General features: G+C 43.6%; 1 protein-coding gene across 2 annotated transcripts; it reads right to left on the reverse strand.

Moving 5' to 3' along the window:
* Window positions 1–6,051: 6,051 nt before the first annotated feature.
* Window positions 6,052–57,178, reverse strand: PPP1R1C (protein phosphatase 1 regulatory inhibitor subunit 1C). Of its 2 annotated transcripts, none has more exons than XM_063118592.1 (5): window positions 56,849–57,173; window positions 53,630–53,687; window positions 29,662–29,702; window positions 26,443–26,503; window positions 6,052–6,868 (listed from the first exon to the last, which is right to left on the reverse strand). In XM_063118592.1, the coding sequence occupies exons 1-5, from the start codon at window positions 56,927–56,929 to the stop codon at window positions 6,780–6,782; spliced, it is 330 nt and encodes a 109-aa protein (XP_062974662.1). In that variant the 5' UTR covers window positions 56,930–57,173; the 3' UTR covers window positions 6,052–6,779. The 2 variants fall into 2 exon arrangements, with proteins under 2 accessions (XP_062974662.1, XP_062974663.1); XM_063118593.1 differs by having other exon boundaries at window positions 6,784–6,868; window positions 26,432–26,503; window positions 56,849–57,178.
* Window positions 57,179–61,899: the final 4,721 nt, after the last annotated feature.

Genomic DNA, 61,899 nt, shown 5'->3' on the forward strand with positions numbered 1-61,899 from the left:
TCACCAAGTTCCCCATATATACAAATGAAATTTCCTTTTCAATACAACTGTTAAAGATACAGGAGCCCTGTCCTCCTTTTCATGTGGTCACCCTAGGCAGGTTAGTGGACCTCCCAGAAGGGAGCTCTGCTGACATGTCCCAATCTGGAAATGAGTGTTTCTCCACACTTCCGGAGTCGTTTCAGGAGCCACTAGTTCCTGTTGTGCTAGCTGTGGGTCCTGCTGATGTAACAGAACCAGGGTGTGTGTGTGCCGTGCCCTTCCTCCCCTTTGGATATGGTTGTTGCTCTTTTAGTCAACGGTTAAATACATCTTCCTTATCTAACCCTCTGTTGTTCTTCTAACTGCTGAAGAGCAAAGAAATACCTCAATAACATCTGGAAAGGGACAGCATTACAGTGATACTAAAGAACAGGAAGCTCTTAAAGAAGCATATGTGAGAACTTTATGACACTAAAATGGCTCATAAATGGCTCTTCTTCTTCTTTTATTGATGCTCACCTGGAAAATGTCATCTCAATAGAGAGCTTAGTGGTCCATTGATAAGTGTAGCAGTGCTTCACTGCAGGTTTTCCCAGAAATGTTAAGGGCCCGTCGGTTTAAATAACCTGAAATTTATGTTTTAGAACCACCTAGGTACATCTTTAAGCAGCAACAACAAAAATGCAATGTGGTAATGATGCTGCTCAGCAAAGCTAAATCCATGTATGCTTTGCTATGGGTCAAGCTCCATTACATTAAAGGAGCATGTTACACAAGCAGTACGTCGTGGATGGTGCCTTAACTCAGCAAATGCATCCCTACCCCCGCCTCCCTGGTGTGTGTCTACTTTTTCCTTGTGCCCCATAAAGAATGTAATAAACATTACCCAGATGAAGCAATGCAATCATTCATGCATTTAAACAGGTCCTACCCATTGGATGTTAAAATGCTGTTACTGAAGACACTCAAATCCAGGAATGTGCCAAAACTGGGTGCTTACATGAGCAAGGAGTGGCAGTTCCTGACAGAACCATCCATTTGGATCAGGGGCGTAAACTATGGGGGCTGGGGGTGTTCAAGCCCCCTCAGGGATTTCCCAGAATTGGCAAAGCCCCCTCCAGGCAACCAGCTGTTACATGTTTGGGGGGCAATCATCCAGGCAGCACCAATCAGAACAAATACATTCAGTGTGGAAGAATCCTAGGGGGTGTCCGTACAGCTGTTTACTGTGCTGAAAATGTGCGTTTTTGCATCTTTGGACAATTGACACACCCACAAATTAGAAGCCATCCGGGGCAAACCCTGGAAAATCTGCTCCAAAAAAGTTGGGCATTTACCCCACCTATTTTGGCAGTGGAGGCGGCTCCATGGCTGTAAAAAAGCCAAAAACCATTTTAAAAAACATAAAAACGGGGGGGGGGGGGGAGAAGAGAGGAACAGTGCCGTTCCTCCCCCTTTTTTTATTTTATGTTCTAAATCTGCAGAGCTCCACAGAAACAAATATAAATTTGGGGGGACCAGGCAACCTCCAATCTACTTGGGAGGACCGGGCAATCTCCATGCGGAGCTGCACAGATTTGGCTGTTTAAATTTAAAAGGGGGGAGGGATGGCCCCGTTCCTTTGCTCCCCCCTCAGTTCCTTTTTTCCAAAAATTTTAAAGAGTCTGAATATGTGGAGGACCGGGCAACCTCCAGGAAAAATCGCAGTTGCCTCCCTTCCCGTGCAACCCCCGGGAAGGAAGGCAAATGTGGGTGCAAGGCACCTCCTGGCGTCAAAGCGCCTCTGTATAGCCGGGGGCCTAGAAGTGCATATCCTCAATGTATTTCTTCTGCTTGGTGCTTTGTTTAGTTATCTACCCTTCAGTGCTCCCTCTGGTTAGTTATAATAAATTTATTTAAATCCATAAAAAGAGTTTGTTGATTTTTATCTTGGGCTTCAGCTTGCCTCGTGTGGCGCAGAGTGGTAAGCGGCAGTTACTGCAGCCGAAACTCTCCCCACGGCCTGAGTTCGATCCCAGCAGAAGCTGGTTCTCAGGCAGCTGGCTCAGGTCGACTCAGCCTTCCATCCTTCCGAGGTCGGTAAAATGAGTACCCAGCTAGCTGGGGGAAAGGTAACTGCGACTGGGGAAGGCAATGGCAAACCACCTCGCTACAAAGTCTGCCAAGAAAACGTCAGCGAAAGCGGGAGTCCCTCTAGGAGTCAGCAATGATTCAAGTGAGAGGTTCCTTTCCTTCAATTTGGATGGTATATTCTATGGGCCTTTGGATGGTGGGGTAGTGTATAAACTATCATAATATTAGAATTAAAATGTAATATTTTTGTTGAGTACTTGTTATTTTAAAGTGTCTTCAAACATTCTAGGATCCATTGATGAAGGATGGTTTCTAGAAATATAAATAGAAATATATACATACATAAATATAAACAAATATTTATGTATGTATATACATAAACCGCCCAGAGAGCTTTGGCTATGGGGGGGGGGGTTATATAAATTTAATAAAAAAAAAATAAACAAACAAATAAGCATAGCCCCCTTGTCCAGGTTTAGCCCCATGCCCCCGCCCCCTGGGAAATTGAGAAGTCTACTCCCCTGATTTGGATCATGTGCAATGGGCACTCACTGAGCTCCAGCCACTTGCTCAGACATTGTGTGTGTACATGTGTGTGTTTCTGAAGTGAGCATATTTGTAAATTATTTTTTAAAAAATTGTTAAGCACTTAACTTTTACTTCTTGCCTTTCCAACGTAATGTTCTATTTGACTTCTATTTTGTCATATTTCTAAGTTATACTTATTTCTTTCTGCCTTTTTATACTCTCATTAGTCTGTCCACAAATGGGCCCTGATCTGCTGCTATCCCTAGATTGTGCTTGCTATCTCAGGGCACACATGGAATGTATATAAAAAAATAAAAAATAAGGACTGGCGATATATAATAAACATAGGTTTGGATTCAGATTTAATCATACTTAGTAGACCCATTGCAATCAATGGAACCTAAATTAGTCATGAATGGCTTAACACACACACACACACACACACACATTTCAATGGATCTACTCTAGGTATGACTAAGTCTGGATCCAACCCTTGACGTTTTCAGTAAATTAGAAGTTTAGTAAAAGAACATTACAAAAAGAAGAAGAAAAACCCCACCTTCAATCCAAATATTATTTATATTTATTATTACTGACCCCTAAGTCAGTTTTTAATAGTAATTCTGCTGAGTGTTTCAAAAAGCAATTAAAAGGCCCATATAATGTCAAAACCCTTGATAAATGTAATAAACAAATGACATATTCAAAGGATGGAATCAGGGTCCCATTAGAACTGGAAAAGAAATACGAGAACGACATATGGCAGTATAATTAGCATGATTAGTGAGACACAGGAGAACAGAGTTTATGCTTTAGGGAATGTGTAATAAGAAACCAACATATCTAGTTCACTGCTAAGGAAACTACAAAATCCCACTCAATTTTTTTTAAAAGGGTAGAAAAAGAAAGACAAAAGGCACGATCCAGCCAAAGTTAAACATTTTCAAGTCCCACTGATTTCAGTAGGAGAGGCTTAAGCGCACACTTAAATTTCTTTGGAAATCAGTGGGAATCTCTTTTCTAAATTTCTGCCACAGCCTTCACTCCAAGCATCCTTAATATGCATTGAGACAAACAGATTCAAGGGCTCTGAACATATGGATTCGTGCCATTGACACCTTGTGTCAAATCATTACAAGTGTGGATTACAAAGGAGGAAATAACACTATGAAAGTGATAGATGGAATGTGGATTGTGCTACAACAGTTATCAGTGCACTTCAATACCACTATAAAGTAGTAGTGCAGGAACATCACCAGACCGGGGTGGGTGGGGTGGGGGGTGGGGTAGGATTTTCGCGGTTCCTTACAATCACTATGGCCTCCTGCTGCAATCCCACAGTAGCGACAATCTCTTTACATGGGCAGAGAAAGAGGAAGCAGCAACGACCACGTGGCCCTTTCAGTGGGCGTTTTTGTTGTGCTGTTTTCCTGCACACAGCAGGAAATGGCAGCAAGTTTTGTTTTTGTTTTTTAAAAAAAGTCAGATTTTCCAGGTCTTTTTTTGTGATGGAAAAATGAGGAGAAGTGGGAGGTGGACAGTGCGAATAAAGGATGCACGAAAATCTGTGAGTGGGCAGCAACGGGCATGTGATAAAACTCTCATCTCATGATCCTCTAGGGGCCCTTCCACACGTCGTACTGAGGCTGCTTCTCTGCGACCCCAAAACGATCATGTAACTTGCCTTTGGAAGAGCCGAGGAAGAGGTGTCCTTGCCGCCGCCGCCACCCACAGACCTCCTCGCCAGCTGGCGAGGAGAGCTCGGCGGAAGAAGGCGGGGTGGAGAGCGGAGTTGTATCCATGATGTTTGGCAGAATATCCTTGCAATCTTAAATCTTCCCTGTAGAGCATATGTAGTTGAAAATGAATGGCTGTGCAATGGGCAATGTTGTATTGCGGTGCTTTGCATGCAATTGTATTAGCTAGTTCAGCCAAACAGCATGAATGGAAGCTGATAAGGACTAGATGTACACTACCGCTTTTTAGTGCAGCGGGTTACAGGGCCCCATATAGGGCCCCAAGAGAGAAATGTCAGTTGTATGCTTCACAATTGAAGCAATACGCATGGCAATTTAGGCCCCCCCCCCAATAAAGCCATTTAGACCAATAAAAAAAACTTGGGTGACCATATGGAAAGGAGGACAGGGCTCCTGTATCTCTAACAGTTGTAGAGAAAAAGGAATTTCAGCAGGTGTCATTTGCAGGTGTGCAGCACCTGGAGAAATTCCCTCTTCATCACAACCATTAAAGCTTCAGGAGCCCTGCCCTCTTTTACATCTGGTCAAGATGTTGTGATGAAGAGCGAATCTCACCAGGTGCTGCATGCATACAAAGGACACCTGCTGAAATTCCTTTTTCTAAACAATTGTCAAAAGTTACCGGAGCCCTGTCCTCCTTTCCATCTGGTCACCCTATAAAAAACCCCTCTCCTTTCAGAGATCACGCCAAACATACAGCCCCACTTCTCTCTCCATGAGGTGAGAATAGTTGTGGAGGAGGTTCGAAAATCCCTCTTTGTAACAGTAGGGAATCTGAAAGGTTTTCTTTTCTTCTTTCCTCTTCATCTATTTCCCCACTTTTGGTGGTGATCCCTAGTCTGCAAACGGGAGGACGGTCTTTCGGTACAGCGCTTAGGGGTATTTTAAGCACCATATAAATAAATAATGCCATTGCACTCATTTGTACCATAGGCAAGAGAATGGTTTTGATCTGCTCAGAAGCCCCTCCTCTTTATTTATCATAATCATAGTTCCACTTTGTGAGACAAAATGTTAGGAGAGCAAACATATTGTGGCTCAGGCTAGTGAGCTCATGCAGGCCTTGAAACCATCCTGTTACTACATTTGCTTGGGACGCATATCCCTGTAAACAAGTACAAATCTACATTTTCCTGTTCAAGTAAAAACATGAGAGGCTGGGGGTGGGGGCGAAGGGAAACCCTCAGTTTCAGATCTCATGAACACAGTCAAATCGACTGTAACTCTGCTGCATCTTTTAATGCTACTTTACAATAGAATTTTGTTCTCAAAGCAACTTAGAAAAGTTGTATCCAGACTTAGCGCTGCTTAACATAGACCCATTGAAACGACTGTGTTTTAGGTTATATTAACATCGGCTGCAACGCCTTGTAATTGACCTGTAGATGCTTTTAGACTACTGAGAGCCCGTGTGGTGTAGTGGCTAGAGTGTTGGCCTCGGGGCCAGGAGTTTCGGGTTCTAGTCCCCACTCAGCCATGGAAGCTCACTGGTTGTCTTTGGAACAGTCACAAACTCTCAGCCCAACCTACCTCACAGGATTGTTGTTGTGAGGATAAAATGGGGGAGGAGGAGGATTGGGTACGCTGCCTTGGGTTCCTAGGAGGAAAAAAGGCAGGATATAAATGTAACAGATAATTAAACAAACTCCCATCATCCTTGACCATTGGTCATGCTTGCTGGGGCTAATGGAAGTTTTAGTCCAAAGCTCTGGAGAGCACCAAACCAGGGAAAGCAGCATTAAACCAACACCTTGATAAGTTCAGGAAACAATATAAGTTGCAATCTACAATGTTAGATGCAGAGAAACTCTGGGCATCCTAAAAATTTTTTTTAAGCATCCTTCAAATCTAAGGATACATTTGGATGGAAAACATCCTTCCCTGTCAGCTTTATGACCCTATCACAGCTTTGCCATGCAGGTGACACATCTATGGGCAGTTGTGCAATAATGGCGGATGGTGTGCACCTATTGCCAGCGGGCCACAACTTGTGTAGAATATCAGTGTTGATGTGGATTTCTCACCAGCTGCAAAGACTGTACAGAACACAATTTTTTTTCTCCTAAATGTATGTTGTCTTTATTTTGTAGCATTTAAATCTGTATTATTTACAACTGATCTTAGACGGCAGCTCACATTCAGAATTTAAGCTGTGGCAGAAATAAAGATAGAGGACTCAACATGTTTGCAAACTACATATTTGAAGTCGTTAAAAAAAAGAAAGGAAAGGAAAAATGGCTATAAAAGAAATGGTTATCTTCAGTGATAAGGTTTTGCAAGATGCTGTAAATTCCACCGTGAAATCTTCCTTCTCTTGAGTACTGACCTGAAGACTGCTTTGGGTCAGGAACATAAGCAATAGAGTTCCATTGTAAGTAGAGAAAATTTAGCAGTTCAGTTATGGACAATAAAGGATCTCCCACAGATGTTTGGTACCAGTTATGGGCTCCACTCCTCATCTCTTTCATTGACGCCTTCATCTTCCTCTGGGAACGCAGAGTCATTCTGGTTTTTTAGATGCTTAACCCCTGTAAGTAGGAATAACATCTTTAAGACCACACACACACACACTCACACCCAGAATCTTGTCTGCTATGCTGCCCAAATAAAGCAATCAAAGTCAAGCTTGTTGTTCTTGTGTATGAACATGGCCATGTTTATTGAATGTGAAAAGCTGAGTTTCCATTACATGCTTAAAGGAAAGGCCAAACTAGACAGGATGTTAGAGGTGTATGGAGGCATTATCCAGTGGAACATCTCCAGTGTCATGTTAAGTTTGGGTCCTGAGTGGGCCAAGAACTCGCCAGAAGAAAAACTGCCCTGGGGCTGCCTTCATGGCACTGAATAGGCACCGCCTCCCTCAGAAACCCCAGGGATTTCCGCTCCCGTGATGGCATCCAGTAATCCCAATGCCGAGGAAGGAGTGCAGGGTTTCTGGCAGCCATCTGGATACTAGAGGTTCCTGCCCTCTTCCTGGTGGAAGGTGACCAATTGCTGGTCACCTTCCACCAGGAACCGCCCCCGGAGCAATGTCAGATGGCGGAAGAGACATAGTGGCCATGCTCCCATTGAAAAAGTCGGGGTAAGTCCCCAACTTTTTCAATGCACAGCTTCACAGGAAAGCCCCGCAGTGAACCGATGCAGCGCAGATCTGCAGCCACTGTGGGCCTTTCCCCACGTATAGACAGCCCTAGAGTCTCCTCCCATGCCTTTTACAGACACTACAGCCTCTGCTCTGATCCAGCCGTAATATGGCCTGAAGTGTGGCAGACTGGAAAAATGGTTCTCTCTGTATCCATGTAACCTTATCCATGTCATTTAGCCATTCTGATAGTCAGTGTAAACAAAGCGAGCAGACATGTTTTCTATTTGGTACATTTGCAGCGCAATCCAATGCATGTCTATTCAGAAGAAAGAGTTCTATGGACCTTTCTCCCTGGGTGCATAGGATTCCAGTCTTGATCCACATTGCTTCTTGTCATCTTCAATCCTTGATTTCACCCCCATCCACCCCAGCTTTGTTTCATATAATCTGATTTATAATCTGATTATGCATGGTGTGGAGAATGTGGATAGGGAGACATTTTTTCTCCTTCTCTCATAATACTAGAACCCGGGGTCATCCCATGAAGCTGATTGGTGGGAGATTCAGGACAGATAAAAGGAAGGACTTCTTCACACAACACATCAGTGGCTACTAGTCCTGATGGCTATGTGCTACCTCCAGTACCAGAGGCAGTAAACCTATATACGCCAGTTGCTGGGGAACATGGGTGGGAGGGTGCTGTTGCACCATGTCCCATTTGTGGGTCCCTGGTCAAGAGTTGTTTGGCCACTTTGTAAACAGAGTGTTGGACTAGACGGATGCTTGGTTTGATCCAGCATGGCTCTTCTCATGCTCTTACGTTCTTATATTTTGCCACTTGATGATCGTCCTCTCTCTGGATACATGATGATTATCAGGCAACGTTCCTTGAAGTGAGCATACCTGGTGAACAACTACAAATAAAACCCGATGCTTCTTTTTAAAAGGTTTCTTTGAGTTACATGATATTACCCTACTCATAATTCACTCCCAACCTGTCACACATTTCTCTGCTATAATACGATATGGCCCTGAGATCTCTTGCTCCAAGGATGTTTTGTTCCGTCTATACCCTTTGTCTGCCTCCCAGTCACTCTCTTCATGCTCTGCTACCCCTTTTGTGCTCGGCTAAGCCTGCGCTCCTCATTACTGAGCTGAGGTCTCCATGCTCGGACTGAAATTCTGCTCAGAATTTCTGCTTTTGTCTTCTGGTGTTTCTCTTCTCTTGCCATCTGTCCTACGGCAACGCACATCCAGTCTCCGCACAATGCAGCCGTGATTTCCCTGGGTCCATATTTTCTTCTACCCCACAACAATCAGATTGTACCCTTAGGTTCACCTGCTCCAGAATTACCCTGTTCAGCAGTCCCTGGTGCCACAATACGAGAAAGAATGCATAAAGATGCGAGGCTGATTTTGTCTCACTTCTAAAGTTTGCTGGTTCCTCCTTTCATTTCTCTCAAAAGCTCTGGTTTCACTGCAGGTAATTTAATTCAATTAATGTTGATGAAGAAAGGCTGAATGCAAAAGCCATTTTCAGTAAGCATGCTCTAATACACTTTCAACGGGTAATGCATTTTAGATTAAATCACAGCCTCAAAGCTTATTTCCAGATTCAGGATAAATTATCTGTGCAAATGAGGCCAACTCTTTGACATTTTTCCAGACACATCATGAAATCTCCAATGGGGAAACTAAACCTCGACATCTGGTTTAATCCATCCCACCAAAGAAGAAGAAATTTGAAAGTGAATAAGTATTCAATGATATGCCTCAACCTTGTTAAATATATCTAGGATGTAGAGTAGGTCAAGCGTTTAATACACATCCGAGGCATCCGAATCAATTTAATGAATCAAAAGTGGTGTTGAACCTGACCATATCACACAATGAAGCTTTCATGACCTGCAGATGAACTGAACAAAAGATTTCTTATAGGTGCCAGAGCAATAAGGCAGCTACACAGCTACCCTGCTCACCAGGGCTGCACCATTCATTTCAATGGAGGAAGATCTGTGTGGATATTATTGCATTGAACTGCCACTTTTCAGCATGTAACTCCTTTGCTGAGGGAACTGCACCAGGTACCGGGCCAGGTTTAAGCTTCTTGTACTAGTGTACAAAGCCCTAAACAACTTGGGGCCAGGATAACTGAGAGAGCGCCTTCTCCTTTACCAATCTGTCTGGTCACTGAGGTCATTGAAGGGCATTCAATTGATGGTCCCACATAGACCTATTGTCCAATTAGAGTGCACCAGGGGAAGAGCCTTCAGTGTGGTGGCCCCTATGCTAAGGAATTCCCTGCCTCTGGAGGTCAGGCAGGCGCCAACTTTGTATTCCTTTCAGCGCCTCCTGAAACCATTGTTGTTCCAGGAAGCCTTCCCCTAATTGTGTTTTTATTCTGTTTTTATTATTTTATTCGATTTGTCCACTGCTCTGAAATTCCTGAATGGGGAGCGGTAAATAAATAAATAAATAAACTGAGTACCTTACTGAGCTACAGACAGCTCCAAATTGTGGCATGCCTATAAGTGATATTTGGCAGCAGAGCACCATGGTAGAATTAACTTTGATTCTTCCTTCTTGTAGAATGGAGACTGAACATTTCCTTTGAACCAGGGGAGGGGGTGGGTGGGATAGAAACTTTTTTAGTCTGGGGGCCAGATCCTGGCCAGATGGTGGGGCAAAATGATGCCAGGGGCAGGGGCCCTCCTCCAAATCCCCTCCCCGACACCATCACATTCTGCCCACCCTGCCTTTCTGCCTGCAGAGAGGTTGCATTGCGCCTCTCTGTGCATGGAAAAGGGGGCTTGGATGATGCTTGGAGGGGCTGCTTCTCCAAGGGACGGCTGAGTCCTGGCCCAGCCTGGGAATTCCCAGTGTCATCCCTGACACTGTGGATTTCCCATGGTGGTCAATAGGGGATATGAAGCTCCATTCCAAATCTTACTTCAGGCTTGGATCTGAGTCAAATCAGGCAGCTTCGGACCATTTGCCGAAGTGCAAAATTAGGGTCCGAACTGAAACTTGTGGCCGGCGCACCCCCCCACCCTAGTAGATGCTCTTACTGGATGCACTTTTCATCTTCTGTATAAAGACATTGGCTTGTCCAACCATTGTTGATGGGAACAATATACCTACATTTCTACACACAATGGAAAAACATGGCCTGGACATTTGGCCTTGACTAAACAAATCTCCTTAAATAAAAGCACTTTAATTTTCAACTTTGCTATATTAAGTCTTAAAGGGTGAGACTCTGCTGGGTTAGTAAGCCAGGCAAGAAACTCCCAAGCATCTATTTTTAGCCCTTTTCTTGATTTTGTCTTCATCCATATCCATAAGCACACTGACATGGGAACAAGTCCCACTGAACTGAACAGGGGCTACTTCTGAGTAGGCATGCCTAGCATGGCACTGCAAGGCTTGTTCTAGGTGGGCCAAACTCTGAATACGTTATATCCCCCATGTTTCTGCAGCAGGGGTGGTAATGGGCAGAGGGACCTTTCAGAATAGGAGTTCCATTCTGTGCAGCATTTTGGAGCTCAGCCATAGGTTAGGGTGACCCTATGAAAAGGAGGACAGGGCTCCTGTATCTTTAACAGTTGCATAGAAAAGGGAATTTCAGCAGGTGTCATTTGTATATATGGAGAACCTGGTGAAATTCCCTCTTCATCACCACAGTTCAAGGCCAGATCTACACTAAGCAGGATATGACACTTTGAAAACGTTTTGAAGACTGTATAGGGAGTGTGTCCTGAGCCTCAACAGTTGTCACTACTGTTATAAACCGTTTTAAAGCAGTAGTGTAGATCCTGCTCAAGGTGCAGAAGCTATACTAGAGTGACCAGATTTAAAAGAGGGCAGGGCACCTGCAGCTTTAACCGTTATGATGAAGAGGAAATTTCACCAGATTCTCCATATATACAAATGACACTTGCTGAAATTTCCTTTTCAATACAACTGTTAAAGATACAGGAGCCCTGTCCTCCTTTTCATATGGTCACCCTACCATAGGTAATCTTTTTTCAATATGTTCAGGTGGTTGCTCCATTTATGATAATGGAATCTGGCTCTGCCCAATTCCCCCCTCCCCGTCCAGATTTTGAGGTTCTGCTTTATGAGATATGTTTGACCAAAATGATCAGTGTTAGAAGCTGTAGTCCTTCCAGATTTGTGTTTTTAGGATGTATGCTTACTTTAAATAGGGTGACCATACGGAAAGGAGAACAGGGCTCCTGCATCTCTAACTGTTGTATAGAGAAGGGAATTTCAGCAGGTGTCATTTGTATGTATGCAACACCTGGTGAAATACCTTCTTTATCACAACAGTTAAAGCTGCAGGAGCCCTGCCCTCTTTTGTATCTGGTCACTCTAGTATAGATCCTGCAGCTTTAACTGTTGTGATGAAGAGGGAATTTCACCAGGTTCTCCATATATACAAATGACACCTGCTGAAATTCCCTTTTCTATGCAACTGTTAAAGGTACAGGAGCCCTGTCCTCCTTTCCACGTGGTCACCCTAACTTTAAAGCTTTTTTTAAAAAAAACTTAACTAGAAAATTAAAATTAAATATTTTCTGATCTAACTTCAATTACTATCCTGCAGGAAGAAAATAATTAAACACAGTCAAAATCTTGTGTTTGAAACTCTAGGTCATTTGTCCATGAGGGAGAAGGTAAATTCTCCATTTTTTCTCCCTTTAAGAGAATTGCAAACAATTGTTTGTTTATATATATATATATATATATATATATATATATATATATTCATTTTAAATTTTTTAAAAACCTGACAGTGTGAAATTGTGCATTTAACTGTTAGCAATTAAAGAAAAAATGGAGAATTAGCCAGAAGTCTCATCCATGCACCCACCCATGAATGAAGAAGCTGGAGTAGCAGAAATTGAAGTTTCCAGAGCCATTGATGAAACCCGGGATTCTGATAATTTAAGATCTTTTTCTTCCTGACAACTGTAATTGTGGTTGTGCGGGGCAGTTTGAGAAAAAGACTTCCTTTCTTCAGGAAAAAAGGTTGAGACTTCACATTCTTTCTTTCGAATAGTTCAAGGGTTAAGTGTAGCACACATATAGACTAATTGTTTTAGTTGTTCAGATGCTTTAATAAATTAGCGTGAGCTTCTGTAGGTTAGAACCCACTTCATCAGATGCTAGTAATGTGGGTGTGCATGCCCATAATCAATTACAGGCATTCCGAAATTGCAATTCCTACTAGAAGACAGGCAGAGCAGAACCCAAGGCACATTGGAACAGAACTGGGGAAATTTGCTTATCCTGATAAATGACCGCAGTAGCTAAACAGCACAACTCAATTTGCCATAGCATTTCATTGCACAGTGTTCCATTTCTACGCCTGGGGCAAGCTTCACTTCTCAGGATGAGTTCAGAATAGATATATACCCTTTTAAGGGCAATACTGTTGAAACTCCAAGTTCCTGTTATTCACATAATCTGCTCCTGGCACAAGGTGTTATGCAAATCTGCTGGCTACATGTCTCCATTGTTTACCCTCCTCCACCAGCAACATTCATTGTTGGAATATCTTTTAACACATATGAGCTCCTTCAGATGGGGAAAAATCATGTTCCCTTAACGTGGCTCTTCTTCCTGCTTCTCTTCTACATTTGCAATGAGCTGCAATTAGACGAGAAAGAGAGCAGCGACCGTGTGGCCCACCCAGTTCAATGGGAACAGTGGGCATTTTATAGTGCAACTTTGCCTGTACATGGCAGGAAAACCCGACAAATACCAATATATCTCAGAAGAGTCAGGTGTTCTGATGTTTATTTTTTTACAGCTAAAACTGGGGAATGGAGCTGGAGATGTGTAGGAAGCTGACGGCATCGTCAAAATGACCTGTGAACATCTGTGAGTGGCCAGTCATGAGCATGATATAAAATGCTCTAATGAAGCTCAGTGGCCTGCTGCTCTGAAAAAGCCAGCAAGAGAATGGTGTTTGGCTCTTCATCTGTGATCTTTAAAACATGATTGATTATCCCAAGCTGCAGAGAGAAAGCCTTGCATACATAATACATCTTTATCATGCCAATGTCCTGTAATATCTTTGTGCCCCTGTCTAGATTCTGCAGAGGGCAAGCACTCATATTGCCTCCCTCAGCAATAGGACCAATCCCAGGGCAACTTTGTGGAAGCTAGGTAGGTCTGGATATGGTCAGTGGCTGGATGAGAGACAACCAGTGGCCTCATTTGGATGTAATAATAAACTATATGTTGTGATAAAGAAGGTATTTCACCAGGTGCTGCATACATACAAATGACACCTGCTGAAATTCCCTTTTCTATGCAACTGTTAAAGGTACAGGAGTCCTGTTCTCCTTTCCACGTGGTCACCCTAACTTTAAAGCTTTTTTAAAAAAACTTAACTAGAAAATTAAAATTAAATATTTTCTGATCTAACTTTAATTGCTATCCTGCAGGAAGAAAATAATTAAACACAGTCAAAATCTTGTGTTAGAAACTAGGTCATTAATAATATACTATGATTTGTCATTTCAGGAGTGAGCCTAGGCATACTATATTCCCCCTCCCCTTCCTTCATTGTGACTACAAGGAGACTAGAAGCTTTTGTTTCCATTTTTGGCTAATCACAGTTTGTTGTTTCATCTGAACCTGGATAAACTATGGTTAGTCTTAACTATGGTTTAATGAAACAAGCCAACTTCAAACCTTGGTTTATGAAGCCGGCTTGTTTCAATAAGCCATAGTTAAAATTAACCATATTTCAGGGTTTGAACTAGGGCTGTGCACGGACCCCCCGATCTGCTCCGGATCCCGATCCGCAACTTCCGGATCTTGTCCGCTCCGCCCCGTGTAGATCCGCCTATGGTCCGCTCCGCAGCGCCAGGTAAGGCCCCCCCACCCCCTCACAACTTACCTGCCTCCGTTGTGGTCCGGCAGTGGCTTCAACTGAGGCCGCGGACTCAAACAGGAAGACCAGGCTGCAGCCACGGCTTGGTCTTCCAGTTTGAATCCTCAGCCTCAGTTGAAGCCACCACCAGACCATGAAGGAGCCAGGTAAGCCACCCTACCCCCTACCCCTTACCTGGCTCTGCCACCGTTGCTGCACGGACTGTGCCGCCGCCACTGCCAGGTAAGGCCCCCCTCCCTCCTTACCTGGCTCCATCGTGGTCCGGCAGCAGCTTCAACTGAGGTTGAGGATTCAAACTGGAACACCAGGCTGTGCCTGGTCTTCCAGTTTGAATCCTCAGCCTCAGTTGAAGCCGCTGCCGGACCACGATAGAGCCAGGTAAGCCCCCACTTACCTTTTTTTCAGAGCTCCGGATCGAGGCAAAGGATCCACTTGGTCTCGATCTGCTTCATCTCAATCCACAGCTCCCCGACACAATCTGTCTCTGCCTTTGTCGGAGGCGAATCAGGCCACCTCACTATCGCTTCTCCAATCCGAAGCGAAGCGGAGCACAGCCCTAGTTTAAACCTAATGCTAAACTGCAGTTAATTGAAAATAGAAGGCAAATCTTCTTATTTCCTCATGGATGCATCAGAGGAGAAGGAACCATGCAAGCCTGAGAATCTCCTAAGCTTGTTCCATGATAAGGTACTTTCAGCTTCATGGAGAAAAAGCAAGAAATTACTGAATAGCAATTAACAGTTTTTCTAACCATTTGGTCATTATCCCCCCTTCACCCCCAGTTGTCCTACTTCCCTTCCAAAGTACAGATATGGAGTTACAACCTTTTCACAGTCCCAGCAAAGTCAACGGAGCCATTGTCTTCACCGCCACAGCTCACCAACCATGAGAACAAGGAAAGGCTGTGTTCAAAAGGCTTGGCCATTTCCCACTTGATTCTTTCGGATGACCCTGCTTCAATTCCCCTTTCTCACATTCAAAAGTTGCTAACAACAGCATTGGCTCCCTGTGCTTCTTCGCAGAGAGAGAGGTTTCCACAGTACAATGATGTGGTCACAACACCTCTCCCGACCGAACAAAGTGCCTGCCTTTGAGCTGGAAGGCTGGTTTGCCTTGTGGCTGAACAGCCAGATCTTTTACTGATGGCATCCAAACATATCAGCAGTTCAGGCTTAAGAACATAAGAAGAGCCCTGCTGGATCAGATCAAGGGTCCATCTATTATTATTATTATTATTATTTATTTATATAGCACCATCAATGTACATGGTGCTGTACAGAGGTACATGGTGCTAGTCCAGCACTAAGTTCACACAGTGGCCAACCAGCCATCGGCCAGGGACTAGCAAGGCAGACCTATCCGCACCCCAAATTTCAAGTTTGTAGCTCATCTAGAAGTGGGTAAACATTTCTGGACATACAAATACACACACACACACACACACACACACACACACACACACACATGTATGTGTGTATATCTCCCTGTTCTCCCCCTGGTTGTGTCTCTCAAAACTGTTGTGGAGATTCCTCAACCCTCAGAGCAAAAACTGGGAGGAAGCAAAGGGAGGCAATGAGGAATCCATTTCACCAATGGCGCCTATGACACTGGTGGATGGACACCACCGAATACATCAGATAAAAATAGAACTAAAGGGATTTTGTAAAAATGTGCATTATGCCAAATGCAATAAAGCAAGGTTATGAGAAGCTAGTTGAAATCTAGAAAGACACAGCTACTAAGAAAGAACTAAATGTACTTTGCGAATTAATAGGGAAAGAGAGAAATGCGGACAACTAACACATTTTTTGTATACTTCACTTGCTAAAAGGCACCAATGGAATAATATGATATAAAAAGCAAGGCTGACAGATCTCAGAAATCATCCCATGAGTATAGTAAAACAACCCTCTGCCAAAAATAACAAATATCATTGTTCTCTTTTATTTCTCCCTCTAAAGCATCCTTCCAGAAGATATATTTGCAGAGCTACTTGCAATAAAGAGCAATGTCAAAAATAAATGTACAGAGTGAATATAAATAAAATGAGAATAATTCCATTCCCTTGGAGAAAAAACAAATATTTATTACAACACATGCTTGTATATCTGGCTGGATAGTGGATTGGAAGACAATGGCCCTGTTTAGACAACCTGCTAAACCATGATGGTTAAGCGTTTTGAGCTAAACATTATGGCTTAGCGTGTCATGTGAACCATGACTTAGCATGTTGTGTGAACCATTCCTAACCATGGTGGCTACATAACCATGGTTTAAACACACCCACTGACCACTTGCTGCAAAACGGTTAGCAGCCTAACCATGGTTTAGCGTGTTGTCTGAACAGACCCAATGTTCAGTGGGGGTGGGAGAAATCCTATGTAGATTTATGGAGTTTAACATTTTTCAAATATGGGATTGGGGCTTTGCTGCATTTGCACTGAACACAAATGGACCATAGATAGTTCCTAAATTAATTCCCATGTGAGCCAGAGTGGGAGGGAAATGTCATGGAAACATTGACCCAATACCCCATGGAAAAAAGGAGGGCTTGGATGTTTCAAAGGTTTTAGGCTGTGTGTAGGAAAGCATAGGCAGCCATCCAGCTCCTGTACTGATTTATCCCTTGTATGCTCCAAAAAATTGCAGAGAAGTCAAGTACATGGCAAAAGTGTGTCTTAAGTTCAGTACGAGGTCAGTAGTCACATCTAAAGTTCATTTCCATTCACAAAGTTGCAGGCTTACACTGTGCAGCTTCCCAGTAGATCTGAAGAAAGATCCAACAAAAGTGTGGGTTCAAGCATTTGGGAAGGAAACAAGATTTTCCATGCAGCCCCCAAATCGATCAATAAGGTGCACTTGGGATTTTGGCTGCAATCCTAAGCCCTGGACGAACAGAAAGTGACGTTGCATGAGGAAGACCCCGTTTAACCTCTCCCTCCTGGCCAATACACTTCCCACGCTGAGCAACTCTGTAAAACGACCAGCCCTTGCTCAGTCATCGGCATGTCCAGGTAGGGCTGGGGAAACGCCTGCCTGAAACCGTAGAGAGCCGCTGCCAGTCAGTGTTGCCAATACTGGGCAATACTGGCCCAGTTTTGCTAGGATGCCAGGACTCTTCTGCACCTCATGACGCCTGGCAGCCTGCTCCTGCCCGGATTGTCGCCTGCAGCTCTGTTTCTGCTGAGATTTCTCAAGCACCGGGGCAATGGGCGGCAGGGGGAGGGGGGAGAGGTAATTTTTAGGGGGTCTACAGTCTTGCAGCATACAGGGAGGGAAAGATTATCTCTTCCCTCCCAGGAGGAAGTTAGGCTTTCGGAAAAGCTCCAATTGACAGCAATGGAAGCTTCTTCTTTAAGCCTAATTGTTACGTAGAACTAGGAATGGTAGGAATGGTGACCCTGTGCCCTGCATTACGGAGGAGAGACCTCTGTCCAAAGGGATGTCAAGTCTGGGGCCAGATCTACACCTTCTGTCGAATTATTACAAATGTGCAATAAAAAGCGGTATATGGGATGTGGATTGGGCCCCAACAGTTATAAGTGCACGTCAATACCGCTATAAAGCAGTAGAGTTAATCTAGCCCAGGTCTGGTTTAAAGACAAAGTACCCTCAGAAGGAAGAGCCGGGCCTTGAAGTTGTCCATCAACAGCACTTAGGGCTTTTCTACATGCAGCTTTTAAACCACACTTTACCAAGGCTTCTGCTGGAGCATTCTTTGTGTGATTAAGATTGGCTCCTCTGAGCAGTTTCCGCCCACCCCACCTACCTACCCACCCCGGATTTTTCTTTCTCTGCTTTCATATGTGTTCTGTTACACAACCATTAGGTGGTGTTGTGGTATATCAGAACTGTGCAAATACACTACGGTTTCATGTCGTCATTCACATATATACCATACCATATTTTTCTCATTGGTGGGTGGCAGGGGATGATGCTAAAATGCTGGCAAACAATGGGACAAGCCCTGGAGGATAATGACATTGGCCCTGTTCAAACAACATGCTAAGCCATGGTGGTTAAGCATTTTGAGCTAAACATTATGGCTTAGCATGTCATGTGAACCATAACTTAGGGTGTTGTGTGAACCATTCCTAAACCATGGTGGCTACATAACCATGGTTTAAATGCACTCACTAACAATTTACTGCAAAGGGGTTAGCAACTTAACTATGGCTTGGCATGGCAACTGAACAGGGCTGATTGTATAAAGCCCCCACAAACTACTATGAGTGAGGAATCATGAGTGCCCAATAAATGCCTTGTGTAGAAATGCTCCTGAACAGCAGACTGACCAGAGGTCATCTGGTTATAGTCTTCCACCCTGGGCTTTTTTATTGTATCTCTATAGTATATTCTTTCTAAATTTGCATATATGCATATAAATTACCATATGCAATTTTTGTGCAAGGCAGTATTAGGGTGACCATATGAAAAGGAGGACAGGGCTCCTGTATCTTTAACAGTTGCATAGAAAAGGGAATTTCAGCAGGTGTCATTTGTATATATAGAGAACCTGGTGAAAAGGCAGGTTTTCTGTCCTCTTTTGTTTAGTGATGTGTAAGTGGCCACCGTAGGCCATAAAGGAGATGCTGTGATTCAGAATGGGAGGCGTGTGGGGTTAGAGACTCCCCACCTTAGAGTTAAAATATAACTTGAACCTTGATTTATATCCATCATTTTCATTGCTCTCTTCATGCATCTGACAGATTGGGCTCAAGTCCCTGGGTTTAATAATATTTGAGGTTAAATACAAATGGCATCTTAAGTCTTCCAATACATAGGGCTGAAAACATTTCAAATGGGCAAAATCTGTCACGCCGGTCTGGCAAGAAAGACCTGAGCATGTTAATCTGTACAGATTTAAGTCTCACCCCTGGATTCACTTGGGGGTGAGTGTGTCTTGATGATGACATCACTTCACCACTTGTTCCGTCCAAACTCCATAGGGTGTGAGTGGCAAATCTTCACCGCAGGAGGGAGCGTGGCCTTTCTCTACCTATAAGCAGATGCCTCTGAGTTGTTGCAGAGAGAGGCAGGAAGTAGAAGTGTAACAAACCCTCAAACGACTAGAGGGAGCCCAAGTTCTTTTGAATTCTAACCAAGATAAGGAATCCATTTTAACAGTGATTGGTTGTTGTCATATTGATAGCAAAGAAATGGAAAGTAATCTTGAAGCATTCCTAACCAAACATCTATATTTATCAGTAATGTGTGAGTGGACTCTCTGTCCAGGGTGCTGCCACATCGAAGGTTTAACGGTGCTTAAGAAATAATGTCTGAATGCATTATATTTTCTTTATATTAATGAAGCTAAAACTACTGTTCAGGTTATGACTTAAATTAACTTCTTTTGTACATCTCTGACAAGTCTTCAGGTTTGCCTTTATTCCTAAAATGTTCTATTTTACTTGTTTAGGTTCATGTTCTCTGGTAAACCGTTCCATGACACCAGCTTTTCTTTTCTTTTCTTTAACTCACTGTTTCAAATACTTGTTTTATAACTGGATTTATTTTGACAACTCAGCATAAAGAATTGGACCGAAAGATTCCATTCCATTCATGGAAGGCAGTATCTCCACTATATCCCCAGAGGTGGTTATAATCCATTGATTTGCAGGTTGTTTTTGTTGTTTTTGGTCTCTATGGCTTTTCTACACAAGGCTGTTAATCTGCTGTATTTTTACAGTTTTGTTACAGAATTGACAGCTGAGCATTACACAAAGAGTGACTCCTCTCTTGCTTTTCCACTACATAACCTCTAGGTGTTGTATAGCAGAAGAGTGCAGATAGATAAGTGGAAAAGGCTGCTTTTTTTTCACTTTCAGAAATAGCATCACATTTTCCCTGCTCTAAAAACAACTTGCCAAAAGTGCTCTTCAAAAACTAAGCAAAACTAGAGGGTCACATCATTGTCTAAAGAACCTGTAAACAAACATGAATAGGAAATGACAAAAGCGCAATAAGTACCTCATATAGAAAAGCTCTGCCTATGTACTATGGATTCAGGAACAAATTAATCTCAGTGCCAAGGCAACCCTGGCTTCCAACATGGATCCTTTTCTTATGTGTTGACTGCAGCTGAGCTGGCCCCAATGATTTCCTAGTCAGACAGACAGTTTCAGATTTTGCAAACATGTCAGAGTATCTGCTAGCAAGGTATTGCTCCCCCGTTGTTGTTGTTGTTGTTGATCTCTTTGAAGTAGAAATGGGGCATCACAGAGAAACAGGATGATATATTGTACTTATTTCCAGTAGCAGGATGTCATGAGGATGCCCTTTAATGCTTCTGAGACATGAATGGAAGATGATAAATAGAAAACTAGATGGATGGATGGATGGATGGATGGATGGATGAAGATTTCTTACTTACTTACACACACACACACACACACACACACACACACACACACACACACCTACATAACCTGAACTATATTTGAGACTCCTGTAGTGAAATGATCCCTATAGGGTTAACCTAGGGACTCCTAATATGGGCATGCTTCACCTTTTCACCCTGTTTCCTGTTCCTTCTCATTTCAGTTTTGTGTTTCCCAGCAATTCAGCGTCAGGTCATTTCGCCTGAAGTGAATGTGAATAGCAAGTATTTTCATAATCTCTTGTACAAACAGAGCTCTTCTTTGTAACTGCCTGTGATGGGCCATTCTGCTCTTTTGACACTCCAAACAGGCTTGGGCCCTGCCTCTTGCCTCTTCTTCAGAGGTCCTGCTAGCCTGTGTACAAGGGCAGCACTCAAAGCAGAAGCTGCTTGTAATACACAGCTTTCTGGAGGCTGCCACACGGCTGGCTAGTTCTTCTTACCTGGCATGCCCTGATGCGTTGCTCCAACTACTGTCTAACACAGTCTTCCCCAAATTGGTGCCGTCTGGATGTTTTGGGCTTCAACTCCCATCAGCCCCAGCCAGCATAGCCAATGATTAGGAATGCTGGGAGTTGTAGTCCAGAATATCTGGAGGGCACCAGGTTGGGGAAGAGTGCTGTAACACCATGTGATGGCAGACCACCCAAAAAGAGGCTTGCCTGGAAGTAGGGAAATGACTGGCGATATCACAAATAACAAAAAAGAGTGTTGCTTGCAAGAAGATGCGGGCCAGAATGCTGGACTAGGTGGATCCTTGATCTGATCCAGCATGGGTATCCTTATGTTTCTGTGGAATTTAGAGCTCCATCCGATGAGTGTTTTATTGCACGCTCATTACTGGGCACTCATGGATTCCTCGGAGGTCCCTTCCATGACGTCGTCTGCCTCTCGCGCCTCTTCCACCCCTTCTAGCCTTCCTTGCGCCACAAGAAAAGCCAGAAAAACGACAAAATATTTTTTAAACCGAAGTTGTTGCTCTCTCCTGCTGTGTCTGGGAAAAGCAGCGTGATTAGAGCGCCCGACTGAATGGGCCTCGTGCTCCTTGTTTACTTCCTGTTTTCAAACAGGAAGTAACTGAGCGACGAAGGAGAAGTGATGGTAGCCAGCGTTTCTTCCTAGGTGTGATGTCCCAGTGTGCCTCTTGATGGGAAAGGAGCTCATCTAAGGAGCTAGAGTTCCGTCTGGCCCTACACCACTACGGCAGCCGCCACCACTGCCTCCTCCTCCTCCTCTTCCTCCTCCTCCCCCCCACTGGAGGGCAGCAGAACAGAGAGGTGGAGACATCAGCAGCAGGTACTCCAGTGCCTGTGAATGCTTTGCACACACAAGCTTGAAGCACGTGTGAAGCATCAGCCCTTTGCAAATGTTCACTTGGAGCAGCACAGAGGATCAAGGGCCTTTGGGTCAAACAAGGGAATTGCTTGTGCATCTTTTAAAAAATGTTCAGGACTGTTTCATGGGAGTCCATTCAGTTGCACTGCAAGCATCTGGTCTAGCACTGGAAATTGTATTTTTTATTTTATAAGAGAATTGAGATCCCACACTTCTAAGGCATATGCGCTATTCAGGGCTGCTTACAACCATTACGATTTGAAAATGCATCTCTAATTGAGCGTGTCCACATGATCATGAACGTGCCTTCGGAGCTTTTTATTCAACTCTGCACCAGAGCATCACGGTTTGCTTGTGTGTGTGTATGTGTGTGTATGTAATGGAGGATTATTATTTGATAAGAGGCTAGTACATAGGAAATATACCCAATCCATGATTTGCTAAGTACACTGGGCACATAAGCATCCAATTGGCACCACTGGGGAAAGGAGAAAGAAAGAGGCTTTTCAAATGGAGAGAGTGTCTCCCAACATCCATTAAGCACAGAAATACAATCCTCACACAGATCCTGTGCTGAACGGCTATCTAGGCTGCTGTCTGCCTTGCTCTAGAGATAGCTCTGCAATCAATAGCACTCACATCGATTTTTCCAGGGCGCTGCATTCCAGTAAAACGCTCACATGCATTGATAACTGAGTAAGCCATTTCCTGCTTAAAGAGCTATTGGATGACGCCTTGCAAAAAGTGGAAAGGACAACGAAATACACAGGAAGGAAATTTGGAGGGGGAAACATTTGTGCGATCCGTTGTATGTTCCCATGGTACTGATCCCATAATTAAACATCTTGCCATATTGAAGAGGGGGTCGCCAGAGCTCAGTCTCAGTGGCAGAGCATTGAGAAGGTTGCAGTACAACTGCCAGGAGCTTCTGGTTAAACATCTTAAGTAGCAGGAATTCTGCCTGGGATCTTGGAGCTCCCCCCTGCCCTGCACCAATAGTATACACATGCCCTCCAAGTCTTTTGGACTACAACGCCCAACATTCCTGACCATTGGGCATACTGGCTAGAGCTGATGGGAGTTGCAATCCTAAACATATGGTGAATACCAGATTGGGCAATGCTGGGGTAGACAGTATGACTTGATATAAGGCTGTTAGAGCAGACAGTCCAGAAGGTCTATGCCTCTTCGTTGGCTCCTGAAAGTACAGAGCGACATGCTGAGTTTCCTCTCTCAGCAACAGACAAGTGGCACCATTTCTCATTTCTTGTTGTTAGAAGGAAACTCTACTTTAAAGCTCAAGAAAGCTCAAGAATCAGAGTTCAGAGTGATTATTCTTGCTTGGACAAGGGTTGTTCTCACTAACCAGCAAGGGTGTTTTCTGTGTGTGTAAGTAGGCATCAATGCACAGATCAATTGCTGGCTCAAGCCCTGCATGTGCCAGGGATGGAATTCGAATTTAAGAAGAAGTTAGCCCCCATAGCTGATATGAGGGCCATTACTATCCATCTACACTACACTACTATGATGTGCTACAAACACAAAACAAAAAGCAGAAATATGAGCAGTGCTAAGAAACTCACATCCACAGACAATGCATCAAGTCAGAAAACATATAAACATGTGTGTATGTAGCATGTAAGAAAGGAATTTTGCATCTGTAAAATGGGTACAATTTTCTAGGTTGCCTCATAAGAAAGGCTTGGGGGAAAGTACCCATTTTACAGATGTTCAATACTGAAAATTAATAGTCTATACATTTCGATTGTTTTCTGTGAACCTAGCAGAAGTAAATGGCCCCAAGATAATAATTAGATCTGTTGGGCCTACCCTATCCTTTAAAATAGCTGGACTCCAGCCCTGGCATGCGCAAAAGGATGCTTTGTGTGCCAACAGAGCAGATGGATAGCATAGTCAGGTATGAGAAGGAAGAGGGGAGGGGAGAAGCTTCTTCCCTGAATAGGGTCCATAGCTGGCCCAAGTGATTTTGCTATTTGCTTGAGTTTTCCTGGTCAGTTCTGTATTTCCCTAACATAAGGCTATTAAAGTCTTTTGTTTTCCAGGGATCTGAGTAAGAGTATAGGAAATATAGCTACATTTTGTAGCACAAAGCATTTATGAACCTCTTGTTTTATGATTTCCACTCAATGAATTAATAAGAATAACAAGAGGCTGGATCCAGACTAAGGGCTTCATCCCACATACCCATTTCCCTCGAATTATCCTCATACCATAAAGCTGTTGTTGTTAGTTAAATCACACCCCGGGCGGCAGCGCTCCTAAGATCCTTTGCATACCAGGAAAGGGTTTAAGGGGGAGAAATGTAAAAAATCATTAAAAAAATCAACAGATGAACCAATCTGATTCAAATTTGGTATGCTTAAAGCCCTCCTTAATATCTATTACTGTGCCAATTTTGATGTCTTTATCTTTAAAACTTACGCAGATGTAAGCATTTGTTTAATTTGTACTTTAAACATATCAAATCATTCTCCTGCGCCCCCAGTGGCCGCTCAGAAAACAACAAAAGATTCGCTCCTAAAGAGGTAGTTAAATGGGTCGGTTCTTTTATATATGAAGCACAATTAAAGCAGGATGCATGGGAGTACTTCACAGTCAAAGCAGATTATAAACTGGAAAACTTCGGAGTCCTTTGCACGCAATTCGCAGTAATTGCACAGGGTTACCTGGTGTGATGAAGCTATAAGTCATGCTTTAGTCCCGTTGATATCAATGATGCTGTGATCCACACAGCTTCCTTTGCTCTATCTGTGTGTGTGTGTGTGTGTGTGTGTGTGTGTGTGTGTGTGAAATCACTGACTGACTAATGTAAGACTGACTAATGGGCTAAAGTGTTTGTGGGTTTAGCTTAGTTTGAATTCAGCCCAAGAACAATGATAATTCCACTCATTAGGACACGACCTAATTAGTCAGATTTAAGAACCACAAATTTAAGAACCACAAGTACCAGAGATGAAGGCATGTCAGCCGCTATGGCTGTGGAGCTTCACAAAACATGACATCCCTGCGCAAATATTTAGGATTGTGGTAGCAATCATGTCCCTGTGGTGCAGCTATACCTGCAAAAATGACACAGTGTTGCCCTTAGAGTGGAAAGACCTGAGTTCAAATTCTCATGTGGCAATGACGCTCACTGGATAATGAACCAGCTTGCATCCCATGGAAGTCTGACTTAAAGTAGACAAATTGAAATAAGTTAGTCATGACTAACTTATCTCCCATTCATTTAAATGGGTCTGATCAAAGTAGGACTAAGGGGGAATCCGCACGTCGTTCTGAGATCGCTTCTAAGCGACCCCAGTGCGGCGTGAAAGCGAGCGTGTAACTTGCCTTTTGAAGAGCCGACGAAGAGACGTCCTTCCCACCGCCGCCGCCGCCGCCGCCACCCACAGACCTCCTCGCCGACCGGCGAGGAGAGCTCGGCAGAAGAAGGCGAGGTGGAGAGCGGAAGAAGCTCTCCACCCCGCCTTCTTCCCCCGAGCTCTCCGTCCCAGCCGGCGAGGAGGGAGTTGGGTGGCGGCGGCGGGAAGGACGTCTCTTCATTGGCTCTTCAAAAGGCAAGTTACACACTCGCTTTCACGCCGCACTGGGGTCGCTTAGAAGCGATCTCAGAACGACGTGCGGATTCCCCCTAACACTGGATACAACCCATTGGGCCTGTTCAGATGACGCTAAGCCACGGTTAGGCCGCTAACCATTTTGCAGCAAATGCTTAGTGAGCATGCTTAAACCTTGCTTATATAGCCACCATGGTTAGGAATGGTTCACACAACATGCTAAGTCATGATTCACATGACAAGCTAAGCCATAATGCTTAGCTCAAAATGCTTAACCACCGTGGCTTAGCGTGTCACCTGAACAGGGTCAAAATTTCTACAAGGATCCTGAGGGGATCAGATGGAACAACCAGGTACCCTGCCTGGTGCTCCCTGGAGAAGCACTTGAATGGATGCAAACCAGAATGATAAAAGGAGACAGACAGAGAGGCACAAACAGACAGGCTGTTAGATTTGAATCTATAGGCAACACATGTACTTCCTTTCTATGTAACACTTTTAGCGACTCTTTTACGTATACGTAGGGCAACAGTTCATTCACTGGCCTGGTCTAAACATAATGCTAAGCCATGGCATGTGTTGTTGAATTCTGGGTTGCTGTGTTGTGTGTGAACACAGCCACTCAAACAAACCGTGGTTTGTTAACTACATAAAACAGAAAGAGAACCTGTTGTTTGTTGTCGGGTTGTGAACTTTGGTATGACAGCTGAGGTAGGAGCCGTTTTTTCTGTTTGGGGTCTTGAGAGATGCCATGCCCAATGGGGTCATGAACAAAATAGGTATTAGCATAACAAGAAACAGTACCTGGACAGTACCTTTCATGGCAGGGGGAGTATAGACACTCTGCTTCCTCTGTTTGGGGGAGGCATTCTGTGACTAAGAATAAAAAAGAACAATGTTTTAACAAAAACAAGAGCAAAGCAATGAAGTTAGATGTGAAACGAGAAACATTTCTGTCTGCACTTTTCTCAACATGCACATATCCTGAATGCTTTCTTTTTCAACACAGTTACTGATATTGCTTATTGATACAGTTGTTTATTAATATTGTGTTAAGATTTACATTAGGGCTGAATTACATTAGGGAGATTTTGGGAAAACTTTGGGTTGCAGCAAAAAGCACCCTTCTTCCTGTTATCATGGCTTTTTTTAAAAAAATGCAATGGCTGAAATGGGATAAAGATGTTCACGCAAGATCTAAACATTGCTTCGGTCTTGATTGGCTTTGTGATGTAATCGCACAGTCAGCTCTGATGGACTACATGCGTTGTGATGTCGTCACATTCGCTACGCGAGCCCCAGTTGGCTGGGAACATTATTATCAGGAAAAGAAGATTATTATCAGTAAAATAGTACTGAAAGAGCAGCATATCAGGGAATGACTAGGCAATGAACAATGTGAGCAAAGGGGTTGGAGGGAATATTTTCCCCATTCCCAAAGCACAACTAAACAGATGAACACTTGGAACAGATCTAGTATATTTCTCCTTCTCCTTGCTGTGAACTTCTCTGTATGCTCTTGATGATTAGAAGCGAGGGATAAGTTCTCAGAAAAAAAGACATGTATGAAGATTTTGGTACGAGACTCTTTGAGTTAGGAGATACCTCTGTTTTATTAAAATATGGATTGCCACATGTATTAGCTGGGATCAAAACGGTATGCTTCCACACCGTAAAATTGCAGCTGTTCCTTCCATTTCTGAATGGTTGAGAAAAATTCAGGATTACTATGTATATGGGGGCGGGGGGGATTTCTGAAATTATATGAAAAAGAAGTGTAGAACCTGTACCTCAGGAATTTGAAGTCAAGTGGGTCCTTTTTAACAGCTACAGGGATTGGGGTTGTTAAAGATTACTGCAGGAGTACCACATTTTTAAAAATATATTTCTAAGGCTAATTGAACTCCATTGGGCTTACATCTGAGTAGACATGCATAGGCTTGCATTGCAATCTTTTATGCTGCCAATAATAATCATTTGAAAAGTCTGTCTGCAACAGAATGACTTCATTAAATGAACTCACTCTTGTAGCATTCGAAAGGTCTATAAGTTTACCCAATTGTACTTTAATGTTGTGAAACATTAAAAGTTTACACTATTTTAAAATCTTCACTTAGCCTTACTCTACCTCCCTGGAGGTTTGGATCTGTTACATATTTAAGAAGTATATTTTAACATACCTACTCTAATCCATGAAGATTCAGCAGATATATCAGTTGACCTATGATATTATATAAAGTGGTGCGTAATATTTTACGGTAATGGATGGAAAGTTGCTATTTATGAATAAATGATTGGGTACATTCAGAGAGTGCTAATTATATTTATTGCATGATGGGATGTTGATCCTCATCACTGAATGCTTTTAAATGTTTGGAGCTAAATCTGAAGGGGGGGAATCAATAGAGTACATTGCTATTTAAAGCAATGATGGTCTGCCTGAATCTCTAATGAAAATGAATGAGATTCGGAACATGGAGAAAGAACACACAAAGGTGAGATAAATCCACCTCTATTTTCAAAATTCAGAGGTGAGTGTAGATCGTATGTGTATGTATGGAGAACCTTAAGGCGGAGGGAGGTGGGAAACAGACCAATGAGGACTGAGCATGCTTATTAGCCATGGAATGTTGATTGACTGTTGTGGGGGAGGGATGGAAAACTGGGTGGGAGAGGAATGGAATGGAGCATCCTGGAAAGGGCATGGCTGGCTAGATTACAGAACAGAAGCACTCCATGCCATATTTTGTTGCAGGTGTCATTTGTTTAAGATCTGATTCAGTTCTGAGTTCCCATATTTCAGATGAAGTAAGTCCTACTGAGCACCTTAGGACTTTTTTTTTGCTAGTAAATTCAGTTACAATCACAGCCTTATGGGCATTAGCCAGTGTTCCTCATAAATAGCTGAGAGATACATTATTATTGTTTTTCTGAATTAAAATTGGAGGCTTTACTCTTACATCCAAAATGATATGCATGAGTAAGAATTATCTGCTATCAGAAGAGCCCATCCCCTGTGTATCTGTGCAAGTCCCTATTCTGAGCATGCAGAGATGCACCAGGCAGCCTCATTTGAGGACAGGTTACTTTCTACTGTTACTTTCTACTGTTAGTTTTACCCTACCCTGTGCCTGCTTACCCTACCCTGTACCTGTTTGCATTCTCTTCCCCTCCTTATTGTTTTACTATGATTTTATTAGATTGTAAGCCTATGCGGCAGGGTCTTGCTATTTACTGTTTTACTCTGTACAGCACCATGTACACTGATGGTGCTATATAAATAAATAAATAAATAATAATAATAATAATAATAATAATAATAATGTAATTCCATTGAGTGATTCAAGAGATCAATCACAAGTGATGCAGAGCTAGGGCTTTTCTACACAAGGCATTTATTTTGTGCTCATCATTCCCTACTCAAGTTTGCTTATGGGTTCTTTAGATGACATCCAGTTTTGCTTTTGTGTCTAATGAGCACTTTTTTAACAGCAGGGAAAATGCAGCATTTAATAGTGAAAGTGAAAGAAACTGTGCTTTTTGCCATTCCACTATACCACAGTGCCACCTGGAGGTTATGTAGTGGAAAAACAGGAAAGGAAGTGCTATTTGTAAAGTGCTTGGATCTCAGTTCTGCCATGAAACTGAAAATAGACACAGTGGATTAACAGCCTGTGTCAAAAAGTTCATGGAGTGGATTTATCTGTCCCCAGAGCTGACTGATTGAAAAGAGCCCAGCTTAGACCAGCGAGTCATACAGAGACTCAATGGACAATATCTTTTATGTGTGCATGCCTTGAGAAAACAGGGCTAACATTATTAAGCATACATATATATATATATATATATATATATATATATATATATATAATCATATTAGCAGTTCTCTCATTACATACCAGTGCGTCCCAAGACACAGTAAAAGAATTATTGTTGTACTCTAGTGCAGTACAACAAGGGAAGAATTACAATATTTCTAAATGTTTCTTAGACAATACTGCAGCAATATATTTCTTAAAGCGTAATTAACTTACTTCATCTTGGGAGTTGTTGTTCATTCTCTTCTCATCTATTTCTATGAGACAGAAAAACACAATTAGAGGAAATTAGACAAACAGTACAATGCTAAAGTAAGTCCCACTGAATTCAATAGGCCGAACTGTCAGGTAAGTGTATATAGCAGGGGTGTCGACCCTCTTTCAAACTCCAGGGAGAATTCAGTTTCAGAGAGACACTCAGGGGGCTGCATTCCAGTAGTGGGTGTGGCCAAAGGCAAAAAGGGTGGGGCCAAAAATATACCAGCCAATTGCAGCTTAAAGCTCTTACTTCCACTAACTAAGACTTAGGAGAGACCTTTCAACCTTTTAGAATTTGGCAAAAACTGGGCAAAACCAGGAAAACCACCAAATGATCAGCAGTTGGGGGAGATGAGGCATGGCCATTTGGGGAACCCCAGAGGGCTGGATTGAGTCCCCAGATTTAACCCACGACCCTGAGGTCCAGCCATATAGTAACTGTTGCAGGTCTGACATCTCTAGGAACGGGCGCAGCTGGCACACTAGCTTTAACATGCAAATGCGCTCCTGGCCACCGCTGAAACCTGGGCATCCAGGTTCAGGGCTGAATCCAGAAGTACACCCAAGCTGCGGACCTGTGTTTCCAGGGGGAGTGTAACCCCATCTAGCACAAGCTGAATCCCTATTCCCTGATCTGCCTTTCGACTGACCAGGAAGCAGGAGCACCTCTGTCTTTTCAGGATTAAGCTTCAAATTGTTTGCCCTCATCCAGTCCATTATTGCCTACAGTCACTGGTTTAGCACTGAAACAGCTTCCTTGGAATTGGGTGGAAAGGAGTAGTAGAGTTGGGTGTCATCAGTGTATTGGTGGCACCACACCCCAAAGATAACCTCTCCTAACGGTTTCATGTATATGTTAAATAGCATGGGGAACAAAATGGAACCCTGAGGGACTCCACAGGCCAACAGCTTCTGAGTCCATCCCTCCCCCTCCAGGAAGGAATGGAGCCACTGTGAAACAGTGCCTTCAAGTCCCATCCCAGCAAGGTGGCCCAGAAGGATACCATGGTCGATGGTATCGAATGCCGCTGAGAGGTCCAGCAGAACCAGCAGGGACACACTCCCTCTGTCCAGTTCCAGGCATAGGTCATCCACCAAGGCAACCAAAGCTGTATCTGTCCCATAACCAGGCCTGAAGCCAGATTGAAAAGACCAGGATAGAAGCATTATTAATAACAAGAACAAGAAAATACACAACAATACACAAAATAAGGAATATGCCATTCCTTATTCCCACCCCACCCAACATACACACACTCGTTTTTGTGTCTCACTTAATTTACTTGGGACCAAGGTTTGCCAGCTAAAACCAAGTTGAGGCTTGGTGTGCCAACATGCCTCAATCACATCAGCCTATGGAAGGGAGTGATCAATCATGCCTCATCTTTTCTCACCAGCATTGAATCATTCATTCACTCATTCATTTTTGGTCTAATACCAACATTAGGATTCCATTTCTCTTTTTGTCACAATAACTTCCACAAATGAATGTTGATCAGTTTTAGAATTCAGTTGATGTCTTAAACACAGCCTTGTCAAAATTATTTGGAAAGAAATCAGTAAACGTTGAATGTCTTTTCTTGAAGAAAATACCAAAAAGGGCCCATTGTGCAGCTAGCAATTGTCTGATTAAAAAACAAACAAAATAAACCAAAATGACCAGTAACTAAAAGGTTGTAACTACATGGATTACAATGCAGTCCTACATAGGCACTAGGGGGGACGCATATATAATCTAACAAAAAGCATTATCTAAACCAGAATTGGGCAGAAGATAAAACTAGGTGAGCCAACTCATGGCTACCAGTTGCCGGGATTCTTGCAAAGCATAATGCTGGCTGAGTTGTTGGCTTCTCTACAGTCCTGCCTGTCTGCCCAATTTCCCTCTTCACCTCTTAATCAACTGTAGAGTGGTGGAAGAAACTGGGCTCAGAGAAAGTACCATGTTTGCTGTGGGGTCTCTGAGCTCATTTCTTTCAATTTGTGGAGCAAAGAGTCCCCATTACCTTCAGAATTGTATGTTCTTTGACCTTGAGCTGAATTCCAGGACTCCAGGTGGAGAACAGGGAGCATAACCATGTTTCCTGATTTCTGCCCAAGCCGTGTCTCCAACAGCTCACTTTAGCCAGGGAGCTCCTTGACCTTCTGCTCACTGCCCACTTTCTCTTCAGCCACAGGAAACTGGGAGGTATGTCAATAACAACCATGATGACCAAATATGGAGTTGAGTTGGGTGTATACACAAGTTCAGGTGGCACCTACACTGATTCCAAGATGATGACGATGATTGCATTTATATCCCGCCTTTTTTCCCTCTTAAGGAACCCAAGGCGGCGTACATAATCCCCCTCCTCTCCATTTTATCCTCACAACAACAACCCTGTGAGGTAGGTTGGGCTGAGAGTCTGTGACTGGCCCAAAGTCACCCAGTGGGTTTCCATGGCTGAGTGGGGACTAGAACTTGGATCTCCCGACTCCCAGTTGAACACTTTAGCCACTACACCACACTGGCTCTTTCAATATAGATGCTGAAAGAAAGCTGTTGATCAAATAAACTATTCTTTTAAAATTTGATTTATGTCCCATTTTTCTCCCCACCCCACGGCACTCAACTATGACTTTGGCATGGATATGGGGCAAACATGTATGATCCAATCAAATCAGAGGCCAGAACCATCGCTCAGTATTTGAACATTGCATTTTCAATGAAAAAGGAGTAAGTAGCTAGAGGTGGGAAAAATGCTGTGCTGAGATTGAAGACAGGTGCTTCCATTCAAAGCAGACCATCCTTGGGCTAGACAGGCAAATAGCCTGACCTGGCTGGCATACGGCTGCTTACTATGGCAATTCTCTTGCACTTATTCTTAGCTGAATAGGCTGCTGTGCCTGTGCCCTGCCCTAGTTGAAGACTTTTGATAAGCAACTGTGCTGGATTTAGCCACACACAACTTTCATGTGAAATTGCCAATTGTCATCACTATTTAGAGAGCTTTTCCACACAAAGCATTTATTCTGGACTCATGTTCCTTACAAGTTCTTTATATGTCATTGTGACCCTCCAGTTTCACTTGTGTGTGTTTTTTTCCCTGAGGACTTTCCCAGATTTTTTTAGAATGGGTAACTGGGGTGTTATTTCTGAAAGCACTGTTTCTACTTGTGCATTTGTGCTATTCTGCTGTAGCACAGCACCACCTAGAGGTTATGTCATGAAAAAGCAGAAAGGAAAAACTTTGTGTAGAGCTCACACCTAAATTCTACGCTGAAACCAAAAGAAGATACAGCGATCAACAGCCTTGTGTAGAAAAGCTCAGAATGTCAAACTGGGTCGGGGTTTTGGGAAGGTTTAGAATGTAATTGGGTCCTTTATAAAGGCAAGCCCTTCGTTACAACATTAAGGCAGATTGATGATTATCTTCTTGCCTTGTTCTCTACAGGAAAAGTGTATTACATGGTATGATCACACCAGTTAGGAAATTCCCATTTATTTATCACCTATGTATATATTTAAAGCCCTACAAAATCCTGCAAAAATAAGGAAGTATTTAAATTTCAGTAAACTAATCACTCTCTTCTTGACATTTAGTATTTGTGTAGCTCCTGCTATCTCTCTCTATACAGAGCCAACGCTCCGCCTCTTGATAAGAGGGCCCAGATTATAACAGACAGTCCAGGTGCTTATCAGTGCCTGGCACCAAGTAATAAAGCATTGGGATGATTGTAATAGGAAACGATAAGTATTGAAAATGATGTGTAAATAGTTCCTTGGGATTGAGGAAGGTTGTTTCTATGGTGCTGCTTCGTAATGAATGACACAATCTAAGAAAGGCAACTATAAAATTATTGAGCACACTTCCAGATAGTTCCATTTACAAGTGCACTCTCTGACACACCCAGAGATGGTCAAAACCATGAATCTCTTCTTAGAGATTCATGCTAGAGCTGAATAAATTTTTGATGAGAACTGCATCATTGTTTCAACCAGTGCTTGTACTTAGCCTGATGCAAAGCGCAGAACTGGCTGCAGATAGCTGTTTGTATTTGTATTTGTATGTTGCCTTCAGCTAGAACCAATCGTAGAAAGGTGGGATATAAACACCCAAATAAAATGAATAAATAAATATCTATTTCAAGCTTGTAGTTGGTCTGCTGCGGAATGTAGGGCGCTGTTTGAGGTCAAAGCATTGGTCCAATATTGACAACTCTGGCTGGCAGTAGCCCTCCAGGGTCTCAGGCACTGGTCTGATGACACATTAGACTGGAACCAAAAGGCATTTAAGGCTGATTTTAAAACAAACATGGGGGCTGGGGGCTCCAATTTTGGTGGGGCTGGGTTTCCGTCAAATCAGCCAGAACTCTAAAGGAGCTATCAAAAGTGCTGGACCAATTTTAGGGATAGGGTTCAGCATCTTGTAGTTCTGATGGAACTGAATGAAACCTGGAATGGATTCACAGACCAACCAAAATTGGAGCCTCCGGGCCCCACTGTCCACCAGCACTGATTCTGTATGGGTGTGTGTGTGTGTGTGTGTGTGTGTGTGTGTGTGTGTGTGTGAATGGAGGGGGGTCATGGATGGGTGTGAGTAGGGGGTGTATGGATGTGAATGAATAGGGTGGCTCCTCACACTTTGGGGGTTTTGTCCCAGCCACCACCAGTCCCAATCCCAGCCACCACCACTATGTACCCCCTGGGAATGTGTGCACTCCAACATAAATAAAAATGTTCTCAGCTTCCGGCTTAATGATTTTCACCAGCTGTGGAAAGGGCCATAGGTACGTTTGTCAGCCACACCGAATGAAACTATTAAGCATACTACCTCTAGTACTCTTGGTGACTTCAAGGACACATGAGAACAATACATCATTTTTAGACACAGGGTAGAATCGAATGTCAGCTTTGCGCGGGTGGCTCTGGCACTCTGGCAGTGGCATGGGCCCAGCCCTATCACTGGCAGCTGTGATGTAGCGCTTCCAGGGGTTAGTGCCACAAGAATTAGGAATACTCATTTCTGGAAAGGAAGCACTAGATTGCTGGAAGCACTAGATGGCTGGCTGCCTATGTGTTGCTGCCGCCAGCATGTCTGAACTCCCTCACAAGGGAAGGACTGGATTCAAATGTACCCATCACCAAGAGCGGTGATTGGCCCTGGTTGCTCATGGCATGCACATACAGTGCCCCCTGTGTGAGTAGAAATATATTCCTTTCAACCCTTATGGGGAAGGCACACGGCCGTGCTCCGTATATGTGCAGTTTACCTGATTGGCTTGTGTATATCAAGTATGCCACGTTCAATCTTAGTTAAAGCGTTTTAGGAAATAAAACTGGGTGAGAGACCTTTGCCTGAGACTTCAGGGAACCACCGGGCTCCATGGTTCGCCTTACTATCAGATATTATCTTATCGCATATAAACTCTCTTTTAATAACATTGACTTTACAGATGAAAGGAAATGTATGTGTTAGTGGCTAACAATTAATGCCTCTGATGGACGTTTCCATTGGTGTGTTGTTGTTTTCATCTCATGCGGGTGATGTCATGGAATAATAGCCCCATATCATATGCAAAGACTTGTAAAGATAAGGAAGTCCTATAGAATATAAATTACAACTCACATGCCAGTTAGAAGTACTTCTGCTGCCACAATCAATAAACCTGCCACGGGCTCATTAAATTTAACAAACTAAATTTGCTAGGAGAGGAAAGGAAGAACAATGAATGACCTGCTGAGGTGAAGCTCTGGTGAGCCATTAGAAAAGAAACCTCCCCTTTCTTGGAATCAGCATCTCCAAACTGCCAGCTACATCAAGTGGGACCTCACTAGTTCCTGCTTCTAATATTATCTTCTTTCATATGTTAATCCCTGCAAGAGCAAACAAGGCTCTAAAATGATATCCTTCACAAATTAAATCTACTCCTACTAACTAGGAGGAAAACATTTAAATAATCTTCATTGGTACTATATCTAATAAAATCTAATTAGTCTCCATTGGAGAATATTGACATTACTGGCATGCAGTTACATTACTCTCTACTGTCAACATATACAATATAAAAAGGATATTGTCCATGACGTCTGAGGAAGTGGATTATAGTCCAGAAAGGCCTGTGCCGCAATACATTTGTTTGTCTTTAAGGTGCCACAAGACTCAATGACCCTGTTCAGACAACACACTATCTCATGGTGGTTAAGCATTTTGAACCATGACTTAGCGTGTCATGTGAACCATTCCTAACCATGGTGGCTACATAACCACGGTTTAGCATGCTCACTAACTATTTGCTGCAAAAATGTGTTGTCTGTGTTGCTTAGTGTGTTGTCTGAATAGGCCCTTTGTTTGGTTTTGCTACTCTCTGAAAACTGTTGTCCATGACTGATAATCCGTTTATAAAAATAGCATGAGCCCTATGCAAGCATTCACGTGTTTGCATGTACAGCAAAGGTGTGTATAGGAGGGTGTAGGTGTGCATGTAAGCTCTTCCCACAATGTTCCCACACAGCTGGCTGTCAGTCTGTATAGGATTCTGTAAGCATGTTAAGCTGAACATATTATTTACAGAAGTTCTATGATCAAAAACCCTGATAAAACAGGGTTCATGATCAAGGAATCTCTGTAAGCGCATAGACCCTTCATTGTAGAGTTTATGGGAAATGGAGCAGAAAATTAGTTTTGCTAATCTCACCACTGATGGCCTACCCTATTATTATTATTATTATTATTATTATTATTATTATTATTATTATTTAAAGGATAGAGTTTGTCCATATAGGTCCTGGAAGGAAAAGGGCATGTATAGTTGTCTTGATTTAATTTCTAATAGAGATTATATATCCATGAATATTGGATAATATGATGAAACTGGATGATATGGAAATTCTTTGGTATCTCCATCTTAAGTATTTATACATAAATTACACATATTAGTAAATATCAGGAAGCCATTGACAGAGTTTGAGAACTTATCATCAGTAGAACTTGCACAGAGAGCATGGAAAGTATGGTCAATTTATCAAATGTTGTTGAGAATGTTTTGTGGAATATCAGGAGATTTATGGATATGCTAGGAAATCAATTTAAATGAGAAAGTTATCCAAGTATGGGAAATGGTGTTAACATTCCTAACACAAATTCAAAAAAAAAGAGGGGAAAAAAAAGAAAAAGTATGAAACAAGCAATAATCTCTACAGGAGAGGATCTTATATGTTGGGTTCCCTATACCATATGTATGAATGTCACAAAAGAATGCTTTTGGTCAGATAAGTTTAAGACTATATTACAAATAATAAACAATACATAACAAAAACACTGAAGTTGGCAATATTGGGAAAGTGCACAGAGCAGAAAGATGGGCTAGTCCATAAAGGCATGACAATGCAATTATAGATAGTTGCAAGAATTGAAATAGCTGCGCACTGGAAAGACCCAGAGAAATTGTCAACTGCAACTTGGTCCAATAAAATTGGGAACTTTCCCATAACAGAGAAGTCCACACAACAGGTCCCATGTGTTCAGGGTCATGGAATATTGGATGAGATTTAAAATGGATTTGGAATTGTTCTTGAAATATTCAGACATGAAGGAGGAACCGTTAGAAACTCAATGACATTATCACATTACATTGGAGTATTACTTTGTATTGTAATTGCTACATGTCTTGTTTATCGGGACGTTTACAGCTTGTTTCCTTTTTCCTCTTTCCCCTAAATTGTTTCAAAACTGAATTACAATTATTACTGTTTATATAAATATGTACTGTTTACTTAAATGCACCAGTCTGTTGAAGAGATTTCCGTAACATTTAATAAAATGTAAGTTGCTAAGAAATCTAATGTAGCCGTCCCCTTCATCTATGCCTATTCTGCTGCTCTTGGTGGTTGCCAAAATCTCAGGCCTAGCCACCATATTTTCTTATTCTCATGTGCAAGGGCAGGAAAAGTTGGTCTGCCCAACAATTTCATTGATTAACACACTCGGACAGCTGTTCAGGCCCAAACCAGAGTTGACATCAAATGTGTGAATGGAATTAAATGTGCACAGTTTAAACCATGTAGACAGCAGTCACTGGGAGGCCTGAGCAGTGTCAGGGCCACAGGGGCAGCGGAGGGAGAATTTAACCCTTTTCCTTTCTGCTTTAGTCCCAATGAAAATCGCTTTCTTCTTAATCCCAAAGCTGTTATTTACATCGGGAGGGAGACCTTCATTGGCATCTAATTTGGTACTTAGACTGGGTCAACAGAGCTAGTAATAGCCTTAGCTAGACCTACCTGCTATCCCGCGATGGAGGAGGGAAGATCTCGTGTTGTGTTTATCGCGAGATCCCTCCTCTGTCTACACGTGACAACCTCAGCAAGAGAGGCGTCGCGTCCACCATTTTTTAGTTTTTTAAAGGACCAGCAGCGCACGAACGCTTGTGCGCTAAAGGTAAGTGTTTTTTTTAATTTAAATTATTTTCCCCACTCCCCACCCCACCCCCAATAGGCGTGGAGATGGGTCAACCCATGGCACCTGGCCACATGTTCAGCCTGAGACCGCGGAAAAACCGGGGCCAAAAGGGAGGGCTATATCCCAGGGCAAGGGAGGGAGGATCCCTCCCTAATCGTGGGATCCCCTGTGCATCATGTGGACGATCCCGGGGTTCGCCCCAGGATAAAGCCCCGTTTAGCTAAGGCCATAGATATAAATGGAAAAAGGCTAATTCATGGGCGTACTTCATTTGATTTGGGTGTCATTGATCACCGGACGAATTGTAATCAAGTGTATTAACAGTCTCCATTGAAGACCATTCTGTTGGAGGCGGTGTGGGGTATTGTAGTTGCGGTAATGGTGGGGCTGGTAAAGTGGTTTACTAGGCAAAACTGCCAGTGGCCATGGCATGGTCAAAGAGACGGGAAGTTTCTTTCAGCACTGAGAGGCAGAGGTGCAGCCAGCACTGGATGTACATGGCTTTTGAGCATGTGTGCAAGCTGCAAGGGCTGCTATCCATTCAGCAACTATATGCCTGCATGGTGTTGGTTGCAGCACCCTGCCTCAGCAACCACCATTATAAATTGTGCATCACCGGCCAGAACTAATCTGCAGTGTTTCATTCACATAAGCAAGTCGATACTTGACGCTGTTACCAATAAGTAATGAACATGTGTGCATGAACCAGTCTTTAGGATGATATTTAGGTTATCTATCTATCACAGAAAATAAAATACGTCTGTACCAGCTTTACCACCTATGTGCATTGCTTCAGTCTTATATCCAGCACTGCTTAATTGGATGAAATATTTTACAGTGGTATGGTATGATAGATTACAAGCCCTTATCCTAAATTCTTAAAGTCAAAGTAATCAAATAATAACACCAATAAACATTTACGTTTTGTATATCAGTGTGATGGGGGGGGAGAGCTGTGTTGTCTTCTTTAGGAAATCTGCAAAATCAGCAGTTGTTAATGACTGCTTTTACTGATGTATGGCCTTGCAGAAAGTTTTATGACTAAAGCATAAGCACAAAATTGATATTGAAAGCAGCTGTTATTGGCTTTGCTAGCTACTAACTTCCTGTGCCAAAGGATGCTGCATGCCTCTTACACTGCTGTTGAGAAGAACCACCCAGAGAGCTTCAGCTATGGGGCGGTATATAAATGTAAATAATAATAATAATAATAATAATAATAATAATAATAATAATAAGAAGAAGAAGAAGAAGAAGAAGAAGAAGAAGAAGAAGATTGAAGTTACAAGGCACATCTCTTTCCCCACTCCCTGTTTAATCTAGGATTCTGTGTTTGTCCTGCAGCCTTGTTCACTCTTAGTCGTATAGGAAAGAGAGCTAGGATAGATCTTAAATCAGAGCCAGACAGCAATATTAGGACATAATTTAGAAACCACTTCCCTAGCAGATTGTGCCATCAGTCTCCAGGTTTCCAGCTGACCTCTAACCAGTTTGGGACTGAATTCATTCACAGATGACCCTAAGCGCTCTCTGCTACGCTCTGGCTTGGTTTGACTTCAGTTCTTGCTGCTTCCCACAAAATATCTCTAAAAGCTGGATTTTCCATCAGGAAATCTTATATTGCACCACAGCACACACTCACACACTCACACGTGTGTGTGTGTGTGTGTGTGTGTGTGTGTGTGTGTGGGCACATATATATCCATAAATCTCTAAGTAGCTGTCTTACACAGCTGAGAAAGGAAATCTCCTGGAACTTGCTTTTAAAAGCATGTTAAAGAGAGCCAGTTGTTTAAAAAAGAAAAAAGTGTCAACATGCATAGATTAGTCATCAATCCTTTGTGTGGAGTGTTGCAATGCTTCTTCAACATCTGTTTTTGATATAATCTGGTTCAGCAGAGAAAACTTTACTAACAATGGAAATAATATTTCAGGGGAAACCAAGGGGATATCCAGAAACCACCTGTTGGAGTTCAGAAAGTTTAACTATGGTTTTTCTTGGAATTGTCTCAGGTGCTGTGAAAAAGTCTTACTACTTTTGGTTCCTATTCTGTTAGAATACTCAAGCAGTGCTGCATCACCACAAAGACAGGTCAGCAGAGATGCAAAATATGCATCTCTTAAAGTATTTTATCTAAATGTCAGCATAGATAGAGATTTGATCTCTATCACTGTGGTGTAGGGAGAGGGCAGATCTACACCAAGCAGGATATGACACTTTGTAAACGTTTTGAAAACTGTATATGGTGTGTGTCCTGGGCCTCAACAATTGTCACTACTGTTATAAACTGTTTTAAAGCAGTCGTGTAGATCCTGCCCAAGTGTGGTGTGGTGGCTAAAGTGTTGGACTGGGAGTCGGGAGATCCGGGCCAGATCCACACACAGGCTTTGGGATGCCCTGAAGGCGTTTTAGGGCACCCCGAAATCGATGATGTAGACCCTACCTTAACCGTTCCAAGAAGAGGCAGAGGAGGAGGAGGAGGCGGCCCCGCATTGCCCCTTGAGGGGACGGGATGAAGAGTTGCCGCGCCCGGCGGCTTTGCCGGGGAATCAGCTGCCGCCCACCTACCCGCTGGCCTCCTTTTGCCGGCGAAAGAGCCACCCAGGTAGGAGAGCTCAGCGGAAGAGCCGCCGCCGGCTTCCGCCGAGCTTTATGACCCGGGCGGAAGCCAGCGGCGGCTTCTTCTGCCGAGCTCTCTGACCCGGGTGGGCCCGGGTGGCTCTTTCGCCGGCAAAAGGAGGCCGGCGGGTAGGTGGGCGGCAGCTGATTCCCTGGCGAAGCCGCCGGGCGCAGCAACTCTTCATCCCGTCCCCGCGAGGGGCGATGCGGGGCCTCCTCCTCCTCCTCCGCCGCCGCTTTCTGTAGGAGAAACATCATTTCTCCTACAGAAAGTGGTGGAAGGAACTAGAGGGCCAGCAATCCTTGACTTGTTATTGACCAATAGGGATGACTTAGTGGATAAAGTGGCAGTTACGGGAACTCTGGGGGAAAGTGACCACGTCATACTTGAATTCTTGATTATGAAGGAGACAAAAGTCGAGCGTAGCCATACACGTACTCTGGATTTTAGGAAAGCTGATTTTAATAAACTCAGAACTATAATAAGTAAGGTCCCGTGGCAAGGGAGCCTAAAAAGAAAAGGAGTGCAGGATGGGTGGGAATATCTAAAAAATGAAATTTTAAAGGCACAGTTACAAACAATTCCAACAAGGAGAAAAGATAGAAGACAACAGAGGAAACCAATGTGGCTCCACAAAAAGCTTATTGATGAACTGAAAACAAAAAGGGATACATATAGGAAGTGGAAGGAAGGCCAGGCTACAAAAGAAGAGTACAGACAAGTGGCGCAGAAGTGCCGAAATGGCGTCAGGAAGGCTAAAGCTCAGAATGAGCTGAGATTAGCGAGGGATGCTAAAAGCAATAAAAAGGCTTTCTTCAGATACGTGAGTAGTAAAAGACAGAGGAAAGAAATGGTGGTTCAACTGCTTAATGAGGATGGCAAATTGATAACAGACGACAAACAAAAGGCTGAAGTGCTCAATTCCTACTTTGCCTCTGTCTTCTCCCAAAAGCAGATCTATGACCCCCCTGGAAAAAGTGAAGCAGAAGTTGAGGGGGCAGGATTGCAGTTTGAGATTGATAAACAAATGGTCAAAGAACACCTAATTTCCTTGAATGAGTTCAAATCCCCAGGGCCCGATGAACTGCATCCAAGAGTAATGAAGGAGCTAGCGGAAGAACTCTCAGAACCTTTGTCTATTATCTTTGCAAAATCATGGAAGACGGGTGAGGTGCCGGACGACTGGAGGAGGGCTAACGTTGTCCCTATCTTCAAAAAGGGCAAAAAGGAGGAACCTGGGAACTACAGACCAGTCAGCCTGACATCCATCCCTGGGAAAATTCTGGAGCAGATTATAAAGAAGTCAATCTGTAAACACCTTGAAATCAATGCAGTGATTACTAGAAGCCAACATGGATTTGTCAGGAACAAATCCTGTCAGACTAATTTGATCTCATTTTTTGATAGGATAACCTCCCTTGTGGACTGTGGGAATGCTGTGGATGTCATATATCTTGACTTCAGCAAAGCTTTTGACAAAGTACCACATGACATTCTGATTAACAAACTAGCTAAAAGTGGGCTAGATGGAACAACTATTAGGTGGATCCACAGTTGGCTACAGAATCGGACTCAAAGAGTACTTATCAATGGAACCTTCTCAAACTGGGGAGAGGCAACGAGTGGGGTGCCGCAGGGCTCAGTCCTGGGCCCAGTGCTCTTCAACATTTTTATTAATGATTTGGACGAGGAGGTGCAGGGAACGCTGATCAAATTTGCAGATGACACCAAATTGGGTGGGATAGCTAATACCCTGGAAGACAGAAACAAACTTCAAAGTGATCTTGATAGGCTGGAGTGCTGGGCTGAAAACAACAGAATGAAATTTAATAGGGATAAATGCCAAGTTCTACATTTAGGGAATAGAAACCAAATGCACAGTTACAAGATGGGGGACACTTGGCTCAGCAATACTACAAATGAGAAAGATCTTGGAATTGTTGTAGATCACAAGCTGAATATGAGCCAACAGTGCGATATGGCTGCAAGAAAGGCAAATGCTATTTTGGGCTGCATTAATAGAAGTATAGCTTCCAAATCACGTGAGGTACTGGTTCCTCTCTATTCGGCCCTGGTTAGGCCTCATCTAGAGTATTGCGTCCAGTTCTGGGCTCCACAATTCAAGAAGGACGCAGACAAGCTGGAGCGTGTTCAGAAGAGGGCAACGAGGATGATCAGAGGTCTAGAAACAAAGCCCTATGAAGAGAGACTGAAAGAACTGGGCATGTTTAGCCTGGAGAAGAGAAGATTGAGGGGAGACATGATAGCACTCTTCAAATACTTAAAAGGTTGTCACACAGAGGAGGGCCAGGATCTCTTCTCGATTCTCCCAGAGTGCAGGACACGGAATAACAGGCTCAAGTTAAAGGAATCCAGATTCCGGCTGGACATCAGGAAAAACTTCCTGACTGTTAGAGCAGTGCGACAGTGGAATCAGCTACCTAGGGAGGTTGTGGGCTCTCCCACACTAGAGGCATTCAAGAGGCAGCTGGACAACCATCTGTCAGGGATGCTTTAGGGTGGATTCCTGCATTGAGCAGGGGGTTGGACTCGATGGCCTTGTAGGCCCCTTCCAACTCTGCTATTCTATGATTCTATGATTCTATGATTATGTACGCTGCCTTGGGTTCCTTGGAGGAAAAAAGGAGGGATAAAAATGCAATCAATCAATCAATCAATCAAGCATTTTGGTACTGTTTTGTGAGCTGACAACTGCATGGCAAATTTTGGAGATTTGTAAAACCCAAAAGATAATTACATTCTGATCTGCATATTAGGCTGGGAGGTGTGGATCCCAGCCTAATATATGGAAGTGGTGGGGTGACTGCAGGAAAGGCATGACGTCATGTGAGTACCGCACTGCAAAATGACAAACCAGGCATGATGAGAGTGCGGTAAAACACTGGTGTGATATTTATTTATTTATTTAATTATTACACATATATATATATATATATATATATATATATACCGCCCCATAGCCGAAGCTCTCTAGGCATTTACAAAAGTTAAAAACAGTAAACATTTTAAAATATACAAAATTTAAAACCATCAAAAACAACAGTATAAAAACAACAGTATCCATTTAAAAACAACAGTTCTGGGGTCCGTTAAAAAACAAACTTATTTATTTATTTATTTAATTACATTTATATACCGCCCCACAGCCGAAGCTCTCTGGGCGGTTTACAACATTTTAAAATAGTAAACATTAAAAGTATACAATTTAAAAACACACACACACACACACACATAAAAACAGTATAAAAACAACAGTATCCATTTAAAAACAACAATTGTGGGGTCCATTAAAAACAAACTTAACGTTGTTAAATGCTGTTAAAAAGCTGTTAAAAAGCTGTTAAAAATGCCTGGGAAAAGAGAAAAGTCTTGACCTGGCGCCGAAAAGATAACAATGTTGGCGCCAGGCGAGCCTCATCGGGGAGATCATTCCACAGTCGGGGGGCCACCACTAAAAAGGCCCTCTCCCTTGTTGCCATCCTCCGAGCTTCCCTTGGAGTAGGCACTCGGAGGAGGACCTTAGATGTTGAGCGCAGTGTACGGGTAGGTTCATGTCGGGAGAGGCGTTCCATCAGGTATTGTGGTCCCAAGCCATGTAGGGCTTTATAGGTTAAGACCAGCACCTTGAATTGGGCTCGGAAACATATAGGCAGCCAATGCAAGCGGGCCAGAATCGGTGTTACATGCTCAAACCTCCCTGTTCCAGCTATCAATCTGGCCGCCGCATGTTGCACAAGCTGCAGCTTCCGGACCATCTTCAAAGGCAGCCCCATGTAGAGGGCATTGCAGTAATCTAATTTGGAAGTTACCAGAGTATGGACAACTGAAGCTAGGTTATCCCTGTCCAGATAGGGGCGTAGCTGGGCCACCAACCGAAGTTGGTAGAAAGCACTCCGTGCCACCGAGGCCACCTGAGCCTCAAGTGACAAAGATGGTTCTAGGAGAACCCCCAAGCTACGAACCTGCTCCTTCAGGGGGAGTGCAACCCCATCCAGAACCGGTTGAACACCCCCCATCCGATCAGAGGAACCACCCACCAGCAGCATCTCAGTCTTGTCTGGATTGAGCTTCAGTTTATTAGCCCTCATCCAGTCCATTGTCGCAGCCAAGCACCGGTTCAGCACATCCACAGCCACACCTGATGAGGATGAAAAGGAGCAGTAGAGCTGCGTGTCGTCAGCGTACTGATGACAGCGCACTCCAAAACTCCGGATGACCGCACCCAACGGTTTCATGTACATGTTAAACAGCATGGGGGACAAGACCGATCCCTGCGGAACTCCATACTGAAGTGTCCACGGGGCCGAGCAATGTCCCCCAAGCACCACCTTCTGGAGCCGTCCTGCTAAGTAGGAGCGGAACCACTGCAATGCAGTGCCCCCCACTCCCAACTCAGCCAGACGTTCCAGAAGGATACCATGGTCGATGGTATCGAAAGCTGCTGAGAGATCAAGGAGAATCAACAAAGTCACACTCCCCCTGTCCTTCTCCCGACATAGGTCATCATACAGGGCGACCAAGGCTGTTTCCGTGCCAAAGCCGGGCCTGAAACCCGACTGAAATGGATCCAGATAACTTAGCGTTGTTAAATGCTGTTAAATGCCTGGGAGAAGAGAAAAGTCTTGACCTGGTGCCTGAAAGATAACAGTGTCAGCGCCAGGTGAGCCTCATCGGGGAGATCATTCCACAGTCGGGGGGGGGGGGGCACCAACGAAAAGGCCCTCTTCCTTGTTGTCATCCTCCGAGCGTCCCTCGGAGTAGGCACTTGGAGGAGGACCTTAGATGTTGAGCACAGTGTACGGGTAGGTTCATGTCGGGAGAGGCATTCCATCAGGTATTGTGGTCCCAAGCCATGTAGGGCTTTATAGGTTAAAACCAGCACCTTGAATTGGTGATGGAGCCCTACATTCCATATACTACTTTCATAGGGTTATATCCTGCTTTTTATTCCACATTTGTAATTATTTGACACAAGATGTAGATATGGCCCTGCATTGCCATTTAGCAATTCTAAGTACGCAGAGGAAAATTATTCCAATCAATGTTCTTCATGCACACTGGGCACATTTCTTGAAGCCAAATCCCCTGCCAGTCTTTAAATCATTTAGTGCAGTCTGACATTCAGTGTCTCCTTGGAAGCAAAAGTTGAGGAAGTCAAGCAGGCAGCTGTGATCGTTTCTGAGAAACTGCCATTAGATTGCAATGATTTAGCTGGGGGTGGGGCATTGTTCCATTTTTCAAAGCAGCATTACAGAGCACAGTGGCTCCCATTTACGACATCCGTGGTGATAGATTCTTAGGCTCAGGCTTTGGAATTTGCAGTTGCAGCAGGAGGCCATTGAGGAGTAATGGCATAGCTCTGGACACAGGTCACAGAACACAGGCATTGAACAGATCACGTGTGGTCTAAGAGGGTGGCAGCGCTCACAGAGTTTCTGCTGGGATGGAGCAGACTGCCAAAGGTGATGGGGTGCTTGTCTTGTTGCACACGTGGGCTTCTCTAGTCTCTCTCCCAAAGAAAAAGAAGGCAGATCTCCATTTCTGCCTGGTAGGCCATTTTAGACCCTGGATGTAGGGCAGAATCCTATGCATGTTTAGACAGAAATAACAACCTACCCCAGCCAGCCATGCAGGCTGAAGCATGCTGAGGGTTGCAGGGCTTTTTTTCCTGTCTAAACATGCATAGGATTGCGCCCTTAATAGTCTTATGAGGTGGAGGGGCAGTTAGGCAGCGGTGAAAAAAGGCTTGGAAAATCTGATTAAAAAGAGAGTTTCTGAGCAGGTGCAGAATTTCATGTTTTAAACTCACTGAACTCATCAAGGCACCCCCTCATGGCAATAGGAATAAAATTGTGTTTGCTTCTGTCATCCTGACGATAGAACTCATGCAATTGGGAGTAAGAACCATTTTGTTGTAGAGAGTGTTCACATATATTTAAAATAAAAATAGTAAGATGAGCATCTAGAACAATGTACATGGCCGGCCGCCCTCTAACTATGAAATAGTTTTTTTAAAACAAGAAGGAAGGAAGAATACTGAGCAAGAATACTGAGGGTTAGTCCTGGTGGGCCCTTGCATACCAATGCCAGCCCAGGTGCAGACACCTGGGGCATGTCTAGACCTCTCGGATTTCCAAGAGGGAGAGGGGAGGAACTCATGATTTTATGATTGCCAGATCATCCCCCTCAGTCCACACATGGCGTGCAATGTCCCAGGAGGAAGAGGACGTCGCGCCCGCCTTTTTTAAAAAAAAAGAAACAGGAGCTGGAGCGCTCCAGCGTAAAGGTAAATGGTTTTTTTTATAAAAAGCTGTGACCCCGCTCCCTCCCACCCCCAATGGGCATGGAGCACTTGCAGAGCTCCATGCCCTGTGTCCCGGCTCCTCACGTTTTCTCGGGAGGAGCCGGGACTATACCGAGATGTTTGCCCACACATCCTGCAGTGTCAGGATCATCATGGAACCGTGGGAAAAAATGTGAAAAATGTGTAGGACCATATCCTGGGGAAATGCAAGGATCATCCCTCCCTGCTCCCTGGATCCCCTTTGCATCATGTGGATGCACAAGGACGATCCCTGGAATATCACCCCATCTAGACATGCCCCTGGGTTCCTTTATCTGCTGCTCTCTGGGTAATCATTGGGGCTTGGTGGGCTGGGAGGTCCTTGTCTTTAGCCCCAAGGTCCAGCCTTGGTTGCACCACTGCCCAGAGGAAGATTTCCCTTTAGACAGCTCTAAGGTTGCATAGTTTCCCAGCAGTGTTGGAGATCTCAGTGGAAATTCACATATAAACACACAACAAAACTCTCTGATGAGGCGGGGTACTTGGCTAGAAGGTGAAATATCCTGCTTCCTCTGAGAGTGCAACCAGTGAGGGCTGGGGATTCTCCCTCCCCTTCTCCTCGATTGCTTAAATGTATTGCCTGGCCCCACATTCTGAATCTTGAGTCTAACCAGCCATATGAGCTGGGACCATCACAGAGGTGCCCAAGTAGTTAATGCCCCAAGTAGACTTGCGGACTAGTTTTTTTATTTCCAGAAACATCCTTATGACATGTTTAAAACATATGGCAAAACAGCAACCTCTCAGTGCTTCATCAGGACAGCCAGTTTTACATCCAGGGCTTTCATGAACAGCCTTTAGCATATAACCTCTTTTCAAGCTGAAAATGAATGTGGCCAAGTAATGGGAGCCCTGCTGGACCAGGCCCAAAGTCTGTCTAACTTAGCAGCCTGCTTTGTATATATCATTTCTGCAGGGATTCTGGGATTAGTGATCCTGTCCCATCCCTCTGCTGAGGCCTAGAAAGTGCCCTTCCTCTGCCTTGCTCTGCTCTAAGTTAAATTAGTAGGCCTTGTGGCAGAGAAATGGGAGGCAACAGCAGTGGTGGTGGAGTATCTCCAAGCTTTTTGAGAGCATTCAGTCTGAATGCTCACACAAAGGCTTGACCCCTTTCAGAGTGAACAGCAGAATGCTTGTGCAGACCTAGAGACCATCAATGGGCAGCAAAGCATCTGTTATTTCACTTATTATCCTATTTTTTATCACCATGGGGGGTACTATTTGAATTGTCTGCCAAAAGCATCAAAATCTCGGGGCCATTTCTGTTTGAAACCCACAAGCGTGGGACCTCGTACGGTTTCTTACTTGCAGACGCTCTTACACATTTGGGTAGGAAATACTCTCAGCCAGGGCAAAGTTTCTATGAAACCATCAGACAGAAGAAGAAACAAAAAAATAAAGAAATCATCTCCACTGACTATTCAGTCATATAGGACAGCTTTTCGTGATATTATTATTAGTTATGTTCTGATCCCTCCCATCTTCCAAAGAGCTCAGTGCAATGTACAACAGGGGTGGGCAGAACCTAGATCTCCAGATGTTTTGAACTTTAACTCCCAGAAGCCCCTGCCAGCATGGCCAATGATCAGGAATGCTGGAAGTTGAAGTCCAAAACATCTGGAGACCTAGTTTTCGCCCACCTCCTGGTGCACAAGGTTCTTTTCCATTTCAATTGATACACATAGTAACCACATGAGGCTGGTGAGAGATAAAGCAAGATCATCCAGGTGAGCTTCATGGCTTAGTGGAGAGAAGGGACGGGAGAATCTGTCAATTTTGCTTTCTCCCACTTTCCAGTCTTCAGTTTATCTACAAGCGAATTCTTATCCTTTTGTTGCGCCATAGCCACTATAGACAACATTTTAAAACATTTTTTGGGTAGGGAAATGAATTTCGGGGCAGTGGTGTGGGGTGTGTGTGTGAGAGCCACATGCACTCTGTGGACTGTTTGTTAGCCACCCCTAACATAGTAGTTTGAAAGTGCGAAATTAATTAAGTTCACATTAAAATGTGAACAGAACCAATTTCTCCCCCATCCTTAGGACAGCTGAACCTATCCCTAGTGCAACACTCTAATCATTGCCCCACGCTGGCTGAGATACATTCGGTGTCATAGTAGGCATGCTGGCATTGTCAAAGATATGGTGTTATCATGGTAGCAGAGGATGAGGAGAAAGAATATTTTCCAAGACAGAAATTGCTCTGACATGGTTTAGTCACAGAAGTGGCTTTGGGAAGCTGCATTTTAGGCAACTAGGGCCACACTTCACTGTAACTCAAGCCTCATTCACCATACAAAAGTGATGTTGCTTTAGTCTGGTGCACTACAAAATAGCTTCAGTGTTGCCTACCAGAAAATTCACACTTCATGGGCAAGTGACAGAATGGATCATATGCCTGGACATGCAATGCATTCAGCGCCTGGTGAAGTGGTCACCCGATTACTCCATTACTTGGCCACATTCATTTTCAGCTTGAAAAGAGGTTACGTGCTAAAGGCTGCTCATGACAGCCCTGGATGCAAAGCTGGATGCCCTGGTGAAGCACTGAGAGGTTGCTGTTTTGCCACATGTATTAAACATGCCATAGGGATGTGTCTGGAAAGTTTTTTAAAAACAAACACCTATAGTCCGCAAGTCTGTGGAATCCGTGTGGCTCGGGCAAAACCAGTCTGCTGAGGAATCTGTGATACACTAGGCCCGTCGCACAAACCCTTCTCAGGCCAAGCGCCACCACTTGAAAACCTGAGGGAAGGTTAATTAAAACCTTTCCCCTAGCTATGAGGGAAACAGGTTTAATATTGGATCTCTCTGAATATACTGTGGGGATAATCTGGTGTAGGTGTTTAATAACTGTAAGGCGGGTAAATAATGCCAAGCTGACACGTGGTATTTGGTAGCTAACAAAATAATAATAAGTTTATTGTTATTTAAAAGCTTTAAATAAAAATATAATACTTCCAATTCTGCCTAATCTAAACTCTCCATAAACCAACCACCTCACTGCCTTCACACCAATCCTAAGTCCCTAGAATCCAAACTCCTAAATAAACAACTCTCACTCTCTCTCTCTTTCTCTCTCTCATTCCCCAAACTCACACACCCCATAAACTCCCAACACTCTCCTTATATACTCCTTTCCCCAACCTATTACATCATAAACCACACCCACTCAGTTCTAACATTCCTAGGGTGACCATATGAAAAGGAGGACAGGGCTCCTGTATCATTAACAGTAATGTAGAAAAGGGAATTTCAGCAGGTGTCAATTGAAGAGGGTGAAATTCCCTCTTCATCACAACTGTTAAAGCTACACTAGCTATAGTAGAGTGACCAGATACAAAAAGGGCAGGGCTTCTGCAGCTTTAACTGTTGTGATGAAAAGGGAATTTCATCCTCTTCAATTGACACCTGCTGAAATTCCCTTTTCTACATTACTGTTAAAGATACAGGAGCCTTGTCCTCCTTTTCATATGGTCACCCTAAACATTCCATACTTAGCAGACATACTAACCTAGACGTATAAAAGATACTTAATTGTGGGGTAATGGCAGTGTGCGCATGTACGCACACATGCATTTCTGTATTAAATCACCGCCCCAGTTACAGCAGCCTTGCTTCTTCTGTGCAATGACTGAAGGCCATTTCTGTGCAAGAGAAGGCCATTCAAACAACCTATTGTTTTTTCACCTAAAATGTAAAGCATTGCTTAACTGCCTGAATAAGAAGAAGCCAGGGGGGAAAAAAGGATTCTAATGTTGCTTAATGGATATGAAATGCTGTAATGCTTTTATAGAAAAAAAGGAAGGAACATCAGTAATAGGGGAAGGGATGGGTACTTTTGAAATGGCTTTTAAATGGATGGTGGTGAAAATGGATCAGGAAACCTGTCAATGGCATTACTTTGAGGGCACATTAACAGTCTAGGGAACTAAATTTGGATTTCCCCATGAGTTGCTGCACACCACCGCTGGAAAGCAACATGGAATAACACATTAAAAGCTGCTCTGCTTTATAGTTTCAGGCAGAGTTGTCAGGAGTTGCAGTCAACAAACTCCCAAATATAAGTGTCAGAATCCTCCAAATCAGGAGCTTATTTGTATAGTCTTGTTTGTTGATATTAATAATATTATTAGTATGATTAATCTTTAAATATGCAATGCTTTACTTTAGCCACATTTTCAGGGCTTCATTGGTAATCTATAGATAGCCATTTTTAAATGAGCTGTTGTGTGCCTCTGTTCCCTTTATTTCAGCATTATTGAGTGCTGCTACCTATGTAGTCATTTTGGCACCACCCATAAACAAGTGGGAGGTTTGGAGAAGTACAAAACTTCAGGAAGCAAAATGTAACCCACCCACCCAAATCTCAATGAGGACTGAGCATGCGTAGAGGTTACAGAATGCTGGCTGACCAAAGGGTATGGAAACCAGTGGGGAGGGAGGGAGAATGCAATGGAGTATCTAGGGAAAGGGTACGGTTATCTGGCTGGAACACTGATCAGGAGCACATGGCAACATTCTGGGTTCTTCTACACGAGGCTGTTGCTCACTGTATCTACTTCTGGTTTTGTTACAGGATTGAGAACTGAGCTCTACACAAAAAACTTTTCCTTTCCTGCTTTTCCACTACACAACCTCTAGGTGGAGCTGTGCTATAGCGGAATAGCACAAATACACAAGGACAAACAGCACCATTTTCCTCATTCTAACCAATCAGCCCATTTCTCCTGTTCTAAAAAGCCCCCCCCCCTTTGCGGGAAAGTGCTCGGAAAAAACAGAAGCGAAACTGAAGGATCATGACATTATCTAAAGAGCCTGTAAACAACTGTGAGTAAGGAATCACAAGTGTGCAATAAGTGCCTTGTGTATTTATTTATTTATCATATTTATACCCTGCTCCTCAGCCAAGAAAGGCTCTCAGAGTGGCTTACAGTCTAATAAAGACATGACACACAAGGAACAGGAGTTCAGGAGGGAGGGGGGGAAGGGTGAGAGAGAGAGAGAGAGAGAGAGAGTCCAACAGGAGCAGGCCATGATGTTTCTTCGGCCTGCTCCTGTCCCCTTGCTCTTTCTTCTTCCCCACAGGGCCAAGATGACAGTTTGCCCTGTGGGGTGGGGGAAGAGTCTAACAGGTGCAGGCCATGATGTTTCTTCTGCCTGCTCCTGTCCCTTTGTTCTTTCTTCTTCCCCACAGAGCCAAGATGACAGTTTGCCCTGTGGGGTGGGGGAAGAGTCCAACAGGAGCAGGCCATGATGTTTCTTCTGCCTGCTCCTGTCCCCTTGTTCTTTCTTCTTCCCCACAGAGCCAAGATGACAGTTTGCCCTGTGGGGTGGGGGAAGAGTCTAACAGGTGCAGGCCATGATGTTTCTTCTGCCTGCTCCTGTCCCCTTGTTCTTTCTTCTTCCCCACAGAGCCAAGATGACAGTTTGCCCTGTGGGGTGGGGGAAGAGTCTAACAGGTGCAGGCCATGATGTTTCTTCTGCCTGCTCCTGTCCCCTTGTTCTTTCTTCTTCCCCACAGAGCCAAGATGACAGTTTGCCCTGTGGGGTGGGGGAAGAGTCCAACAGGAGCAGGCCATGATGTTTCTTCTGCCTGCTCCTGTCCCCTTGTTCTTTCTTCTTCCCCACAGGGCCAAGATGACAGTTTGCCCTGTGGGGTGGGGGAAGAGTCCAACAGGAGCAGGCCATGATGTTTCTTCTGCCTGCTCCTGTCCCCTTGTTCTTTCTTTTCTTTTGTGTAGAAAAGCTCTCTGTTGCACGTGTACAACAACACTTAATATTTGTATAGTACTTTTCTGTGTTTGGAGCACTACACGTTCATTATCTAGTTCTAATCCCTACAACAACCATATAAGGCAAGTCAATACCATTATCCGCCATACCAGCAGTCCCAAATAGCATGTGGCAAAAAAGAACAGTATCAAAGTTTTGTCCGACCACCTTGAAATCAGAAGACAACTATAGTCTTTAGCCACTGTGTCATACCAGCTCCCTTTATGGCTGCAGTCCTAAATCCACTCAGGAGTAAGCTCTACTAGACACAATAAGACTTACTTCAAGTAATCATATACATAGGATTACATTGTAACAATGCAACATGAACACGTAAAAACTCACCATGTGGACATTTAGTTGGACGTACACTATGTACCGCTATAGGATAGGGCACCCTCCTGCCTACTCTTTTCTAGCACTAGGGGTGTTCACATGGGTGTTCTTCACTCGGACAACCCCATTCTATTGAGTGCCTCCTGTGGAAAAAATGTCCCTAGAGTCAGAGATGATTTCCCTCTGATGTCTGCAAGCAGGAGAAGCACGCAAAGGGGTGCTTATTTACATGTCCCTCTTCCTTTATTGTGAGCTGATCCTGAACCCAGAGTTAGCCATAGTGCTGTAATTTTACTTTGATTTCTAGTTTCTTTTCCAGGTAGACCTCTGTGATGCAGTCATTGTGCACTCATACACTTGGCCTGCCGCTTAGAAGCTACTGAACTGACTTACCAGGAGGCGAATCCGTCATAATTACTAATGATGCTGGCGTGGGCCTTCGTTTCCTGATCTGTGGAGAATATAGGTGCAGGAGATTGATTAAATAACAGCCACAACCTGACATCCATGGTAAAAGACAAACTGCTAAGCTGTCCTATCTTGCTGAATGTCAGCATCCAAGAAGCATTCCACCTTCTGGATTGCTTTAACAATTATAAAAGCCAGAACACTTCCAACATCTGGCCATTCTTAAGCCTCTAAAAACAAATATTGCAAGTTATATCAACATGAACTTGTACCAGAAAACACCCACCCACTTTATTTCTTTATTTCAATATGATTCATTGTGCTGGGCTTGAGATCTGTTAAGACTACACTGATCCTGTTCAGAAGTCACACTATGCCATGGCAGTTAAGCATTTTGAGCTAAACATGATTGCTCAGCTAACCATTCCTAACCATGGTGGCTACATAATCAAGGTTTAAGCAAGTTCACTAACCATTTGCTGCAAAAGAATTAGTGATCTAACCATGGCTTAGTGTGTTGCTTGAACAGGCCCAGTGATAAGATGTAGATCATCAGGGTTGCTTCAGCTAAACAGGACTGGCATATGTCGAGGAGCTCTGGAAGTAGCATGAAAGTCTGGATTCTCACGGTGCTTCTGGAAAGGCTGGTTGCCTGTACAGCAGGGGTGGGGAAACTCTGGCCCGGGTGAAGTCCTCAACTGCTCAACCCCTTGGCTTCTCTGGATGAACACGCCTCCTTCCCCTGGCCCCGCCTCCTTTCTCCTGACCACTGATTGTTTGGTAGGTTCCCAACCTTTCTGGAGTTTCCCCCCCATTCTAAAAGGTTGAAATGTCTCTCTTAAGGCTTATAACAAGAACTTTAAGCTAAAATATGCTTGCGTTTTCAGCCTCATCCCAGCATGATCTACACTATTGCTTTAAAATGGTTTATAACAATTTTGACAGCTGTCAGGGCCCAAGACATGCTCCGTGTACCATTTTCTAACCATTTTCAAAGTGTCATATCTTGCTTGGTGTAGATCTGCCTTTGCCAAGCCCCCTTTCCCTTCAGCCCCATCCCCCATTTCAATGCAAGCCCCGGGGGGGGGGGGCTTTTCTAAAATTGAATTTGGCTCTCCACCCCGGCTGTGCAATTGAAGAGTACATCTCAGAATCTTCTGCAACATCACAGGAAATTCTGAGCCGCGTTTTGCGTTAGCCCTCTCCAGATCCTCATTAAATCTCAGCCTAACAATGACTAGCCCACTAATGCCAATAGTGGTATACTAGACAAACGTTCATCTGGGGGAAAGAAAGCATCTATTTCCTTCTCTTATATTGGTTGGCTTACAAGCAGTCATATAACAAGGCACTGCTTTGGAAACTGAGGGGGCGTGGCGTCTCAGAAGCAGTTTTGTGCTATGGCAGCCCCACTCAACTGGGGCCCCATCCAGAAGACTGCAACCCCCATCTGCCCCAGCCTGCATGGTCAATGGTAAGAGGTGATGGGAGTTGTAGTCCAAAACATCTGGAGGGCACCAGACTGGGAAAAGCTGTGTCATGACATGGAGGTCAACATGGTGTTTAAGGGTGAATGATAATACTATTTGACTTATGCAGCCAGAACTAAAGAGAAATCAAATTATTTTCACAACTAAAAATGGTGGTGGTGTCAAGATTCCAATATCTGTCTAGCACAGACCTTGTTTGTTGATTCCAGCCTGCAGTGTCATTGTAACAGGCAAGGGGCATGACCTTACCCTTACACAGAGATCTGTAGTATCTCTTATCCTCAGCCTTTATGTGCTGGTGGAGAAAGATTAGTAGCAGGTGATAAGGTGACTCCTTTCTTTTAGCATCCCTTCTTCCATTTGATGGAGGTTAAAGGAAATGGGTACCACAGATAGCACAGGGCAATAACGCAGTATTGCTTATGTGCTAACAATATCAGTGTCCACAGACAGTGAGATAATCTAGCAGGAGTGTGCCATTTCATGCATGTAATGGACTTAGTGAAGGTCATATGGTAGATCCATTTTGATTTAAATGAGGAATATTGCTCAAAGAATGGCTGTTGATCCTCCCTCCCCTGCCCCCCCTTCAATGCAATATAACGTCCTCGATACCACGCACTATCCAACAAACAGTTACATTTTTATTTATGAGAACATCTTTTAACCCTTAAGAAGATCTTTTACCTGTTCTCTCCTGGGCCTTATTTCATTCTTCGATTGTCATCAACAACCCATTTCTTTCCGGCAAGAGCTATCTTTTCATGAAAGACGTTTGAGCTAGAATGCTAACAATGCAATCCCATGCATGGCTACTCGAATTGAGTTCCATAGGACTTACTTCCAGGAAAGTGTGTATAGGATTGCAGCCTAATTCTCTATGCACACCTAGGAGTAAGCTGCGTTGAACAAAATTATCGTGTGTGTCCCCCACCCCAAGTAAACAAACTTGCACTGTCAACCTCTCAAATGACCTATTGTCAGGTCTGTGATGTGAACAGATCATTCCACAAAGCCAAAAAATAAAAATAAAAAATGGCTTTTTCATTCATCCAATTAATTCTCGATTTGTAGTAAGTATGTAAGATTTTGCTATACTGATAGAGGGTCAGACAATGCTGTGCGTTTGACTACTTGGAGATTTGCTTTCAAGAATTCAGCTAATGATATGTTCTGAAATGCTAGCAAATTCTTTCCTACCCATTGTGTGTGTATATCTAAACGTTTTAAATATAATTAGGTATGTGTATAAATCACACACACACACTTATATTTGAAATATTTAGAAAACATTGCCTTTTTATTGACAAATCTGAGGAACACCTGAAAGCTTTTTTAAAGCACCTTTTCCTTTTCCTTTCTTCTTACTTCTTATGCTCTGACATCTCTTTTTTAGATCAACATCCACCAAGCTACATTTGTTTAAAGTGGAATGATTTAAACTATGTAAAGAAGACAAACACGCACAAGTGTCACTATTAGAAAGCATCTATTCTTAGGGGATTAAGACAACAAATATTTGCTCAGGAAAATGTGTGTGCGTGTCAACTGGCACATCCAAAGGGTAACATCACCCCACCTCTCTCTTTTTCTCTTGGTACCCAGTGCACACTGTGGAATTCCACAGCATCTCTAATTTTCTGATCTCGCAACATCACATTGTTAGACTCCTTTCCCCTCTCCCCAAGCAATGAAGAGAAGACCAACTGCTTACCTGCTCAGCTGCTTCAGGGTCTATTTGACTTTGAAATAAGGGGACAGCAAATTGTATTTTTTTAGGGCTGTTTGGCTCCATGGCAATGAGCAGGATGCAGAAGAAAAAAGAGCCCAGGACTGCCTGAAAGGAAAGACTGAGAGTTGTTTCTGCGATTCTCCCTTGGCACACTCCTTGAAGCCACGCCAAGCGCTCCGTAATAACAGCTGTAATTCCCGAGTCCGCAAGCAGAGCTGCCTGGGCTGAGAAACTCCCTCACTCCACCATCCACAGCAATGCCTCTGGCTGGTGCTGCTACGATTCCTCCTCCGGCCCTACGAATCCTCTCAGCACAAAGCTGAAAGGAACAATAAGCTAATTGTGTACAGAATCCCTTCTGCATATGCCAAAGGTTCACTCAGAAGCTAATTGAAAATGCAATACTAGCCCTGTCTTGGCCTGGTGCCCTGGGACTTGAAACAGAGGATCTCTCCACCATACATTACTAACTGGCTGCACCAAAGTGCAGGGTAAGCGCCCTTCGGAGTATTGCTGATGGGCCTTGAATTATTGATAGATGCAGAGATCAGGATGTTTTCAGAGCGGAGGTGTGGAGGTGGCACTTGGAGCAGGTGGGGTATAAATCAGTCGACCCCTTAAAGACGTTTGTGCAGAACTCTGTCCCTCTTCTTCTATATCAGCCAGCCTCATGATGACTGATCTCCACCTGGTTGACATCTGGATCTGTCCTCCTCCAGCGAGCTCCACATGCACAAGTAAATCACAATTCATTTGCTGGACAGTTTTACTGCCTGGGAAGTTAATTTTCCAGGGAAAAACGGTCAACCTAGCACAAGATTCCAGGCCAAATCCAGTGACTTCTTGGGTACAAGTTGGAGTTGGTGCTGATATATGGGGTGGGTAACTTCTGGTCCCCTAGATGTTTTGGCCTACAACTCCCATCATCCCTCACCATTGGCTATACTGGCTAGGGCAGATGGACACTGTAGGCTAACAACTTCTGGTCTCAAGTTGCCCACCCACCTCTGCTTTAAAGACTCTTGCTTAGGGGCAACGTCAGAAGAATTTTGAAGGAAGGGGAAAGAGTTTTGATAGGACTCTCGGGAGTAGTCTGTACATCCCTTAATTGTTCCCATGTTTTGCCTTATGGGATACTTCAAGGCAAATGTGTGATGTTCCTGTTTGGGTGAAACATCCAAGGATTAGTTAAGATTAGCACCCACACGTCCCTAGATCCCACATAGAAAGTTGTTGCATGAGGAAGGGCTTCCCCTTGCAGTTTGGATATGTCTCCATTATGAGAATGGAGCTGACCCAGCATTGCACAGAATTTGGTATTCTGCACTTGTCGAGAGTTCTAGGTGCACCAGGGAACAATCTGCTTTGTTGTCCTATGCTCATACCTGCCAAAACAAGTTTGTGTACTTAATAAAGGAATGGGTGCATCTTGCCTCACTTGGAGGTGCCAGGCCACACATATGTATTTGGGAATAATCCGTGTTGCAGCTAGGTAATTTTCAACCCTGGATGTAATGGTTTTATAGGAACTCCCTAGAGACAGCCCAAGTGTATTATTTTAGTTGTGAAACACAGCGCTAACATTTCTCTTTTCTCCCTTACCACCATTCCATACTTCACAACTGCTTCTACATTCTTGATATGTTAGAGCACAACATAAGAAATAAATAAAATAAAAATAAACATGGATGTTCTTGTATTGGGTTGTTACGCTGCTTTTCTAAAACATTACTTACATAGGGTGCAATGTAAGTGTGTTGCTGTAAACTGCATGGATTAATAGAAGTCGATTCTCGTGACATTAAAAGGACAGAAGGCCCATTCAGGATAGCATTTTATAAAGACCAGAGGTGAGTTATTGGCAGAGCTGTGCATAAATGGACTTTCAGAATTCTCCACCCTATTTGTGGGCAAAGAAACCGGAGAAACAATTTTAATGAATTTCACAAGGGTAGGAGAAATTCTCCAGCGGTTTTTCACAGGTAGGGCTCTCATTGGCAAGGGTGGTAGCTCAACTTCTTTCTTTTTTTCTAAGGGTTTTTGGTTTTTTGCACTGCCAGTGCAAGTGGCAACAGGCCTCAACATCAACTGTGTTGGCAGCCTGGCCCCCATTTTGCATCCTCACAATGTAGGTATGAGGGGGACAATGTTGTATCCAGGTCCAGGGAAGAGGTCAAGCTAGTTTGCTGTGCCAGAAACCATCCTCCAATTTCCTTAAAGTTTTCTTCCCTCATTAAAAAGGCTTCCATTTATCTAGCTCATTCTCATGGTGTTTTACAGTTTATTTTGAATGTATTTTGTTGTTGTTGTTGAGTTTAATCACTGTGAAGTGGCTGAAGTTGTTGTGCTGTTGTTGTTTATCTTTCTATTATACATCTCTCCAAGCCCTATAGGAGGAATTACTTTATAATGTCTTTAATTGGGCTTTAATTGAAGTGCAAGAAGCCAAGCGAGCTACAGGCTGCCAGCAAGATCATTGTACAATAAAAGATAGGACATTCACACATACTCCTCAGCCACCTCATAAGTAAGATAAGCACAGAACCCTGCGGCCAACCCATGCAAATTTCTCCAAAATTGTCTTCTCTTTTGAATTTTTTTTTTAAAAAACTATTTCTTTCCTATTAAACAGAGTGAAAATATTGAAAAAAATGTGGGTGACATTTTTGACACAGCAGTACACTGGCACATTTATAACAAGTCATTCAATATGTCAAACCAGCCAACTGAGCGGAGATAATGAAGATTCTTGAGTAACAATTGCATGTGGTTTGAAACATCGAGGGAATGGGATACAACCACTTCCTCTCTTTTAATACCATCCGCCGCCTTCATGCCACAGGTGATAGTGCAGACACCATTGTGCATAACACATGGAAAGAAGGGGCGAAGTGAGCAGACAACAGTGCTACAAACCTTCTTGTGGTCTTCGATATGCCGAGAGAATGGCTAGGAAAGAGCTACTTAAGCTTGTGGGCTCTGCTCTTTGGCCTTTCTTTTGACACTGCATTGCCCCATCTTCCATTTGAGGGCCAAATCCATTTAAAGAGAAGCTCTTGTGGACCACATTTCAGTGGCAGGAAGGACCGAAGGCAAAAGAGGTGATGCCAAAAATACAAAACATACCAAAAACGACATATTTTACCTCAAAATTCTTCGTGCCAAGAACTAAGCCTTAGGAGAGTCATTTCAACCTCTTAGAATGGGGGAAAGAGTGTACACCACCTCTAAACGGTTGATGGTTATTGGGGCCAATTTTCAATTATTTTTTACCTTTTGACCTAAATAGGCTGAGGGGATTTAGGATTCTTGGCCTAGTCAACACTGTGTGAAGGCTTTAGGCTTCTGGATGTTGATTTTGGCTGTTCTTAAATAGAACATGACCTGCCTGCCTCATCCACTCAAGTCTAATCAGCTTGAGGGGTGGGATGACTTTGACAGGCCCAGCACACTGTGGCTGTGAGGAGCCAGGTTTGGCATTTGGAGCTGCTCCATGGCTCTGAGCCAGGGGAGAGTTGCCCACCTTCATTCCTAGGCAGGAGTGTGCAAGTGGTGGTCCTCCAGATGTTTTGGCCTATAGCTCCCATGAATCCTAACCAACATAGCCAATGGTGAGGAACAAGGTGACCATATGAAAAGGAGGACAGGGCTCTTGTATCTTTAGCAGTTGTATTGAAAGGGGAATTTCAGCAGGTATTGTGATGAAGAGGGAATTTCAGCAGGTGCTGCATGCATACAAAGGACACTTGCTGAATTTCCCTTTTCTATATAACTGTTCAAGATACAGGAGCCTTGTCCTCCTTTTCATAGGGTCACCCTAAACAATGGGAGGCTGGGGAGGCACGTGAGTGCAAAGAACAGTAAGCCGCCTGGCAGCTAGGCAGGCAAAGCCAGCAAGTTGAGTGGAGCATGAGGGGAGGCACGTCGTGACATGTGAGGGAGCGAGCGGGCAGCTAGTTCTTGGTCCTTCTGGCAGCTGGCAGGTCAAAGAAGCAGCAGAACCTTTGAGGGGGGAGAGCGCCACTCTCCTCATACTCCGCTTGCTGTACCAGCTTCCTATCACTTATCGTAGGGACAGCTCTGAGGAGCTAGAACCCAGATCTTCTGAGAACCACACCTGCACTCTAAGCACTACATGACACTTGCCTTTGTGGCCCTTTATATTCTGATTACCTCAAGCTTGTGTTTTCATTTCTTGTCTGTTTGCAAATGGGCATTCTGTCCAGGACTCTCCAAGATTCAGCCATAGAAATTGCTTTCAGCATCATGGCTAAGTCCTGGAATCAGTAAAGTAACAGTAAAGGATGTTTAAAGTGCCTTTCCCTTTCAAGGGAGTAACCACCACAGCCTGCCACCCTCTCAGGGTAGAAGACCTGGTTCCCCTGAAGGTTGGGGCTCTAGCTCCCTTTATAAGTTATACTGTACAACTTCAACATTTAATTCATTATTTTTTAAGATTAAGTGGCTTCTCTTTATACTTTACCAGGTTGGGCAGGCAATAACAAAACATTTGATTTACGGTAGATGCGTCTTGCTGCTGTTTGTAGAAACTGCAATGCCAGCTTATAGGAAATGAAAGATTAAAGAGACATGTAACCTTATTATAAATGGAAAAAGCTGCTGACTTCTGAAGGCTACAACATTATAGAGATAAACATTCTGCTAACTGAAACCTAATTCCTAAACACATTTATGTGGAAGGAAGCTTGATCAATTTCATTGAACTTAGATTAGGGTTCTGCTGTAGTGTATTTAATCAAGAAATCACCCAGTATTTAGGTTGTTGCTAAGATTATTGAAAATCAGTTGAATTTCCAGTAATCAGCACTGGTGATTACTGGTGAAGATTTAACAGCATTAAAGGAGATAATATTGTGGATCTTAACTGCTTTTTAGTCATCTGTACTGTAAAACTCTGTTTAATATAATGTGGATAGTGTCTTCTAAACTATATTAAAGCTCCATCAGACTGGGGATTAACATGCTCCCTACCTTCGCTTCTCCGCCCGTGTTTTCGTTCCTCATTTACTTCC

This window comes from Elgaria multicarinata, chromosome 2, assembly GCF_023053635.1.
Source record: "Elgaria multicarinata webbii isolate HBS135686 ecotype San Diego chromosome 2, rElgMul1.1.pri, whole genome shotgun sequence".
NCBI lineage: Eukaryota > Metazoa > Chordata > Lepidosauria > Squamata > Anguidae > Elgaria > Elgaria multicarinata.

Excerpts from the sequence above, each read along its gene's own strand:
- PPP1R1C (XM_063118592.1), bottom strand. The coding sequence starts at position 56,929 with ATGGAGCCAAACAGCCCTAAAAAAATACAATTTGCTGTCCCCTTATTT. Across the intron at positions 26,504-29,661 it reads ACAACAACTCCCAAGATGAA|TCACAGAATGCCTCCCCCAA; the intron begins GTAAGTTAATTA and ends TTTTATTCTTAG. Across the intron at positions 6,869-26,442 it reads TACTCCCCCTGCCATGAAAG|GGGTTAAGCATCTAAAAAAC; the intron begins GTACTGTCCAGG and ends TCCTACTTACAG.